This window comes from Zootoca vivipara, chromosome 5 (genome assembly GCF_965207765.1).
Source record: "Zootoca vivipara chromosome 5, rZooViv2.hap1.1, whole genome shotgun sequence".
In the NCBI taxonomy this organism is placed as follows: domain Eukaryota; kingdom Metazoa; phylum Chordata; class Lepidosauria; order Squamata; family Lacertidae; genus Zootoca; species Zootoca vivipara.
The window spans coordinates 44,350,685-44,422,773 of record NC_142588.1 but is presented as its reverse complement, the minus strand read 5'-3'; the positions used below and the strand labels follow the sequence as shown (position 1 = coordinate 44,422,773).

Below are 72,089 nucleotides of genomic sequence, written 5' to 3'. Positions count from 1 at the left end.
CAAACGAAGGTGCCTATGGTGTTGCGGTGCTCATCTCACTTTCAGGCCGAGGGAGCTGACGTTTGTCCACAGACAGCTTTTGGGGTCATGTGGCCAGCAGGACTAAACCGGTTCTGGCACAACGGGACACTGATGAGTGCCAGAGCGCACGGAAATACACCATGAAGATAGTAGCTCAGTTGTTTAGAGCGTGCTGCTCACAATGCCAAGGTTGCAAGTTCGATCCCTGTAATGGAGGGACAGATGCGGATCCCTTCAGTGCAGGGGATTGGGCTAGAATTCAGGGGTCAGCAAACTTTTTCAGCAGGGGGCCGGTCCACTGTCCCTCAGACCTTGTGGGGTGGTGGTGGACTATATATATATATATTGGGGGGGGAGAACAAATTCCTATGCCCCACAAATAACCCAGAGATGCATTTTAAAAGGACACATTCTACTCATGTAAAAACATGCTGCTTCCCGAACCATCCACGGGTCGGATTGAGAAGGCGATTGGGCCGGCTCCGGCTCCCGGGCCTTAGTTTGCCTACCCATGGGCTAGCGATCCTCAGGCTCCCTTCCAACTCTGTAATTATGTTTGTGAATGCCAGTTGTTGAAAAACACAGGAGGGGAGCGTATACTTGAAGGAGCGTCTCCACCTCCATTGTTCTGCCCGGACACTGAGGTCCAGTGCCGAGGGCCTTTTGGCGGTTCCTTTGCTGCGAGAAGCCAAGTTACAGGGAACCAGGCAGAGGGCCTTCTCGGTAGTGGCACCCACCCTGTGGAACGCCCTCCCACCAGATGTCAAATAGAAAAACAACTACCAGACTTTCAGAGGACATCTGAAGGCAGCCCTGTTTAGGGAAGCTTTTAATGTTTAATACATTATTGTATTTTAATACTTCTGTTGGAAGCTGCCCAGAGTGGCTGGGGAAACCCAGCCGGATGGGTGGGATATAAATAATAAATTATTATTATTATTATTATTATTATTATTATTATGCTCAAGTCCTGCTTGCAGGCTTTCCATACACATCTGGTTGGCTACTGTGAGAGTTGTACTAGATGGCCTGCCAGGCCCGCTGTTCTTATGGTAGCATCCTATTGGAAACAACAAGTGAAAGAATCTTTACTCCCTATACTGTTTCCTGGTAGGCCAGCCTTTGCCAGCCTGGTGACCTTCAGATGTTTTTTAGACTATAACTCCCATCGATCCAACAAGCACACTGGCTGGGGCTGATGGGAGTTGTAGTCCAAAACATCTGGAGGGCACCAGGTGGGAAAAGGCTGTGATAGGCCTTGGAAATGACTTGCAGCTAACCTGTGTAAAATGGAAGATCCATGGGATTTGATTGTAAACAACACCGAAAGGAAGAAAAATCAGAACACCCATTCTACCCAAGAACAAATCCTATTCTACAGTGGCCTGGCCTGAAAAAGTTGCCCCCATATGATTACAAAGCTAAGAGGAGTTATGAGTATTTCTGTAAGTCGTGCAATTCAGTTCATGAACTACCACACTGAGAACCTGGGAAGAGAGTTTGTATCAAACAACAGAGACAAAGCATCTCAGACTCAGCCACTGTGACTATGTAGTTAAAAATAAAACACCCACGTCATATTCTGTTGAGACTGAATGTGAAAAACGTAACAGAGAAGACTTGAATAAGAAACAGAGAGAATGATAAATTTTATAATGCAAGTGGGTGTTGAACTCATTTAATAAGCTGTCTGCACAAAGTGTATCAATCCTATGGCGTGAGCTGTAACTAAGAAGCTTTACACAATTGCTGATTCCTGCATTGAAAAAATCCAGTGAAAATGACAACCATGGAGACTTCCATGATGATGTGTTGGGATATCTTATAACGCCCTCATTCCCACCATGGACAATATATTCTTACGAGTTTGTGGATGGCAGACACCCTGTGTAATGCGTTTGTTGGTGCCAGACACTAAATCCCTGGACCCAAATGTTAAAAGCGAAATAAGCCAGGCTAGTTTCTTCATGAGCTAATCGCCTGGGAGATGAGCCATTTAGAGAACAAAGGAAATGTAATGGGCCATTAAGAAAGGCTCTGTGCCAAAAACCAAGTACCGGTAGGTGGTGCCCCTCCTCCAGCTCTGAGTAAGAAAAAGAAAAGCCAGAATTTAAAGCTGAGATTGAGCTATAGGAAAGGAGGTTTCAGGTTGAAAAGGGCAGCAAGCTGGGTCGATGAGACGTTGAGAGTTTTGTGCTTTGCGCCTGAGCCGAACGGAACGAGTTGCCATGTCTCTCACAATTTTGCTTGTTCAACCTACCAAAAGACCAGAAGGCAGGACTTATGCCGATTATGAATCTGTGAATGAATGCATGGAAGGAGTCTGTAAAATGTGTGAAGAACATCTGAAGAGAATGAATCCTAACAGCCCTTCAATTACATATATTAGCCAGTTATTTGATTTCATTGATGGCTTGGCTGACCTCAGCTGCCTTGTTTATCGTGCTGATACTCAGACATACCAGCCATACAATAAAGACTGGATAAAGGAGAAGATCTATGTCCTTCTCCGCAGACAAGCTCAACAAGCAAGCAAATAGACACCATGGTTAAATGGGGTTTTGAGGGAAGGGTTTTGACAACAGGTGTGTACAGCGTTCTGTAGTGAAAGTTTTGTATTGTAGTCCTTCTGTTCATTCTTGTTAGCCTGTATCTGAGACAAAATCTGTTAGAATTCCAAGGGACTTTCTCAGTTTTAAAAAAGAAGAAAGGATATGCCTTCCGCAAGTCTTTTAGTTTAATTGTCGTTGCTTAGACAGTTCTACTTTCGTTCCTCACTCCCAGGATTGTTCAATTCTGCTTTACCACAGTCGCTGTATGTACTCCCCTTTGGGGTTTTTTCCATTGTTATTTCTTGGAGGCAGTCACGGTGAAGAATAAAATAAATACTCTTTAGATAAAGAAAAAGGGGTCAGCAAGCTGGAGAGAGGGGCAGAGCGTGATGGTTGATTTCTGTTTGAATCCAAGGCTGTGGCTATGGGAGAAACAAGGCCCTCTTGGGGTGCCAATGCTGTGAACCCCTGCATCGTAGGCTCAGGTTGTATATATGCGAAATAAATTTAAAAATTTAAAAAATGTCCAGTAGCACCTTAGAGACCAACTAAGTTTGTTCTGGGTATAAGCTTTTGTGTGCATGCACACTTCTTCAGAAAAGTTTATACCCAAAACAAACTTAGTTGGTCTCTAAAGTGCTACTGGACAATTTTTAAATTCATTTCGACTGCATCAGACCAACATGGCTACCTACCTGAATCTAGGTTGTATATATGCGTCAACCATATATAATGAAGACAGCACTGTGTCTGCTGTGCCTCCTTGGGGAACGGCCTGAAAAGTGTGCATGGAGGTCCTGGGATGCCCAAATGGCAAGACCCCCCTCTCGACTTCAGTGACGTGGTCCAAAAGAAAGAAGAGCAATACATTTGGTACCAGCTTAGCTGCATACCAAACACCATCCAGCCATCTTAGGGCCTCCACTCTGGATTTGTGTAGGGTTTACTCCTTAGCAGCGCCTTATCTTCTTCTGAAGATGTCCTGCAAGGCAACAGGTAGGTCATCAACTTAAGTATTTGTGTCAGAGGGGGAAATGTCCTTTGCAGTAGGTCACCCAGAGAAGCATTGGAGATGGTGCTTTGTCTTTCTGGAATGAGAAAGCAGAACACTCCCTGATCAACAGTAATAAAACTTCCTTGAAGTACATGTTGTTGTTTAGTCATTTAGTCGTGTCCGACTCTTCGTGACCCCATGGACCAGAGCACGCCAAGCACTCCTGTCTGAGTTTGAACATGGTCAAACTCATGTTCGTAGCTTCGAGAACACTGTCCAACCATCTCGTCCTCTGTCGTCCCCTTCTCCTTGTGCCCTCCATCTTTCCCAACATCAAGGTCTTTTCCAGGGAGTCTTCTCTTCTCATGAGGTGGCCAAAGTATTGGAGCCTCAGCTTCAGGATCTGTCCTTCCAGTGAGCACTCAGGGCTGATTTCTTTAAGAATGGATAGGTTTGATCTTATTGCAGTCCAGGCCCGCCCACCTGCCGCGCAGCAGCGCCTGTTGTACCCGCGCGATGCGCGGCACCCACCCTCCCACCGCTCTGGGAAACAGGGTGGGAGGGTGCCGGAACGGGGCGGGAGGGCGCCGGAGGATCCGGCACACCACGGCGCCGGGACATCAGGGTCTTTTCCAAGGATTCTTCTCTTCTCATGAGGTGGCCAAAGTATTGGAGCTTCAGCTTCACGATCTGTCCTTCCAGGGAGCACTCAGGGCTGATTTCCTTAAGAATGGATAGGTTTGATCTTCTTGCAGTCCATGGGACTCTCAAGAGTCTCCTCCAGCACCATAATTCAAAAGCATCAATTCTTCGGCGATCAGCCTTCTTTATGGTCCAGCTCTCACTTCCATACATCACTACTGGGAAAACCATAGCTTTAACTATACGGAAGTACCTAGGATTCCTCATTACTTGGTTTACCAGCTTTTGTTTGGGCCATTAGATGCAAAATCCCCAAATAAAAAGTGTAGAATTCTTTTCACTCTCACACACATTGCAGAAGAGAACCATTTTCATTACAACTGAAACTGGGAACAAGAATATGATTACACCTTGATTGTTCTTTTAAATGCATACTACCCTTCAGTGGCAATTTTCAGGGCCTTTCACACCCAACAGTAAAACATAAAAAGGTAATAAAGCAACAGCAATAGAAAAGAATGGTGAAGTAGCAGTAAAACAAATAATAATAATAAAAAACCATTAGATGTTATAAACCTGGAAAACAAGGTTGTCTTGCCAGGGCCCACAATTCAGTCTCCTGACCAACAACTGGCTGTCCTTAGGGGAAATTTGGCTTTCTGTGTGTCTTACATGCCTGTGTAAAATTTCATGAAGGATGAGAAAGGCAGGGTTGAAGAATTGTGTTGATGAATAATCCTGTGATGCCAGAAGGCTAAGATGAGAGCTTCTTCCTTAAATCCCAAATAATGGCTATTTTCTGCTCTGCTCACTTGGACCTAATACCCCGACTGGCTCCTGCAAGCTGGGGCAGGCTGAAGAACCAGTCTGATCATCCGGTTGAGCATTTACAGTGTATGTTGTTTTTGCACATTTCTTCTTCTGAGGAATGAATCAGACTTCAGCATACAGCTCCAGATAAGTAGTGGGTGTACCTCCTTTGAACCTGATGTTAGACAATACGAGGACACATTGCACACTATTTATGACACATGATCAAACTAGGTTGGTCCCTTGCACGCTGTTTGCAGGAGTGTCTGCTGCACCACAGTTCCGGAACCCCAGAGTCGACTTCTATTGATGCAATTTGAAAGCATCACCTCTCTGCAAGTTCCACACAGCACTGACAGCAGTAATACACCCACCGCCTCCTGGGTTGATCTGCATTGCGTGGTTCATCTTCCCTGTGCTTGATCCAAGTGGTTTCAGCTGTGTTTATAAGTCCAGTAATACCAGAAAGCTATAATTTACAGGCTCCTCTTCTATACAGCAGAGAGAAGATTGCTAGATTCTAGACAAGTTCCCCGTTCCTTTGAATATTATCTAGGATGGGTCTTTTTTCTCTACATGATTGGGCACAGAGATAGTAAAATATAATGACCCATCTTGTTGGCACAGGTTGTTTCTAGAAGTTTTCAAACCCCTGGGCAGATGGCGCTTGACCAACTTCAATTCCAAAATGTAAAATCAAACCCCACCCTCTGAATATACATAAGGGTCTGGTTACTTCTGTTTCAGTAGTACCTCTACGTACAAATAACTCTACTTACGAATTTTTCTACTTACAAATGGAGCTCCGTCTGCCATCTTGGGTGCGGTTTAGATAGGATTTTTTCTACTTACGAATTTTTAGATAGGGTTGCTTCGACTTATGAATTTTTTCTCCCAATGCATTCCTATGGGATTCGACTTACAAATTTTTTCGACTTACAAATGTGTGTTCGGAACGCATTAAATTCGTAAGTAGAGGTACCACTGTATCTGAAGAAGTGTGCATGCACACGAAAGCTCATACCAAAATAAAAACTTAGTTGGTCTTTAAGGTGCTATTGAAGGAATTTTTAAATTTTGTTCAGACAGAACACTTCGTGTTGTTTCTAATTCAGGTCTCGTTTCATGTAATTTAATGTTTTTGTTTTGTTTTCCTTTTTTCTCTCCAAAAAAGCATTTAAAAATGCATAACGTTTGCATGAATGTCAATGGAGCACACGGTATCGGAATGCAGCTGAACTCTGGATTTTGGCTGGGAGAAGATCTGGGGATATTTTAAGTATATTGATCTCTGCTGTAACTTTAGTGTTGTGTGTGTGTGTGTGCTTGGCTGGGAATCTTAACCAGCCTCTCGTAAAATCCTGGCTTTCATCAATTCTCATGGGTATTTCTCACTTTGCCTCATGGGAGAGAAACAGGAAGTGTTGTGTCATTCTGATCTTCCTCTATCTCATTGTTTGTGTAGTTGGGGGGGATCTTGTATAGCTGGGGGGCTAGGATGTCAAGTTGTGGTAATCTTCCTTGTTTTTCCTGGCAATTAAACCACTCCTCATCCCACTCCCACTCTGGCTCTGTCAGTCCCATATCCCCCCCCCACACCTCTGTTGCAAGAGCTGCAGGTCCTCCTCTGCATTCCTAGCACATGTTGACGTTAAACAGATGCTACGGAACGGAATTTGGGGCTAACCCTTGGTCCACCTACCTTAGTATTGTCTACACTGAGATTTAAATGCACCAAAATAGAGACTCAGATGTAAATTACACGACAAGCATGGTTGTCTGCATGGTTAAAAGCCAAAACAACAGCAATAACATGGTATAAAAGAAGATAACACCTAGATATACAATCATACTCCTGTTGAAATGTGGAACAAACTCTGGCATATTCAAACAACAGGAAAGAGTTGAAAACTTTTAGAAATGGAGTAAGTTGGAAGATCTTTATGAAAACATCAAAGCAGGATTTGGCAGCAGCCAGATGTAAATGATGAATGTAACTATAATGAACAAAACGGCTAGTTAATGTTTTTAAATGTATATGCTTCTTTAGCCTTTGGTTCAAATGTATGTAAATGGGGATTTGATAATAGTTTCAGAGACACGTTTGTTGACAGAATGCAATACATATCTTTCTAGCATTTAAAGACTTAATAACAGCAATACAAACAAATACTATTGTCTGGATACTACAGCTATAGGTGTGTAGGAAATATTCAGGTGCACGCGCAGAGACCTAGTTATTTGAAGGGAGGATCTGGCATTTTGTGAGAACATAGGAATGACAGCAATAATTATATTGTTTTCCACATCAACACCCAGAAGCCCTAGACTTCCTTTAAGTTAACATCTGTTTCTTTCATTTGTTTTATTTATTAATTGCTGCCCATGAAACATCCCAAAGCAATTTATAAAAACACCCATGACACCTCCCTCAAAGCTTCTAAATTTTACATAATAATAAAAAAGTATTAAATGCTTGGTTGGCATCTGTCTGTCTCGGGAGATAATGAAGGAGTGTACCTTTGGGAGTGAAGTCAAACTGTTGGAAGGTTACAGCGCCTGCTGTGGTTGTAGAGACCGCTATGAGAAAGACATGTTTTGTTGCAGCTGGGGCAGATGAAGCATTGTTGCAGCCGTGGGTGCACTCCCTCATTTCTGAAGGAACAACATGCAGGGCATGCTATGCTAGGCAAATATAATATTCAATGGAAGGACCTGGACCAGATGCAACAAATAGTCAACTATTGCGCTGAAAGGGACGCTGGTGGCGCTGTGGGTTAAACCACAGAGCCTAGGGCTTGCTGATCAGAAGGCCGGCGGTTCAAATCCCCGCGATGGGGTGAGCTCCCGTTGCTTGGTCCCAGCTCCTGCCAACCTAGCAGTTCGAAAGCACGTCAAAGTGCAAGTAGATAAATAGGTACTGCTCCGGCGCGAAGGTAAACGGCGTTTCCGTGCGCTGCTCTGGTTCACCAGAAACAGCTTAGTCATGCTGGCCACATGACACGGAAGCTGTCTGCGGACAAATGCCGGCTCCTTCGGCCTATAGTGCGAGATAAGCGCTGCAACCCCAGAGTCATCCACAACTGGACCTAAAGGTCAGGGGTACCTTTACCTTTACCTATTGCACTGAAACCTGCTTGTCTGGAAAGATCTTCTGAGCGCAGTTCCTGTGGGACTCCATAAAGGTCAATCCATTTTGCCTCCATGATATTCATAAAAGGCATGTCCTGTCTCCCCCCCACCCTCCAAAGTACTGAATGTTAACAGCTCCTGCCATTCTTATCTCTTCAAGTACTGGACACAGTCACCCTCAAAAGGAAGCAATCAGTCCAACCATAATTAAAGGGCCAGAAATACTTGCTGAGGAGCCAAGTTTTTACACAGCCCACGGGAGAGGTGGATAGCTTTGGAAAAAAAGACAGAAAATTGTTCATTTCCTTCACAATTGAAACAATTGGGAAGCACTGTTTTAATAACCAGGGTACTTCTGCATCCAGTACTTAAGGAAAGATTAACAACTAACTTTGAATGCAGGCAGCCTCCTTGGAAAATGGTAACCTCACCCCTTCGTTCTCCTTTCAACTTCTCGTCAGTCATGTAAATGACACTGCTTACATCATGGAGATGATGTAAAGCTTAATTGAGGCTTGGAAAAATGCTTTAAGATGTATGAATGAAAGATGCTGTGGCAGATCAGACATTATTAACTCCCTCTAAGCTAACGCCTGCGCCTGAGGTAAAAAAACTACTTGTTCCAAAGCAATGCTTCTTTGAACTGTTTGGCATAATAAGTGTGATTTCTTTGGGGTACAATTACAATGTTATATCTTTCTATCAGATTTCTATGGAAAATACTGAATCCTGTCCAGTCAGTACGGTATGCACCTTTAATAAACTAACAAAACATGAAAGGTGAAACAGTGAGTGTGTGAGAGTGTAAGAGAGAGATTAATAAAACTGAATTGTAGAGTTGTGCAGGGCCCAAGGGTCATTGGTCCAAGCCCCAACAACGCAGAAATCGCAATGAAATAATCCCTGATAGATGGCTATCCAAATTCTGTTTTAAAACCTTCAGTGAAGGAGAGTCTATCACCATTCCACTGTCAAACAGCTGTAACTATCAGAAAGTTCATTCTAATACAGTATTTAGTTGCAATCTCCTTTCTTGAATTTCAATCCATTGGTTTGGGTGCTACTCTCTGGAGCAGCAATTTATGCACAATATCTCTTATTCCTGGGGACAAGATCAGAGCTGATACAGGCTGACAAATCTGAATAAACAGCTTTTAACAGAATCTTTATTTTTACCACCTGCTTGACCAAGAACTGTAGAAAACTTGTTACAGGTAGGTAGCCGTGTTGGTCTGAGTCGAAGCAAAATAAAAAAATCCCTTCAGTAGCACCTTAAAGACCAACTAAGTTTTTATATTGGTATGAGCTTTCGTGTGCATGCACATGTACCTGAAGAAGTGTGCATGCACACGAAAGCTCATACCAAAATAAAAACTTAGTTGGTCTTTAAGGTGCTACTGAAGGAATTTTTTTATTTTTTAGGAAACTTGTATGTTTTCATAGTATCACAAATAGCTATTAACCAACTGTCCAAGGGGATGGAGAACCTGCACTCCTCTAGATGTTGTTGGACTACAAAACCCATCATCCCATGGTGGCTGGGACTCATGGGAGTTAGGAGTGACTATCTGGATGGAGGGCAGCAGTTTCCCCATCCCAGAAAGGTGTCAGCTGATCCAATTTGCACTCTTGTTAAGTCTGACTATTAACACATTGAACTCTGCAGATAACTTTTAAAATAAAAACAACAACATTGTTAAGTTCAAACTGATAGCAAAATATGTGTATGGGTAATAGAATTTAACACCAAATATTATTCACCCTAGTCAAGACACAAGGTGAGAATATTTTTGAACAGGCATGTCCAACAGGTACTGTAGATCGTGATCTACCAGTAGATCACTGGATGTCTGCGGTAGGTCACTGGTAGATCATTGGCTTCCCTCAAAGAAGCTGAACAACTGTGGCTCTCCTTAAAAAAGCTCAACATTTACCTCCTCCCTGAAAAAACTCAACAACTTTGACCCGAACCCCCCCAATAGACCTTCCTCCTTCCTAAAAAGAAGCTCAACAACTTTGACCTGAACACAAAAAAAGGGGGTAGATCACTGCCAGTTTTTAACTCTGTGAGTAGATCGCAGTCTCTTGGGAGTTGGCCACCCCTGGTTTTGAAGAACCAACACCCAGTGGACAAAATCAGTCACAGCACACACTGCTATCATGTTATGTATGTGTTTTCTCATACTTATAACTTGTCCATCCTCCGAATGGGAACGCAGAATGGATAACAGTACAGAAAAACAATAAAACATAACATTAGCAACACAATGACAATATATACAATGGAGCAGTCTCAGAAAGAAGGCTGGTTACATTTCAGAGGCATGGGTGAAGGAGAAGGTTGTCACCTTGCATCTAAACGAGGACAACATGGAAGACCACCAAATGTTGATAAGGTTGAGGTGGCAAGCAGGGCATCCCCAGATCTTAATAGATGGGTAAAGCAATACTGGAGAAGGTACTCTCTTGATTACTCCATCCAGAACCTGCTGTCTGCATAATTTCTGGACCAGGAACCACTGGTGTCTGTATCATTTATACAAAAATATAAAATGTACACAAAATTGTATGTAAAATATAGAAAAAAGGATCAAAAATATACTGCCAGAGCCAGTATCAGCAGATTTACTGGTCTAGATGGTCCAATGGCTTGACCCAGCAAGACGTTTATGTTCTTACAGCTAACTTGCATGCTAAGCAAAAATTGCAGTAATTTGTAAGAAATAACTGTTTTGTGATTCTGCATCCTCCTTGGATAGACTTCTATCTTTTGAAAATAGGTTCTGTAGGATCACAATAAATCTTTAGAAACATGCCACTTGCCAGATGGTGGGTGGTGGAAACAGACAGAGTGGTACTAGCAAACAGTAAGCTTGCTCTGCAGGAAGATCAAATGAATGTGAGCAAACAAAATCTCAAATAAGGGTGTGGCTATCTTGGGATGGGCTGGACAAGGCGGATGTGAAAGCAGTTGCATCAGTGCCTTTTCTCACAGCTTTCCTTGGCAGGGTTCCTAGCAGAACCAAGCTAGAATGTGTAAAGCTTCTGCAGCAGATTACTGAATGAACTTAAAAGCCATATTGTTCTGTTAGAGGACTATGAGCTGGTGCATTTGTGCAGATCAGACTGTGCACTGGCCTTATATGAATACACAATTACCTGTGAGAAATCTGGCAGGCTGCAAGTCTGAGAAAGAGCCAGCCTCAATAACGCAAGCCTCAGCTCTGCTGGTGAGAATGTTTTGTGTTCTTGGTCTTCCATGTCTACAGTAGGGATGTCCCTGGGTTATCCTGTCCCAGCGCTGGCTCAATGCATTTTGCCCCCTGTCTGAGGCAAACCACAAAATGCGCCCCCCACCAAACCAGGAAAGAAAGGGTAAGTGAAGATCTACACCAGAAACAAGGTGAGGGAATAAAGATCTACATTGGGAACAAGGGGGGAATCAAATTAACCTTACCCAGTGGCTGAAGTGGTAATCAAAAGCCACCGTGAGGGAAAAGGGCCTCCATTCTGAATCATGCTGGGTGTAGAGCCCAGGACACCCCAGAGGGTAAGCCCCTGTTCTTTTCTTCGTAGAGATGGGAGTAGACCAGTAGCACCTCCTACCTGAAGCCAGGCTGCTGTGGAGGTGGCAGGGCAGGGCAGGGAGTTGCTGAGGAGGCGGCAGATCCGACCTCCAAGTACAGTAGTGTGCCACAACCATCACTGCTACCATGGCAGTGGCAGCGGGCAATGTATTCCTTGGAGGATAGATCTGCTGCCTCTGTGGATCCTGCTGCCTGAGGCAGTCACCTCACCTTGCCACATGGGTGAGTCAGCCCAGCAACTAGCCCTTGTTTTCAGAGGTCATGGGACAACAATTCTGGATATATCTGGGAGTCAGTCCTATTGAATTCAACAGGGCTTGTTTGGCTTGCACTGTAAGGCTACATCTACCTTTAATTTAAAGTGTACTGCGATACCACTTTAAACAGTCATGACTTTCCCAAAGCAATTCTGGGAGCTTGTTAAAGGTGCTATATCCCCTCACAGAGCTACAATTCTCAAAATTCCTTGTGCAGACAGATTTATTGTTAAACCACTCTGAGAAATGTAGCTCAGGGGTAGGGAATAGGGAATAGGGGTTGCCCAACAACTATCAGCACCATTAAGAAACTACAGCTCCCAGGATGCTTTGGGGGAAGATGTTAAAAGTGGTATTGCAGTTCTTTCAATGTATGGTGTGACCGTGGCCTAAGGCTCTCAGAACTCTTCCTTCCTTGCCATGTCCCATCAAGAGCCTCAAGAAGACAAGGTTCAGAAACAGAAAAGCATCCATCACAGATGCTGTGGGAAAGACAAGACTTCATACTTTATAACAGGCATCCCCAAACTGCGGCCCTCCAGATGTTTTGGCCTACAACTCCCATGATCCCTAGCTAAGAGGACAGGGGTCAGGGATGATGGGAATTGTAGTCCAAAACATCTGGAGGGCCGAAGTTTGGGGATGCCTGCTTTATAAGGTGGCAACTGCTAATACTAGCTCCCTCTGACCCAAGACCAGATACCAAACCAAACAAGGCATACACTGGAGTTAGGAAATCTAATACCATAAGATGGTTCTACAGTCCCTCTCACCTGGTGCTTCACCACATCAGGGAGTGAAGTCAACCTCCCTTGTTTATACTGGGATAGGGGAGATCTTGGTTCAAATCCCTGCTCTGCCATGGATCTCTATCACTGTAGACCAAATGTGCATTCCTTCCTTACTCTGATCAGTACTATTTATAATGATGAAAATGCATGCATGCATGCATAAATATAAGTACTTCAAGTACCGGTAATTATCAAGAGAGTCCTGAAGGTGGGGAGGTTTCTGGCCCTGTCAGGAGGAACAGCATGTGACACTAGTTGCTTAGGAAGGGATGCCTTTCTCATCAAAGAGCTTTACTAAGGCAGGTCAAGAACATATCTAAAGCAATCTGTTGTTTGGTCTTCTTTGCTAAAAGCATGAGGTGTGTCCTAAAGGATTTGATAGACTGAGTTTGCACATTGGCCAGAGATCTTGAAGGTGGAAGAATGGATATGTGTGTATGTGGTGTTTCTGAAGATAGTATGTGACACAAGCAGCATGTGGGTACATTCTCACATACAGATGCTTCATACACAATATTTTTCCCCATTAAAAAAACAAACAGGGAGGGAGAGACTTTAGTCACATGTCAAATACAGAGTGTATTCTGCCTGGCAGTGCTCTTCCACAACATGAATTGAATCTCTGGCCATAAGCATGCAAAGCTGCTTTATTGGAATCTTGTTTCATTTAGGCAAAGCTTCCTCAATCCATTACTGTAGTCTGAGGGACCAAGGGGAAGAAATATTCTATATTGGGAAATAGATATTTTATCATCTTTACCAGCAGAGGGCAGTTCACAACCATGTATACAGGGAATAAGGCTCTCTTCAAACAGCTGCTCTTTCTTCCTCTCTTCCCATCCAGAAATGATTGCTTGTTTTTAGGCTATGAATCAATATATTATCATCATTTCATTATTAAAATAACATATTAGGAAGAAGAAAATCCATCCACCTTGGAATATTCAAATATTTATATGGTCAGTTCTTCTCTCTCAAATACTGGTATGTATATCAGAAGTACAAGTACAAGTAAACTGAAAATATGGATTTGCAGTAGGGCTTGGAGTGAAGACAAGCACACCAAAAAGTTTGTGGGTGCCAGATTTGTAATCCCTATAACCCTAGCAAGTGTTAAAATATAAATCAGGCTAGCTTCCTCATGAGGTGATTGCCTGGGAGATGGGCCATTAAGGGAAACAAAGGAATGGCTGTGTGCCAGAGGGCAAGTGGGTGAGTCTCCTTCCCACAACTGTCTGTTAGATAGAAAGACAAAAAGTGAGCACAGAGGACCTAGAAGAAATAGCTGCAGGCTGGAAAAGCAAAGAGAAAAGCCCTAGCTGATTTCAGCTTGAATTCAAGGCTGCGGCTATGAGAGAAACGAGACCCTTTTGAAGTGTTAATGCTGCGAATCCCTCCATTGCAGGCTCAGGTTGTATGTATGTGTAAATAAACCATATATCACAAAGACGCCACAGTCTCTGCTGTGCCTCATTCCCAAAAGGAAACATGAAATCATGCACTGCTTGGAGATTGAGGTAGCGTGCAACAGTATGTACCACGAAACTGGGGAAGTACCAATGGAAGGTTTTTTTAAAAAGGGAGAAATCGAGGTGCTTGAGATGAAATTTATCCCCGGCTGAATGTGTTTCAGAACAAATCCTTCCTCGGGGGCAGTGCTTGTATTATTAATAACAAATATTAACTTTTATTCCACTTTTAACACCTCCTCTGGTCCTTTCCCCTTGAAGGAGGCAGCCCTTCTTTCTCTTCCTCATCTCAAGCCCCCTTGACTCAGCATGCAAGGAGTTCAGGCTGTGGTGCTGAGGCCCACCTGAAAGTGCCTCAGGAACAAGCCCCACTGGTGGTTCCTCCAGTCCACTGTTTGAGAAGCACTGTGCTATGGCATTGGGGTGGGCTATTTTCATCGTTTTCCTTGATGGCATGTAAGAATAAGAAATCACACTGGATGTCGCCAACCCGAGGCCATCCAAATATCAGCTGATTCACAGGGGTCGAGAGAAAGTTAACTCCTCAAGTGGAATACTTGAAGGACTTAATACCCAAGTAACGGTGCTCAATACTCCATTTCTGAGTATTATGCTGAAGGGAAGAATTAAAGCTTGAATATATTTCTTTTTAGGTAGCCCTCCCCACTCTCAATATGTTGGGAATCACTGATTACCAAAAACACAGGATTCTTTCTTTCTCTCTCAGCAATGTTTTCTTTGCTCCTTTGTTCTTTTTCAGACTGAACTCAGGGACTGAGGATGGTTGAGTAACAGGCTTGCAGAAGGAAGGAAGTGGCAAATTCTTAACAGCGCTGTCTTATAAATGTTTACTCAGCCAGAAGTAAACCCTATTGGGTTCAATTGAGCTTACTCAGTAACTCTGTATAGGAAGCCACCCCTCATAAATTTAAAACACCTCCAAGAATCCTGGGAACTGTAGTTTGTAAAGGATGCTAGGAATTATAGCTCTGTGAGGGGTAAATTACAGATCTCAGGATTTGGTGCATGTGGGTGTGCCTGCATGCAGCATGTGTTCTCAAGTTCAAAGATCTTTGGTCCTTCTATCCCCGGCTTCCTCAAACTCAGCCCTCCAGATGTTTTTGGCCTATAACTCCCATAATCCCTAGCTAGCAGGACCAGTGGTCAGGGATGATGGGAATTGTAGTCTCAAGACATCTGGAGGGCCAAGGTTAAGGAAGCCTGTTCTATCCCATCTTACCAGGATTAGCCTTTATTTATTACAGTTTTATACAGTGGAACCTCGGTTTACGAACGCAATCCATTCCACGGAGGTGTTTGTAAACGGAGGCATTCGCTCCCCGAAGGCACGCTTCTGCATGTGCGTGAAGCGCTGATAGAGCGCTTCTGCGCATGCGCAAGCTGCGCATCCGACTCCGCGGAACCCGGATGTAAACACTTCCGGGTCCACAGAGTTTGTAAACGGAGGTGTTCATAAACAGAGGTTTTGTCCAGAGAGTTGAAGACAATGTATATGTGTCTCCCCCACTCTTCCCCCACATCTTACAAAGTACTGAGTGAGGCTTGTGCTGAATCCTTTTAGCTTCCACTGAGCTTTGCAACCTCACCACGACTATGCCACACGGTCAGTTTCCTCTAGGTCAGTTTCTCTACACCAGAGCAGGGAGGATGCATATAATGGTTTGGAGAGAATACATGGATGCATTACACTTCTGGGGCAGCTGGCTCAGAACCCACCAAGGTCATACAACCAGTGGGAAAACTCGGGTTGTTGTTTTTATAATCTTCTTCTTCTTCTTCTTCTTCTTCTTCTTCTTCTTCTTCTTCTTCTTCTTCTTCTTCTTCTTCTTCTTCTTCTTCTTCTTCTTCTTCTTCTTCTTCTTCTTCTTCTTCCTCCAAAGCCATTTCTGATGAATATTAAGCTATCTCCCTGCCAAGGTTATGGGAACGTCCTGCACATAATCGTATGTGCAAAGGCAGCAGTAAACATTTTTAGCCTCCACACGATAGTGATCAGCGATTCCAATTTCGTGACTACGGTATAATACAGCAGTCTCGGAGGGTGCTGCTGTCCTTCTTAATCTTTCCGACTACCTCCTCTGAGAATTATGAACATTTCATTAAGAGTATGGTACTTCACTATGCAGAAAATATTCTAAAAGTAGCTATTGATAAATCAGCCCCGAGTGCTCACTGGTAGGACAGATCCTGAGGCTGAGGCTCCAATACTTTGTCCACCTCATGAGAAGAGAACTCTCCCTGAAAAAGACCCTGATGTTGGGAAAGATGGAGGGCACAAGGAGAAGGGGACGATAGAGGACGAGATGGTTGGACAGTGTTCTCGAAGCTACGAACATGAGTTTGACCAAACTGCAGGAGGCAGTGGAAAACAGGAGTGCCTGGCGTGCTCTGGTCCATGGGGTCACGAGGAGTCGGACACGACTAAATGACTAAACAACAGGTGCATTAAGGTACTGAAAAGAAGTTATTCCTTCATTCAGTGAATCACAGCATTTCTATACTGCCGATTAATAAACAGCTTTGTGAACAGTTCACAAAATGAAAGTTAAAGCAATGAAGTACAGATATTAATCAAGTTAAAACAGCATCACGGCAAAACCAGCAATGCAGAAAACAATAGTGTAAAAACCTTTTATATGCATAACTGCATGCATCACCAAGTTCACCCTCTATAATAGTACAGTACACATCTCCAAGGTTAGTTATGGGAGAGGCACAAAAAGTCCCAGAAGATATAAAGAAGCTTTGTAATGTGTTGCTTTGCTTGTCCATGCCTGCTTTAGCACCAGGATGCAACTGGGGCAAGTCCCCCAATGCAAACAATGTGTGTGTTTCCCCAACTTAGTTGCTTAACGCGTACACAGTGGCTTTCCCAAAGCCTGAGGATTTAAGCTGGGGAGTGAAACGTCATGTTTAACTATAAGACAGAAATTGATATTAGACATTTTTTACTTAGTCAAACTATAGTATATCTACTGCATTTGGTAAACAGAGCACATGGGCCACAACCTTCTCTTCCTGTGAGTTGCAGCCAACTAAGTCCTGCTCAAAGTAGATCAATTGAAATACTGTAAACCCAAGTTAGTCATCTCCATTAACTTAAGTGGGTCTACTCTGAGTAAGACTAGCACTGGATACAACCAACTGGCCCCTATCCAGAGATCTAGATTTGTCGGCACCTTCCTGCCAGCAGATGATCAATGGTGCACAGAGGGAGTGTCACTTACTGTATATTGGTAGGTCATAGGTGCATTATGGTGCTGGAGGAGACTCTTGAGAGTCCCATGGACTGCAAGAAGATCAAACCTATCCATTCTGAAGGAAATCAGCCCTGAGTGCTCACTGGAAGGACAGATTGTGAAGCTGAGGCTCCAATACTTTGGCCACCTCATGAGAAGAGAAGACTCCCTGGAAAAGACCCTGATGTTGGGAAAGATGGAGGGCACAAGGCGAAGGGGACGACAGAGGACGAGATGGTTGGACAGTGTTCTCGAAGCTACGAACATGAGTCTGACCAAACTGCGGGAGGCAGTGGAAGACAGGAGTGCCTGGCATGCTATGGTCCATGGGGTCACGAAGAATCAGACAGGACTAAATGACTAAACAACTAAACAACAACAAAGCTACTGATAAGAAGGTTTCAGGAGTGCCCTCCAGCCAGCCAGGAAGAGAGATCTATATGTAATGATAGTCTTTAGTTTAAATCAGTTATTGGAGATGTACTTCATGATACTTAGAACAGGTCTCCCCAAGTGAGGTGCATGACATGAAGCCGGATTAAGGTTCCTGAAAGATGCTGGTAATGATCTGTGGATGCTGTAGGCTCCTGGATCTCCCTAACCTTTTCAAAAGAGATATACATTAAAGGTATATGGGGCACCCTTCTTATACTTTTGCAGCAGCCATCAAGGTATATGCCGATTCATTTAAGCCTCTTCTAAAGCCGTTAATGCCTCCTTAAATCATCCACTTACACTTTCAGGGATTTTTATGCTCCAGAGTGAACTACTGTATTAGAATAATTGAACAGTATTGCTACCCTTCTTCTGCCCTTGCCACGCCAGCAGCAGGGTTGCCAGTGTGGCAGGGAATCTGCTGCTCTGTCCCATCCCCAGTTAGGATTGCTTCCTTGGTTTGATTTTAGGTATGCTGCTTTAAAATGGGAATTTCCCCAATCCCTAAGATGACATAGATTTAAATATTAACTAAACATCAAGATGCTCACACTATGTCTTTGCTTCAATACAATACAATACAATACAATACAATACAATACAATACAATACAATACAATACAATACAATACAATACAAACAATGGTTAACTAAGATGGTGGGGAGATGGAAATATTTTGCATACAGTATTCGTTCCTGGAACTATTACAGCTTAGAATTGACATTGCTCTTTCATACATAGCTTAGTTAAAATGACAAGGTTGCTTGGGAGCTGAGCAGGAGAACAGCGGGGATTGCCAGAGACTAGAATGATTTGGCATTTTTGTGACTTTAAATCGTATTTATTCTGGTGGTTTGCATGGATGAAGCCATCTATCTCACTGTCACCCAGCAGCCAACAGCAATGTAAACACCTAATAAAGGAAGTGTAATGATGCCCCAGTTTTTGGCAACTGTTCGTCCCCTTTGTGGAAGCTGTAGTGCCAATTTTCAGCAGATCTTACAGCACTTAAGCAAGATTATAGTGCCAAGAAAGAAAAACACACACACAATTTTCTGTTTATGAACTGTTGTCTGACCCTGTAAGCTCTTCTGTATGAAGAGCGATTTATAGCTTCAGGTACTGTAACAAGTATCATTCCAAGAAAGCGTGTCCTCCCTAAAAGAGGGCACATGTTGCGGTGAGACCTGGAGACTGACCTCCTGGTTGTGGGTGGGTCTATTGGATAGCCACAGCACCCGATTGGTAGGTCCCTTGTTGCTGGGTTTGATCTGGTCAATAGGGTGCAGCCTAAACAGATCAAGGGACTATATATATCTATGCAAGTGACCCAGAGCTTCCTCTTTCGGCTCGTGCATCAGAACACCTGCCCACCTCTCCCTACTTTTAGGGCATTTTGCGATTGACCTTGCTATGCCGTCGTGTGTTATCTGTCGTTGGGACAGGGGCACGGCAGGAATTTCCCCCCACTTGGCTTATTGGCTGTTGCCATTTGGGTTTCGCCTGACGCGTAGCAAATTTTCACAACTTGTAAGGTTGCGGATAGGCACTGGTTCAGGGATAGGGATGGGAGAACGGTCTCGCCATACCTATGTGAAGGGTATTCCGTTTGGTTAACACCCGAGAGGGGGTTGTGCCTGTGGCTGAGTCCAGGGGAGCATCTTGGGGGTGAACTGAGTCAGTTCCCAGGCTTTTCACCTGCCTCAGGTGTTCACCCTTGGCTGACCTATGATAGAGCTCTGGGTCAGCTAGTCAAACCAGAGCCTATGAAACCACTCACTTTTCTGTAATCAATAAAGTTGTAGCCTAAATTCTGCCAAAAACCAAAACTAAAATTTGAGTCAAATGTGTGTTTATTTAGGGGGGGGGAGGTCTTTGGGTCTGAACACTCAAAATGTCTAGAAGTGAGAGGACAGCACCATCTCAGACAAACATAGTCATACATTTGGTTGAATACAATGTATAACCTAAAAGGTTTTTCAAGGTGTCCTATTCTACCACCACCTGGCTTCCTGAAGGAGCATCTCCACCCCCATCGCTCAGCGTGGACACTGAGGTCCAGCTCCAAGGGCCTTCTGGCAGTTCCCTCACTGTGAGGTTACAGCGAACCAGGCAGAAGGTTTTCTCAGTAGTGGTGCCCACCATGTGGAATACCCTTCCATCAGATGTCATCTGAAGGCAGCCCAGAATAGGGAAGTTTTTAATGTTTGATGTTTTATTGTGTTTTTATATTTTGCTGGAAGCTGCCTGGAGTGGGTGGGGCAGCCCTGTCAGATGGGCATAATAATGATGGTGATAATAATAATAATAATAATCATCATCATCATCTTCATTTTTTGGCTACTGGTGTTGTGATGGAAGTGCTAATTTGTAATGATTTGTCAGTTGCATACTATTCCATTTTATTCGCCTTCAGGTTGACTTGCTTAGCTGCTCAATTTTTTTTAATGGGGTTTTAGATTATGTAGATCGATTTGCTGCTTTTGCAATCCCCATTTTATAAAGATATTTACAAACTGATCCTGTGGATCTGCTTTACTTGCAGCAGCAGAAAAGCAGTGACTTGTATTATAAAGTCATCCTGTTTCTATCAAGAAGAGTGGAGTCAGTCAACGCTGTGGAAATAGCCAGAGGGGACTCATCTATCTCTCTGCTCTGCTCCTGGCTGAGTGGTATAAGAAAACAGAGTTTGTTTGGTGTCCCATGTTGATGCCGAGTGTAAAAGGTAAAGGTAAAGGGACCCCTGACCATTAGGTCCAGTCGCGGATGACTCTGGGGTTGCGGCGCTCATCTCACTTTCCTGGCCGAGGGAGCCGGCATACAGCTTCCGGGTCATGTGGCCAGCATGACTAAGCTGCTTCTGGCAAACCAGAGCAGCGCATGGAAATGCTGTTTACCTTTCCGCTGGAGCGGTACTTGCACTTTGACGTGCTTTTGAACTGCTAGGTTGGCAGGAGCTGGGACCAAGCAATGTTGCGGGGATTTGAACCGCCGACCTTCTGATTGGCAAGCCCTAGGCTCAGTGGTTTAACCCACAGCGCCACGCACGTCCCTGATGCCAGGTGTAGTGACTTATTTTGCAATGCTCTTAGGATCCTAATGCCCTAATCCTATAAACTGTCTTCCTCACTTTATTGCATGTTGTTTATTAGTTGCTCAGCTGTAGTATCTGTTACAACATTTTCAGTATGCCCTGTGGGAAAATAACTTCTTGGGCAACTGGAACACCATACTTTAGAAATAGTCACTTAATAACAAATAAAACAGGATAACAACTAACACCGACCCACTCCTGCCAATAAAAGATGTGATAATGTTATTATGTTTGAGTACCAGGGTAGCTGGTAGACTCTCCTGGAGCGAATGAAGTGATAATGAGCCTTTCAAGTTTGTTTGTGACAAATTAGCCTAGAAGTTAAAGAATGAGAAAAATAAGCAGAGACTGTAAACTTTCTTACTAGTTTTCTACTTCATGCTGGCAGATTAAATGGCAACATTTCTTTGCAAAATTGTTTGCATTACTAATTAAAAAGCTGAAGGTTGCATTTCAGCTAGCTGAAGACCACTAGTTGAAAGATGGCTTCAGATGAATTTTGATTGTGTGAAGTGATGCCCTACAGTCATGCAGTGTGACTGTGTTCACTAGCCCCTTCCCCATACTGCTGCCATATTGAATCACTTCCTCTATCTCGTCTCTGAACTGGTGGAACTTCAGTTGCTCCTCTACTCCCAAGATCTGCATGAAGTGTGAGAAGAACAAAGACCTGTTCCACCAATGTTATTAAATAGCAGCATCTGTGGTGCAAAAGATAAACCAGAGGCAGTGATGTAGCCAGCCACTTGGGCCGGGCGCATGGGGGGCAGAGCGAGGTGCCTGCAGGGGCGAGGCAGGGTGTGCCAGAATCCCAGTGCCTGAGCCCCATTCCGCACCTGCCCTCTACAGGCCCGCATTGCTTTTTTGGGCAGCGTGGAGCCTACAGGCGCTCGAGCCACCATGTCACTTTCAGGAGAGGCACGTGGCGTGGGAGCGGTAAGTGCTACCCCCCGCAGTGTGGGGCCCAGTGCCGCCTCCCCCCCCTAGCTACGCCTCTGACCAGAGGGCAACATACAAGAGTACAGAAGTGGCTATTAGGCAATTTTAAGTGTGGACAGGATTAAGATTGTCTTGCAGACTTGTCAAAACAGTATTGCTCCAGGGCAATCTGAGACACCTGGCAATATTGTTTCACTAATCAATTTATGCTTATCACAGAGTCCTGGCGCTGGAAGATACTGGGGGAAAAACTTTGTCCTGCCCTTCATTATAAACTGGAATAGAATTGCCAACTTTTGTTACACTCTCCTTGGCTCAACAACAACTTGCTGGGCACACATGAGCAGGTGATAACGCTTATCTCCATGCTGTAAAAAAGTTTTACCTGCTGATTACTGCATTCCAAGCTGATGTTAAAGGGAAAGGAGAAACTTTGGCTGGGTTTTTTCCAGGCCAGATAGAAGCAATTCTAAACTAGTAAGTATAAGACTCCAAATGACAACAGCAAGCATATGCCGCAGCACACTTTTATAAGGATGCTACACTTGTCCCAGAAGAGAAAACATGCCGTTTGTTCACTTGCACATTGACTAAAACTGAAATTGAGATAAACTACCCTCAGCCTGGCAAAGAAAACTCAAGCAGGGTTATTTATCCCAGCGGCTATTTTATTTACCCACGATTCATCAAACATGGCATCGTTCCATTGTGAATAAAATGGCACTTGCCGGTGAGAATGCCATTTTTAAAGGCATCTATATACTGCTTAATTACCAAAGTCTCTATGGAGCATACATAAAAATTACATTTTAAGAAATGATATAAAAACTGGAGAGTTAAAGAGCGTTGCAGCACTGTTTACAAAAGAGCTTCCAAGCAGCCACATTTACAGTCTTTGAATGGATGAAGTGGTTCTTGATTTCAGGTGACTTGGGGGGTGGGTTAACTTTTTCTACTTTGTTGTGAGTGTGCACACACAGTCCCTTCATGCAGGTGTTCAGTATAGAATAATGAGCCAGGCTATCGAATAAGCTCCTGGTGAAGGGCATCACTGGGCAAAGTGACCTAGCCTCTCAGCTTACAAGGTGGTTTTATATTTCTTGTGAAAAATACTGCTGACTATTGAGATCGCTCTGAATGCACTTTGCAGCACAGGCCTTGGGAGGACAATGGACACCTAGAAGCATTATAATTGCTATGGGCCAGCTCCCCCAAGCTGTAAAATAGTAAGGGAGGCAGGGAGATGCTTAATCGGACCCATTACTGGACTGTGAATACATGATGCACAAGGTCTCTTAGGAGCCTCCACAGAGGTAAATCAAACACGTTCAGAGGCAATAAAGCAGGTCAGGAGCGGATTTTTTTTACATTTCTCTGTCAAAAATATAGAGTGACTTTAACCATCTGTCCATCACTTGACAGATCACCTGCGACATGTTTGATAAATTCATACAATGGAATTGATTCTGTAGGCTCTTCTGGTATCATAAAGGACCTGGTATTGTGACACTGGGAAGTATGTTACTAAGGGCTCGATTAAACATCTCTTTGTCCTGTGGCTTGTCCCGCTATTTCTAGCCGCAGGTTCAAAATAGCACAGGTTTGTTTTCCCAGGGAAAGCGGTGGGACAGAATTAAAAAAACCTCTTGAACCTGTGCCTAGAAATTGCAGGAAAAACAGAAGTGTCGGAGAGCCCTACAATAAAGTCAGCAAAGCTATACTTTACAGTGGGGGCATACACCTATGTGAAAGGGCAAGCTTTCAGGTTTCATAGAATCCTTGGGCATAATTACCAAATTTCCTTTACTGCTCTGCTTCCTGGGACTTTAAAAACAGGGAGACAGATGGAAATGTAGCAAGTGAAAAATTTCCTGGCATGCTGTTCCTTAAACCATTTTTACCCCCACCTTTCAACCACCTTTCTCAAATTGGGTCACACTAAAGGTTAAACATCACTGGTGGTATAGTTTAAGTGGGTGGCGCTGTGGTCTAAACCATTGAGCCACTTGGGCTTGCTGATCAGAAGGTCGGTGGTTTGAATCTTTACGATGGGGTGAGCTCCCGTTGCTCTATCCCAGCTCCCCTAGTTAAAAAAAAGATGGTAACAAGCACTCCTAGCTACTGGGGCCACCTCGGCTTCAGGTGACAAATATATATCCCCCAAACCTACCTACCTTTCTTTCACCCCACCGAAAGGAGGCAATTTGCCAAATATCTAGATTTGGAAACAACCCTCTTGCAGTGCCTCTTGCTAGGATTCAGAGTCAGTTTGTTGGCCTTTCTCCAGTCTACCACCAAGTCCAGGCACTGGTCCAAGGCTTGCATGGCCTCCCTTGTGTCAGATTTCACAGAGAAATAGAGCTGGGTATCATCAGCATACTGATGACACCTCGCCCTAAATTTCCTGTTAGCTGCTCCCAACCATGTCATGTAGATGTTAAACAGCACTGCGGACAGGATGGTATCCTGTGGCACCTCACAGCACAACGGCCAGGGAGCCAAATGACCACCATCCAATGCTGTTTTCTGAAACCGACCCCGGAGATAGGATCAGAACCACAGTAAAACAGTGCCTCCATTTCCCATCCTGCTAAGACGGGGCAGATGGATACCAGGGCCAATGGTATAATGGAGAGATCAGTTAAGAATAGGAGGGTTGCACTCCTCTGCTTTCTCCTGAGAGAGGTCAGGGCGACCAAGGGCAATTCATTCCCATCACTTGGACTGAACTCAGAAGGAACCCAACCAGCCAAAGTCCCCAACCTCAGAGAGTAGCATTCCCAAACCTCTGATAGCTGCAGGCATATTCTCTCCCCACCCTGAATTAGAATTAGAGGTGCATTTCATTCACTTCTAGATTGTCATGCAAGGAGAACTTGCATTCAGGGCAAAAGCCCAGCAGCAACAACAACCCCTTGAATGTGGACGTTGAGTCACTGTTCCGGGTGTGCCTCTTTATTGGAGTGAGACTAGCTGAAAAGAGTGACTCATGCGGCAGGACACAGCAGGCAGCCTATTTTGTGGGTGTGCAGTTGTAAGCTGGAAGGGGGAGGGACAGGGAAGGGATAATGGGCAAACCTGCTGGACAGGTTAACCTAGCAAATGTATTTTGTTAGGGAAACCAAGGTTGCCATGGGAGCTAAATAGTTAGCAGTTTGCTTCTTCATACAGCAGCGTTCGCCAAACTGGCGCACTCCACATGTTTGGAACTATAACTCCCATCAGCCCCAATGGTGAGGGAGGATGGGAATTGGGTCCAACAGTATCCAGAGAACATTAGGCTGTGATATGACATCTTTTTCGATCATAGAATCATAGAGTTGGAAGAGACCACAAGGGCCATCCAGTCCAACCCCCTGCCAAGCAGGAAACACCATCAAAGCATTTTTGTCTGTCAAGCCTCTGCTTATAGACCTCCAAAGAAGGAGACTCCACCACACTCCTTGGCAGCAAATTCCACTGTTGAACAGCTCTTACTGTCAGGAAGTTCTTCCTAATGTTTAGGTGGAATCTTCTTTCTTGAAGTTTGAATCCATTGCTCTGTGTCCGCTTCTCTGGAGCAGCAGAAAACTATCTTCATCCCTCCTCCATATGACATCCTTTTATATATTTGAACATGGCTATCATATCACCCCTTAACCTTCTCTTCTCCAGGCTAAACATACCCAGCTCCCTAAGCCGTTCCTCATAAGGCATCATTTCCAGGCCTTTGACCATTTTGGTTGCCCTCCTCTGGACACATTCCAGCTTGTCAGTATCCTTCTTGAACTGTGGTGCCCAGAACTGGACACAGTACTCCAGGTGAGGTCTGACCAGAGCAGAATACAGTGGTACTATTACTTCCCTTCAGGCTCCACTCTAGGTGCAGTCCCGGTGGCGCGGGGCGCCAGGCCGGCAGGGGTGCTGCTGCACGGCGAAGCTGCGCGGAAGCCGTGCTGCGCGCTGTGAGGGTGCCAGAGCGATCTCTGCGCTTCAGCGCCAGGGCACCCGACCTGCTCGAGACGGCCCTGCTTCCCTTGGTCTAGATGCTATACTCCTATTGAGATTGTTCTGAGACAGCCATTTTGACAAAAGAACACCACCACTAACCAAGGGGAGGGGGCCATTTGCCTGTGCAAAAGGATAACTGCAGCCATGCTAAGGCTCCATCAGTTCAGATACTTGCTCATTGCACGAAGACTAAAGAGAGAGGTTACTTCATGCATTCCTGAAGAGGACATCTTAATAGGGCTAGAAACAGTGAAGAATGCCGAGTTTGGGGGTTCTGGAAACATTTCAGGGTGCTAGCTGTCCCACTAGAGATCTGTTGCGGACTTTGCCTTTCTGTTGGGAGTGCTTAAGCTGCATCCCCACCTGCAGATTTGTAAATAAGCACCAATATTACAAAACATCAATAAACCTCTGGTGGCCTCCTTCTAAACGGTACACCAAACATCGGTTAAGCACTGTACCCCCTGGAGCTTCACTGCTTGGAGAAGTAGTGTGTGTTAACAGTACTTTTAAGTTCCTCAGAGCCAAAAATGATTTTACTTATTTATTTCTCACAACAGCACACTAGGTTTATCTGCCTTACACACATTTAGGAAAAGCCCTACCTGTTGGATTTCTGCCACAGCAGGATTACAGATGTAGTTTTGCAGCTACAACATTACAAGGGAGCTATCCCTAGATTAGGATTACCTTTAAAAGGGAGATAGCTGCTATCCTTCTCAAGTGATTAAAATCAAAAAGGCAATAAGGCGGTTAAGTGCTCAATTAAAGAGATTGGGCTATGTGATCCTAGACAGGTAGCGGAAGTTCATCAACATAGTATCATTGTTTCACAGTAAGATCATTTTAATGAAGACCTAACAAGAAGGTTTTATTATTGGTTGGTGTGTTCACATCCTCCTGACCTTAGAAATTCATGTTCACATCCTCAAACCAAGAGGGGAAATGTCAAGAGGTGCATGGAAGTCGAACCAGCAATACTTGTTCTTTTGTCATGGGACAATCAAATGCTGCAACTGAATATTCTACAGCTACCTACATTTGAGCACATCGGAAATCTTATCAGAAAGTTAGCATGCATTTATTCTCAAATGTCACCATAAGTTTATTTGCAGATGTTCTTAAGATCTATCCAGTGCCTGAGAAGCATAGCTGCCAAGTTTTCCCTTTTCTCGCGAGGAAGCCTATTCAGCATAAGGGAAAATCCCTTTAAAAAAGGGATAACTTGGCAGCTATGCTGAGAAGACTACGTGGGCTGCCTGCACATGCTCAGTGTGCCAACTGATAAACACTGCCAGCAGCTTGATGATCCTTCACAAACCCCCTGTAGCTCATGGATGGATCCTGGAACCTCCCCATTCATATTGAGCAGCAGTATTTTTAAAACGAGCTCTTTCTTTAGAGCAGGCTTCCTCAAACTAGGCCCTCCAGATGTTTTGAGACTACAATTCCCACCATCCCTGACCACTGGTCCTGCTAGCTAGGGATCATGGGAGATGTAGGCCAAAAACATCTGGAGGGTTGAGTTTGAGGAAGCCTGCTTTAGAGAAATTAATTTGGAAGTGTTTATTATTCCTGATCCCCGAGCAAAACTACCTTGCAGCTGCAGATTTATTGTTCCTTAAACGTCTTACAAGCACCACCCTTCTCACAAAGCACATGATGAAATATTCAGGCTTTTACTGTACAATATTATCTTAGCATTTGAATACATAAACACAAGGCAACCACTTGGGGCAGGAAGGTCCAACTACATCCACATAAGCCAGAAGTGGTTTTTGCATTTGTACTCTATCCCACTGTTAACATTTGTAAGCTACTTGGGGGATGGGGGACAAAGACCTACGGTGCCTTTTTACTTGTTACTCTGTAAAAGGTAAACTCTACGGTGCCATGTAGGTAACTATAACATATTAAAATATATCTCCAAAGTTCTCCAGTTAGCTGAAACTTCTTATGACTACATGCATCCCAAGTGGTGAGATTTTAGCACATAGCTCTGGTTTGGTTTCCTTTGAATGAAAGTCACTGGAAAGATGGTGGCATCTTTCTGATACACATGTTTTATTTACACACATATACAGATGGACCATAAAATGGAAAGGCTCACAGCATTAACAGACTTGTACCCACCTCCCCACTTTGGACTCAGCAGAGAGAGCAAGCCTCTGTGTCTTCCACGCTAAGACTGCCCCCCCCCCCACTATTGTTCTCTTGCACTCACAATAACATTGCCTCCAGCCAGGTAAGGGGGCTGAAAGCATCGCTAGCTAGTTGTTTCTAGGCAACACACCTGTCCTTCACCAGCTAATTAGTCACGCTAATTAGGGACGCGAGTGGCGCTGTGGTCTAAACCACTGAGTCTCTTGGGCTTGCTGATCAGAAGGTCGGCGGTTCGAATCCCTGCGATGGGGTGAGCTGCCATTGCTCTGTCCCAGCTCCTGCCAACCTAGCAGTTCAAAAGCACACCAGTGCAAGTAAATAGGTACCGCTGTGGTGGGAAGGTAAACGGCGTTTCCATGTGCTCTGGTTTCCGTCACGGTGTCCTGTTGTGCACAAAGCGGTTTAGTCATGCTGGCCACATGACACGGAAAGCTGTCTGTAGACAAATGCCGGCTCCCTGGGCCTGAAAGCGAGACAGAATCATAGAATCATAGAGTTGGAAGAGACCACAAGGGCCATCCAGTCCAACCCCCTGCCAAGCAGGAAACACCATCAAATATGGCGCTGCAACCCGATAGTCGCCATAGCTGTCAAGTTCTCCCTTTTTTAAAAGGGAAATTCCCTTATGCTGAATGGGCTTCCTCCCGAGAAAAGGGAAAACTTGACAGCTATGATAGTCGCCTTTGACTGGGAATTGTAGTCTCAAAACATCTGGAGGGACGAGGTTGAGGAAGCCTGGACTAGATGATCCTCATGGTCCCCTCTATGATTTTAGGACTTGGCTTAAGGCCCCAGATTTGACCACTTAAGCAGTGTCTTCCACTAAATAATCCTATTTTACAGATATAAAACCACAGGCTTGAAAGGGACCCAGTGTGGGCATTCAGAACAATACTTAATCTGTTGTAGCTACGGCTAAACAATGTAGAATTTGAAACTGAAGGTACAAGTAATAAGACAGCATACAAGTTGACAGAGGGAGCAGGAAGTGCATGCCTTGCCTTCAGCAATGCTGGTATTTCATCAGCCCACACATTTCCTGTTGGCCAGCAGCTGCCAATGAATCTGGGGAAAAAATGTAAAACTCAATTTTACTGCTGTCAGGACCATGAAATCCGTCTAGTTGTCAATTCAAGCAGAACACAGTGCAAGAGACCAAATACTGTGATGTTTAGTCTCTGTGTGCAGGAATCAGCACAATGAATTAGATGAGAGATCAAAATAAGCTTTGTTCTTGGATTTGTGCACATTACATGTATAAGCATGCAGAGGACTGTGCTAAACATTTGGTTGATAGAATTTAGATTCAGATGACAGCTTTGCCCATGAGATGTAACTCTATGAGAATCCTCTGATAATCATCACCACTTTTTTTTCCAGGTATCAGAAATAAATGTTTAATCCTCAGATCTATCTTCTACACCAGCTGCAGTAGGAAAATATCCTTCACCTGTCCTTGCTCAGCAAGAGAGAGAGAGAGAGAAAAATAGATTGAAGATTGTTTCCTGTCAAGAGATAAGAAGGGTTACATGAGTTAGAATGAAAATAAAACAAAGATGGGAGAGGAGTAAAAGAGACCTTTGCAAAATGAAAAAAATGAAAGGGGGGTAATTAGAAGTAAACAACAAAAATAATTACATTACATTTCCTACACAAATTAATTTGTTAGGATTTATCCACCCTACCAGCCAATGTACCAACACAACCACCATGTTTTTCAGCACTGCAGGGGCATGATGTGACATTGAAGGCAGACATGTTGGCTCAAACATTTAATATGAGGGTTTAAAGGAAGATGTTATGTAATGGAATGAGAGAGAACCATCAGAGGAAGAATGAGCAACAAGCCCATAATAATCTCTAACCAAGCGTGTTCATTCAACTCTCATATTACAAATGTAGATTTTTAAATATATGCTGTTTGTATGAAAAATAAATAGACACGAGAAAAAGAAGCCATTTGGCAAAAGAAAGCTTCTTTTTGAAGTAGCAATAATAAATGTTGACTTTCTTGACGTTATCGTAAGAGATAACAGATAGGGCTGCATGGCTCTTGGCATTTTCCTTCCAAACAAAACAATTCTCTTAAAAATGAAACAAAACATACCTCTCTCTTTTTAGTGTGCTTCAGAATTATAAATCTTGCAACTAGTATAAACTTGGACATTTTATGCAAATTCTTCATACAGGGTATGTTTTAAAGTTCAAGTATGAACATTTTTAACACTGAAATCTAAATAATTAAATCTAGATTATTAAAATAAAGCAACAGTAATGGGTTGCATCCAATGGTGACTTTGCCTAAGTAGAAAGTGCTTTTTCCCCCATGCAAATCCTTCGCCCTCCAAAAACTGTTTCTTAGGCTCTGGAACATATCAGGGTCTTATAAATGGTGGCAGTAGGTAGGTACTTCAATGAAATTTGGGTACCCTGACTTGTTTGACAAGAAGTGCTTCCCACTGAGGCAAAACCACCATTGGAGATAGTCAACTGTGTGTTATACAGGGGTTCAGCCTCACTGCCATTTAAAGTATGTCTTCTAACAACTTATAGAATCATATAATTGTTGAGTTGGAAGGGATTACACATTTAAATTTTTTGCCACTCTATTAATGTGATTGATTGATGGTAAGAAGAGCTTCAGATTTTTTTTAATCTGTATATGTAGGGTTTGGAATGGTTCTTTCAACGAGAAGCTTTTCATTACCAACCACAAGGCAATCTCAATTATTTCAATTCATTGAACGCCCATCTGATATGCCACAGAAAATATAATTTGGTAAATAGAATACGGTATATTCTTGAACGATAAATAAGTGCATGATCTGAATAGATGACCTACATTTTAAATTACTGGGATTTACAAACATGCCACCCAGTTCATGGATATGGCTCAAAGACCCTGTTCTGCTAATAAATATAGGTTCAATCCCTGGTATCTCCAGGTAGATCTGGGAAAGACCCGCTGTGCTGTCAGTCAGTGTGGAGACAGACCATACTGAGATAGATTGAACAATGGTCTGACTTTGTGTAAGGCAGAATTCTGTCATATTTTCCTAGGTACAACACAAGTACTGTATGTATCTTTTATTTCTGATAGTAGCAAACCAAAGCAGAAGCCAAATTTATATTGACCTAAATGTGCAATGCAATCCTATGTATTTTAATTTGGAAGTAAGTCCCACTGACTATTCAAATATGTATAGAATGTTGCCCTAGTGATTAGATGGATCACTGCCTGTCATGTATGATCTAGTTGTGATTCCTGCACTGAAGGAATCTCTTCCATTTCTATAATTTTATGAAATGAACTTCAATAAAGACAAAGGTTCTGCACTTAGGCAGAAATAACCAGCTGCACAAATATAAGATGGGAGACACCTGGCTTGCCAGTAGTACACTACGTGCAAAAAGGATCTAAGGGTCTTCGTAGACAACAAGCTGAATATGAGTCAAGAGTGTGATGAAGCAGCAAAAAAGGCTAATTCTAGCGAAGTATAGTGTCCGGGTAAACAAACGTAATAGTACCGCTCTATTCTGCCTTGGTCAGACCACAAGGCACTACGGTAGAACTGGAGTCCTGTGTCCAGTTCTAGGCACCACAATTCAAGAAGGATACGGAAAGTTGGAACACAACACGTGCAGAGGAGGGTAACCAAGTTGACCACAGAAGTGTAGAGTTGTAAGAGACCCTAAGGGTCACCTACTTCAGCCCCATGTGCCGTATATTCCGGCATATAAGACGACTGGGTGTATAAGACGACCTCCAACTTTTCCAGTTAAAATATAGTTTGGGATACACTCGCCGTATAAGAAATACGACCCAGTGTATAAGGCGACCCCCGAATTTTCCTGGGTTTAAAAGTAGTCTTATACGCAGGAATATACAGCAATTCAGGAATCTCAACACAGGGTCTGCCATCCAATTTGAAAGCATACTAGCTCCTGTTTAGCTTTGCAAATGTGCTAGTAGTTTTATTGCTGCGCCACTAGGAGGACCAAGGGTCTAGATAGAAACCAAGTCTTAGGAGGTAAGGTTGAGTGGGGTATGTTTAGCCTGGGGGGAAAAAAGAGACTGAGAGGAGATATGAAAGCAATCTTCAAATATCTAAAGGGCTGTCACATGGAAGATGGAGCAAGCTCGTTTCCTCCTGCTCTACAGGGTAGGACTTGAACCAATGGCTTCAAGAAAGGAGATGGACCTTGTGGCCCCTTCCAACTCTACAATCCTATGATTTGATGCCCCCCACCCCGTGACTCCACGTCCTAAAAGTGCTAGTGAAAGAAGAGAGAAGCAAGCAAAAAAACAACGATGTTTTCTTTCTGGATGAGTGACAGACAGCACCGGCCTTTCGTATACAGTACTACCGTATGTATACACGCCTGGCGAACGGGAGTGTCAGCAGCACAGCCTCCTCGCTCGTCCACCCCTCTCTCTTTGCACAGATCTGTGTCTTTTCCCAGGCCAGCCCGGGCGCCTGTCTCTGCCGAAGCAGCCTCGCTGCTTATCTCCAGGATAAAAACAACCACAAAGAAGGGCCTGGCGGTGGGAGTCACGTGTCCAGCGGGGCTCTCTCTCTCTCTCTCTCTCCCCCCCCCTCGCGTGCCCGCGCGCGCCGGAACCCTCCCGGCCTAAGCGCGGAGCGCCGACAGGGGCGGCAACAGCCGAAGGAGGCGGGCCCAGCCTCCAGGCGGCGGATGTGGGGCGCCGGGCGTGAGCGCGCTCCCGTCACTCTTCTTGGAATTTGGAGGGCTCGCTCGGCTTCTGTGGCCGCGGAGCGCAAAGCGGGGCAGGTCCCTTCGCCGCGCATCGGAAACCCGGCGACGGCGGGCTGAGGGGAGGCGAGGCCGCTGCCCCTCGCCGCCCTCCCTCCACTCTCGGTGCTCTTCTCGCCCCCAGCATGGAGCTTTTCCAAGCCAAGGACCACTACATCCTGCAGCAAGGGGAACGGGCGCTGTGGTGTAGCCGCTCCGACGGCAGCCTCCAGCTGCGTCCCGGTGAGTCGCGGGGACGGGCAGGCTGGGCAAGGAAAGGGGCGCGCCACCACCGCCGCCGCCCGAGGGGCTTCAGTTTCCGGAGTAGCAATTCTCCTCAGGGGAGGAGAAGACTTGAGGTTGGCCCGGCGGAGGGAGCTTTGAGTCCGGGTCGCCCAAGGACGGCGGGAGGGCGGCGCACCTGCTGCGAGGCGGGGGGGGGATGCTGGGCGCGCGCTCAGGTGAGCGGGAGGCGCCAGGTGGAGGAAGAGAGGGAGGCAGGCGGCCGAAGGTGAGGAGTCCTGCCGGAGGCGTGTGTGTGTGTGTGTGTGTGACAGGCCGGGAGGAAAGAGGGAATTGTGGACAGCGGGGCAGGGAAAGGGGGCGACTCTTGACGTCGGATCCACTTGCACCACCTCCTGCCTGTTTCTCTAGAAAGACTCGAAACGGCTAGCAAACAGGAACACGCACGATCCCTATCCCCCCCCCCCGCAATATGCACTCAAACATAATAGTTCTTCCTTTCCTCACCTATAAAGTAGGTGACTCAGAGCAAACAGTGAACTCTTCGTGGCCTGATTTGTGTAGGTTTGAGTTTCTTTCCCCGGAAGACCAAAAGCACTCTTAAGTATACAGTGCAGAGTGTTTTACAATGTAAGTTACTGTAGTAGGGAATCTGTGCCCAGCCTTAGGTCTGACCCATGGAAAGCAACACACCTCCTCTCAAGATGGTAGAGTTACACTAGTTTTGCACTGCATGCCCTTGCACTGCATGGAGTTCTTCTGTTGCCCTCAGGATATATCCTGTGGCTTGCTGTGCCCTGCTGTCTGTGGATTAAAGCCATATGGAGATTTCTCTGTAGCTTCTGTATCCCAGACCAGTGTATTACATGCCTTTTTGAATGTCTGGGTGGGTCAGAGAGTGACTGATGCCTCATTGTAAGAGGGGTTGATGCTCACCACATTAAAAGTGGTGGTGGTGGTGGTGGTGCAAATGCTCCTTAAGGCCCTCTCTGGATCCAGAGGTACTGGACAACTGATGCAAATATTTCATTTTTTTCAGGCAAGATGATCAAGGTGGGTAGTGTTCAATTGCACTTGTTCTTGGATGAAACCGATTTTCTAGACCCAGTCCAATCTGGCTTCTGACCTGAGTATGACATTGAGTTTGCCTTGCGGAGTATGCATTATTGGAAGAGAGAAGATGGGGGGTGCCACATGTTTTTGTTTTGTCCTTGGTGCTGTTTAACTACTGGGAGGTGCCATCTGGATATTGGGAGTGCAGGGACTTCCGTATACTGATACCCAGTATTGTCTCCATTCCTCTTAAATGACAGGGGCTGTGCATGTGCTCAACCAATGTCTCAAGGCTATGATGGGCAGGATGAGATCCAGGAAACTGAATCTGAATCTGAGCAAAATGAAGGTGCTGTGGGTTCATGATTCTTAGGCTCAAGAATACGGTCTGTTTTGGATAGGGCAGCACTCCCCTTGAAAGTGCAGGTTCATAGTCTGGGCATGCTTCTGGATTCCAAGCTGTCACTAGATGTGAAAGTAGCCTTGATGGTGCCTATTCCCACTTCTGGCTGATTTGCCAGCTATCACTGTTCCTGAACCAGGAAGGCTTGTCTTTCATTTTCATCACTCTAAAACGGCAATGCCCTTTATGTGAGACTTCCCTTGCAGATGTTGCAGCTCAGTTGTTGTTGGGTGCGGCCAGACAGGATCATATGGCTCCAATCCTGAAGGCACTGTGCTGGCTGCCAGTATGTTACCAAGCCCAATTCAAGGTCTAAACACCCTGGGGCCTACATTCTTGTCAGAATATGTTTCCTGATGCCTGCCACCCTGAGCTTTCAGATCTGCTGGAGAGTCCTGGCTTATAGTCCTGCCAGCCAGTGGGGCAAGCAAGACAGTGACATTAGACAGGGAATTCTCAGTGGCATCACTCCATTTATGGAACTCTCCCCAAATTAAGATACAACAGGCACACACATATAGGTGAAAGGCAAAAAATGCATTTGTTTGTGAAGGCCTTTGGAACCTTTCTGTTTGGTTCTGTATTTTATATTTTGTTATATTTTGTTGTAAACTGCCTGGCCTATGCTCCAATCTGGGGGAATGGCGGAGTATGAAAACTTTGAGATAAGTAAACAAGAGGTACATTGTGAACTTTTGAAAGGGGAGGCTGTTTAGATGGTTCAGTGAAGAGCCACGCTGACTGAGCTAAAATTTTGCTTAGCCAAATTGGGAAGGAGTGTGTGGGCTGAGGGTTTGCTGGAGTTAGCTAGGATAGAGATTTTTTAAAAGCAAGTTGATGGGAGGGCAGCACCTTCTGGAGTGGATAATATACCTGGGATTTGTGAAAGGACTGTATACTGGTCCAGTTTTTGACAATTGGTGGTGGATAAGCTTGCTGAAGAAGTAAGTGTGTAGGAAGGTGGTGATCTCATCTGGTGATGGACACAAGGTAGAGGATGGCTGGGGAAGCAGAACAAATGAATCATTGAATTATAGAGTTGGAAGGGACTGTGAAGGTCATCTAGTCCAACCCACTGCAATTCACCCTGTCAAAAGTAAGTAGGAACATGTCAGATTTAGTATGAAAGTGCCCCTCCCCTCTTATTTAGAGCTCTTGGAACGTGCAAGCCTTAAAAGGTTAGATGTCTGATTTTTTTTTTTTTGCTCCATCTATGTTACACTTCAGATAGTTGAAACTCAAGTTGTCTCATGTTTTAAAGTGGTATCAATTACAGTTCAGTGACACCACCTTCCAAATGCATTATGGTGCTGGGTATGTTGTACGTTCTCGTTTGTTTAGCACATTGTAGGAAATTAACATTTGCTTTTGAATGCTTTAGGAAGATTCAAAGCAGCTGTGTTGTGTGTGTTTGTAATACAACCTTCCCCAACCTGGTGCCCACCAGAAGTTTTGGGCTAAAACTCCACAATATGTCTGTGCTACCTGGGGCTAATGGAAGTTGTAAGCCAAAATATTGTGGTGGCACAACTTTGGGCAAGGCTGCTACAGGGAGACCTTACTGCTGATTTGCCAGGAATTTTGACATTAGAGGGTGTAACTATAGCTTATATGGAAATGACTGTGCACTTGTTTTTGTATGGCCCACGTATAAAGAGATTTCGTGCTTCACTTGCAGTCTTTTCACATGCTTTGTTAACACTCATTTGATTTGCTCTGTTTGTGCCCTAATGAACCTATTAAATGATACCAAAGTATTGTCATAGCGCTTTTGTTTGCTCGGCGCATTTTTTAGAGCAAAGGTGGCAGAACCTTTATTTAGCCCAAGAGCAGCATACATTTGTGGAAACCGGGGGTGGGGGTGAGGGTGAGGGGCTGCATTCCATTGGTGGTTGAGGCAAAAATAAAAAGTGGGTTCTATCTTTATTATAAAACACACGCACATACACCCCAGCATCTTAAGTCCAACCAGACAAAAAAAATTGTTAATTTATTTTCCCCCTCTCCTTCCCCCGCCCCATAAAGTTCTTTCTTACTTCTTTTTTCCAAAAGATGTGGAATGATCAGGGTGAGTGCTTGCCAAGATTTCTCCAGATATTGCTACACTGACTGGCAATATCTGTCCAGAGTTTCAGATACCCGTATGTTTTTTCCGGCCTTATCTGGAGACATTAGGGATTGAACCTGGGACCTTCACACAAACCTTTGCTCTACTACTGAGCTATTATCTTTTCACTTACATGCATAAGGGGCTTTTCCTGACATTGCACTGACCTTTATGGGAACCTCTAGAGTGGCAATACTTTTTCAAGACCCCACACTTTTTGGCTAAGATAGAATTTGCTGTCAATGGGACACCCCCTCCACTTGTTCCTGACTTTGCACTGTAAAAGTTGGGGAGATAAAGCCTCTTAGTTTAGGTTTTTGAGTTACTCCAAGCATTTTGTCAATGAGCAACCAAGCAAATAGCCAGCCTTCCACCAAGCCCTGGGTGTGGTTTGCTTGAGGATGATCCCTGCCTACCCATCCCTCCTGCAGCTCCAAGATTGAGAGGAAGTATAGGGCTTTTCATGCTCAAACGAGGGTAGCCTCACACTTGCAAACATGTAGAACCCTGTTCTACTTAACAGTTTTCTGAAGCTCAACATAAATGTTAAGTTGCCATTCCATTCTGCAACTGAGATCTGGGAAAGAGAGTCACCTTGAGTCTTGAGCTCTGCATAGCGTCAGATGAGACCTTGTCCTCACCATTGGGATGGTACCTGGAAGGGTTCTTTTCAGAAGCAATATTTGCTGGCTAGCCAGATTTGTGGAACTCTTGAATGAGAACAAAGGAATAATTTTTCCTGTATGCTTTTATGTTGCTTATCAAAGTACATGATGTTTTGAAAAAGGAATAGTGGAGCTGCTGAAGGATACATTCATTATCTTTCTTTGTCTCCCTTTTGCAAAGAACTAGTCTTGTGAGATGGCAATTAGAGTATTTTTCCAGTTTATTATATAGAAAGTAACATGCTGGCCATGGGAAATTAGCAACCAACAGTTCTCATTGATTTGCAGTTTCATGAAGTTATGAATCCTGGTACTACAAAGACTACTAATCAAATACAGGTGAAATTACGTAGTCCTATATGAGCTACTCCCATACAATCATGTACTTACTGAGTATTAAGCCATATACCGGTATATAGTTAGCATTTGATTACAACTTAGCATTGATCACACTGAGATTGACCCTGGAATGAAAACTAAACCACCGAGTATTCTGTACTAATCACATAACACAAGGAGAATACTTTACCTAGTATGAAGAATACAGTTAGACTATTCAGGTAATGGATATGTTAGTGTCCCAGTTGTTTGCTGTATCTTTGATGCCAGATGTGTTTGCTGCATCCATAAACAAAATGGCATCTGTAAGAGTTTGTGTGAATCTTATAATCATAAATATAGTCTTTTTTTAATATCTACAAGATGATGCATGTGCAAGTATAGACGTATAATAATGCATGTACGATATAGGCTTTTATGTTCCTGTGAGTTCCACCTCTTTTACATTGTTTTCACTGCCATTGTTACCCTTAGCATTGCTAAGTTGAGGTGCCCCAAGCATTTTGTCAACGACTAAGTTGCTCTGCCATAATTTGAAAGAAAAATATTGTCTGCACCTGTTTCAGTCTGTGTTCAAGTTTTGTTTTGGGACAGAATCTGTCTTGGCCACTTTTATGGATGACCTTGAGGGAGTGCAGCTCTGCTACTTTTATTGGATCTCTCAACAGATTCTGATACCATTGACCATAGCATCCTTTTGGTCTAAGTATGTGGGATGTGAGTGAGAGGCACTCTATAGGAGCCAGTGTCCAGTATGGGGGTATTCCTGGGTCATCTTTGTTTCTGGAAGCCCAAGAGGCAACAGTGACTGGAGTTCTTTTTGTCAGCTTTGACTAGTATGCTGGCTGTGACTGTTCCTGCACAGGCATAGCCTTTCCACAGTAACTCGTGCATTGGTAACTTTTTGATCCAATTACTGTAATGCCTTCTATGTGAAATCGCCCTTGAGGCTGGTTTGGAGGCTGTGGCTGGTGCAACATGCACTGGCTGAGGTACCAACTGTGCACACATCATACTAGTTCTTAAAAAATTGCTCCAGCTGCCAATAAGCTACTGAGCAAGGTTCATGGAGCTGAAGCTCAGTGTTAGAGCATCTGCCTTACATGCAGAAGTCCCTGGTATCTTCTGGCAAGGCCAGGAATGATTCACATCTGAAACCCTGAAAAGCCACTGCCAGTCAGTGTAGACAGTACTGAGCTAAATGGACCAATGAATCTTAGGCAGTATAAAGCAGCTTTCTGGTGCCACAACTAGTAGAGGTTCAACTGATGGGGAAGCATTTTCTGTAACAGCAGCCTTTCATGGAATTGCCTGCATTTTGACCTTAGGCAGGAGCTATTTTTAATGTTATTTCAGTGCCTTCTTAAAACATATTTATTTAACCAGGCTTTTGCTTCTGTTTAATTCCCGTTTAGTTCTTTTCATTCTGTCTGACTTGCAGCTGGATTTGGTTATCATACTGTTGTATTGTGTTTTTTAATATGTACACCACTCACCACCTCAATACCTTGGTTAGAGGAGGTATACAAATGTAATAAATAGCAGATCATGTGGCAGAATTCCTCCTAAACTGTATCAATTCATATTGCAGGCTGTGTTCACTTTCTTAAATCACTGCCATGTAAAAATCCTCCCTGCCTTGCCAAAAACTGCACATTGGAGAGAGAATAGGATTAGGATAAAATTTCCTTTCTTGTGTGTAGTCTAAAATGATACTTTGTTATGATATTGCTGACTATGTTGAATGTGCAGTCTCACTGTGCAGTCCCATGTATGCTTACTCCAAAGTAGCCCCCACTAAATTCATTGTGGCTTACTCTCAGGGAAGCATATAGGATTGCAGCTTAATTTCTATAGGGTGCAAAGCGATTTCTTCTAGAATTGCCCACTAATATATTTCCCTGAGGGTATCGCTGGGCACAGTTTCATTGAGTCACATGGCTTCTTGTATGTGTCCCTGACATCATTTAGGCCTAGTATTGGATTCCCCCCCCCTCATTTTGTTGATTGTGTTTTACTATATTCACAGTCATTATCCTTTGACCCTCTAACAGCATGCCTGGTAGACTGACTTTTCAGTGGATGTGATGAGAAGGACAATAGTTAGTGCTGTACATGTATAAGGCACTGATTTACAAAGGTGATTGATTTAACTTAATATACCTGTTCAGATGGGGATAGCTATCTATGGACTAATATTGTCTTCTGCATGCCTCCAAAAGCCTGAATTTGTAAAAGTATTGCCAGCCCTCTTTTTGTGTTGTGTTAAATGATGATATAGTGTTTGGCAAAACTGTAAGGAAAGAATATATGATGACGGTTCTTAGTAACATGCAAGGCTACTGTTATAATTGTCAGAAACCCTCCGTATGCTTAAGTAAGAGTCCAAATGGCTTATTGCATATAGGTGCCTGATATTATTTTGTTTATTGGGAGGTTCTTTTTTTAGCAATCTGACAGGTGTACAGCTTTTGCTGTTATGAAGCTTACATCTTTGATGACTGAATCTGTTTTGAGGCAAGTACAAATCTATTTGTGTCACGCTTACTCATCATCAAAGCTGTATGTCAAAAGAACAACTTACAAAAGTTGGTAGGAAGGAATCCTGAAAAGACATTCTGAATTTGAGGATGACAAACCCATTTTATAATCTGAAAATTACCATGTACTGGAACATATGACTGGCTAGTTTTCCCTCTCAACTTTAAATTATTACTGTTGGCACATAATTATAATCTAGACTTTCTGGTTTATTGGGAATGAGAAGTGATACGGTAGCTCCCACTGAACTCCTCCCCAGCACAAGCAGGATAAACAAACCAGGAAGCATTGATTTCCCATTATGTCTGTACCAGGTATTGTGATTTGTTGCTCCCTAACAAGTCAGAATTGCTATCCAACCTGAAGCCATGGTTTTGTTATTGGATTGCTGATTGTGACTTGCAAGGGATGAACAAGCCACAATCCTTGGTTTGCATATAATGGGAAACCAATGACCCTTGTCATATTTATCATGTTTGAGCCAAGTGAGAGGAGTGCAGTGTGAGAAATCTGGCAGTGTACACATCACAGACAGAGAATCTGGCATATTGTTGCATCCGAAAGTGGTCTATGATTGTCTCACAGTTCCTGGGGCATGCAGTTGCACAATAGCCCTCTTAAGAGAAAATGACTTTGCACCCACTTTGAATATTGAAGATGGAATATTGAAGATGCTTAAATATTAACAGTAAAGGCAGCATCACTTGGTGCTTATATGCATCTAGGAATGACATTCATTTATAGCATGATATCCTAAAACTTTGTCAACGCTATCTTCTGTTCACAGTATTTTTTAAAAAGCTTGAAATGATTGTTTTCAAATATATGTTCGTTGCTCTGATTTATATATTTTAAACTGCCAAGAACAGTGTTTTTTAATTATTTCAGAGACTTACTTTTAGAGGATGATAAACTGTAGTAGAAAGTTAATCGCTGTGTATTCAAATATGGGAATGCCTCAAAATGCGGAGCACAAGGCTGATTTCAAAAAGCCTGTGGAGAGAATGTAGAGAATGGATAGATTCCCTCCCCCTAGATTATTATAAGGGGTCAGCCATCAAAATCATTTGATAATCTGTTCAGGATAGGCAACAGGACCTTATTCATACAATGAATTAGCTTAGGAATTTGCTGCCACAAGAGAAGGAACTTGCAGCTGGATTAAATGACTATACAAATTCATGGATAGGTCCAAGCCATACTACAATAAAGTAGCCACCATCTTCCTGGATAGAAGATATGTTGCTCCCAGATACGTTGTGGTGTTCCACACATGTGTCAGCAGCATGCCAAGTTGGCGCTAGAGCACATCTCATCACCTGCTCCAGAGACATCTTGTCAAGAGGTTCTGCTAGTCAAACCACTCTTAACATGCACCCTGATCCTAAGGACAGTACTGAAAGCTAGTCCAGCGACCTCCCCAGAAGCACCCTTGTCTTCTCCTGGAAAAGTTTTCTTTCTTAGACTGGGGAGGGTCTTCCCCACTCATCACCATGGGTGCCTAAAGTTCTTATGATGATCTGTGCCTTGAAATTACGCTCTAGGCCTCCATGATTCATGTCTAGGAATGAGGGAAGGAAGGGAAGGCATTTGAACTGTGTTTAGTTGAGGCTGAGAGTAGCCAAAGATCTCAGAAGAGGAGATCATTCATGTTTCCTTCCTCATTTCTGCAGTTGACCAATGGTAAGAGGGCTATTCCAGTCATTGGCAGCGGATAAGGCATTCAAGTTAACACCTGGGCATTCACAGGAGAGTCAAAGGATGGAGGAGGAAGCAAATGCATGTTAGGTCCAACAAACCACAGTATCTTTGTTCTTATGCCAACTTGGTACTGGCTAGTTGAATTGTGGCTCAGTGTTGAGTCTGAGTGCAACTATAACGTTGAAGTGACTTGCAGCTTTGTTGTCCAGATCATTCTAATAGGTGGCAAAGTGCCAAGCCCTCCTTTGTTCCATTTCTTTGTTTCTGAGCAAAACTACCAATATCAACAGATCTATTCAAATTGTTTATAAATACAATAGGAATTCAGGGTAGCAAAGTGGCTGGCACCAGAAAATTTCCCAAATGGTGCTTAAACTGACAGTGTCTCTAGACAAAAGAGCATCAGCTTGGTCTGCACTCTTCACTCTTTAAACAATAGCTTTTAATCTTATTGTGAAATTGTTTTTCTTGGAATAGAACATATAGAATATTTCTTTGAAATAAAGTTTAAAAATACATTTATTCTGAGTAGCAGTTTTACAAAAACCTTTGTCTGAACATCAACTTTAGTTTGTGTGCTTTCATTTTAAACCTAAACAGCACTGTTGGATGTTCCTAAAACCTTGATGGAGTAATTCATTAAGAATAGTTATTTTTGCATTCTTTTCTTTCCTTGAAATCGGAATTATTTGTGCCAGAATAACTAATTTCCAACCAGGGACTTGCAGAAGTTTTATCAGTTGTTCTGATCCATCAAACTAGATATGAGCAGAAAGAAAAAAGAAAGTACAGCAGCAAGATCATATACTCTTTCAGAACTGGCATTACTGCCTATGTACGGTTGTATTTGTTATTCCTAGCTGGTTAACTTACTGTTAAAAGGGTATACTGTTTGTAGCATGTGTGGTGGACAGCATTCTTTTGTTGGGGGAGCTGCATACAGGATGTGGGCAGAGATAGAGCCAATGGTGGGCAGAACAGAGACAAACGTGTTCTGGATTTATTAATATGGACAAGGACTACTCTTGCTTCAGTTTTCACCATGACTAGATTGGAACACTGGATTAGAATTCCCAATCCTATGCTTTTTGGAAAAATGTCAAAGTGCATGTGGCCTCATATTCCATATATAGTTTATGCACTCACACATATCTGCTGAACACCTGAATAGGGCTTGTGGTCTTGGAAAAAATGACACTAACTGTACAAGTGCTCCTGGTGAGTAAGAAAGTTAAGCACTCCAGAGATTGAACTGTAAATTCCATAGGCTGAGGTTGGGAGTTGGCCTAGTGTGCTATTTTGAAGTGTGGTTGTTCTGGTCTCAGGCATAGAAGGCATTAGGGGAGTGTGGTTTTGGCCCTTACAGTGGCTACTTCTAAATTCCTTAAACTTCTTTGTTACAGTGAGAGCACTCTTGCCAAGTTTTCTTCAACTTGTTGAAATCATGAGTAGTATGTGAATAGAGTGGCATTCATACTTTAAGGGTGTGTCATCTATGCTCTGATTATGAACTCTAAATGAGTCATGTTTGTACAATTAAGTTACGGCAGAGAGCTATTTTCCAGTTATATAAACTGGAGTGAACTTTGTAAATTTGTTTTTAACTCCTTGCTTAAAATAACACTTGAAGAAAACTTTTGGGCCTCTACAAGTAGGAATTCGGGTCTTGGAAGGTCACCCACCCTGATATTTCTTGCTGACTACAGCAGATAGGGCAGCTGGTGGTAGGAGGATTTTTCTAGTATCTAACCTAGTCCTCACTTGGGGTATGAAATGGGAGTAGTAGAACAGAAAACTGAGATGTTGCCTACAACCACTGGCTTGGGTTGCTGTGTAATTGGCACAGTAAACCTGACATTTAAAGATGAATTCTTTCTTTATGTCCCAGGGGGCCAGCTTTAAAAATGGATATGGTATCAGAATAATGGAGCCTTCACATATTCCAGTGGGAACCTGATGAATCCATAGAGAGTGACCAATTTACAAAGTTATTAGCTAGAAAAATATGTGTTGCGATAACGTATTATAGGAATGAGCAACTAGAGGTCTTGCTGCCAAATCCATCCCTTGGAGAGGTAGGATCAAAACAAACAAACAAAGAAACAAACAACCAGACTTGATTTTAAATTGCTTATCACAGATTCTGATTTTTGTGTGTGTAAAATTTCTCCCACAGCTACTGACCTGCTTTTGGCTTGGAATCCGATTTGTCTGGGCTTGATTGAGGGACTTATTGGAAAAGTTCAGCTTCACACAGGTATGAATAGTAAAATTCTTTATCTTACCAGAGTGATGGTTAATGTTAAAATTGCTATGCCCTTTTGTGCTTGTAAGTCCCCTGACAAGGCTTCGCTACCTATAATTGATAAAACTAAAGTGGGCTTTGTCAGCGCCTCTCAGACTGATTTGTCTGACACTTTCATTTGTTTCATGTCAGTATCTGAATTGCAACACATAAATAACTGGCTCTATTTACATATACAGTGGTTCATGTATATTTTGTTGTGTTTTCTTGACCTGAGGAAAAAGGTAATTGGGAGAGGGGGGTAGTAAAGTATCAGCATCTTCCTGTAAATAGAATTTCATGAAGATACAGAGGTAAGTAAAATGTGATGCTTTAGTTCAGCTGGAGCATTATTCTCAAATATAAATGCAAAGTTTTTGTAGATATCAGTTTAATTTTGGATTGTAAATAAAGGTGACTAATTTGTTTCCTACCAATGACAGGGGTATAAAAATGTTCAGCGGAAGATGCAGTTTTCTGGAGCATTGATTACTAACATTTTTTTAGGCTGGCTTTCTCATCTAGTTTCCTCAAACACCATCTGCTTCATGTTGATATAAGAAAAGCTAGGCAAGCTTGATTCTATTAATGGAATAGTATTGGAAATCCTGCCAAATAAACAGCTCTCATACATTGAATATTTCAAAAGTGAGGTTGGCATGCTTCAGAGTCTTACTTGCTTCTGCTCTAGGGTTGTTTAGCTGACCTTTGAATAATAAATACTGTTAACAATTGGTATTTGTGAATTGATCTTTGGTAATTGTTAGAAATGGATTGAAAACCAATAGTTGCCACAAAACACTAAATTTGTGGTTGACAACAAGAAAAAACCCACACATTTGATTTTCATATATGCTTGAAAAGCTTCCTTTAATAATAGATTTTATTTTAAAATAGAACCAGTGGTCTTACCAACATGGAACACAGATAGCTATGAGTGACCCCTATGCTCTTGCTGTGTACTGTTCAGATGTGACTTTAATATGGGCTCAACAAGACCCTAGAGATTCCATTCTGTGGACAGCCTGTGATTTATTACACACAGGAAAGAAGAGATTTCACAGAGGTTCACTCTTTCTTTAGTGATTCCCTCAAAGTTCTTTTAAGGCTCTATAGATTAAAGAGAACAGTTATGTAACACAATGGTACAACTGGTTAGAAGGAATCTCTCTTCTGAAATGATCAGATTATTTGTGGAGTTGGAGTCATTCTACACACTCTACAGAATCCATGTGACCTGTACTACTAGAGGTTGGGGAAATCATATTTCTTAATACTTGCACTAAAAAAGAGAGATTTAGTGTAGCTGAGTACTTGATGCAAGGAGTGCTTATGTGAAGGAAATTCATTTAAGACTGTCAGCATTCTTAAGCAGACAAGGCCAGAATTGTGTGCAGTATCTAGAATGACACTAATTTTCTATGATGCCACTGCACCAGCTATTGTCCTTCAACTTTGGATCCCTACCTAGAGGTTGTTGGACTGCATCTCCCATAATCTCTGGCCGTTGGCTAACCTTTTGGGGATGATGGGAGTTGTAGTCCGAACAACATCTGATGAGCTTACATTGAGGAACCCTGTGGCTTTATATATATATATATATATATATATATATATATATATATATATATATATATAAATTTAGTCTTGAGCTTTCATTCCTGTAGTTTGTGTTTGTTATTTCTCAGTTCTTAAAATACGAGCAATGCCATACTATTTTGTTTCCATTCCAATGATCTCTAGGAGCCTAGGCACTAGTAATGACATTAGTTGTTTAGATTTGTTTGTGATGTATATGTATGTTCATTTCTGATCTCCTCAGTGTAGCTACAGAGAGACTGTATAAAGAGATTTTCTGCTATTCACAATGCAGCTTGGATAAAGCCTCTGTTTTCTGTGTATGCTAAGCATGTATGTTAAGCACAGAATTTAGAGGATTAGGCTGTTGGCACTGAAGAAACCAGGACTATTGGTAGATTGCTAGCTTTCTCTGGGTTAAATGTAGTATCTGATTAAAATTTTATAAGAAGGCTCTGTGTGATGTGTCCCAAGTTAACAAGAACACTGCATCACCATTCCCTTGAAAGCCAACTAGCAGTTATTGATTCTTTGAGGAGCTGAGCTGGAAACGTTGCTTTATTTCCTTGCATTGTGGAGCTCTCTGGTAATGTTGTCATGGACAAGTTGTTGAGCTTTGATACCATGGTTGATTCATTGATTAAGAGCACAGGCCTTGAATAAATAAAAAGGCATCTTGGCAGCCTGGAAATGTGTTCTGTTTCCAGAACACTGAATACATTTTAATGATTTTCATATTCATAGGTGCTTTTTAGTAACTACATTAGTTCTGCAAGTTTGCATGTTCTTTTATAACACTTGCGGGTCCTTCCTAAAAGTAGCTGTGAATATAATTTTTTTAAAATAGTTGACCATAGTTCTGCAGGCAGGTATGCATGTTCTTTTATAACAATTGCTAGTCCTTTCTAAAAATAGTTGTGAATATCATTTTAAAAATAGTTGACCATGACCCAATTAAATAATGTGTACCTTGAGGCAAAGGGGTAAGTGAATACACTTAGCATTTTCCGTTGGGAGAATATCTTTATAGTCTATGATCACAAAATGGAAAATCTATTAATTTTATTGCAGATATACTGCCATTTTGCTTTTTCAAAGCAAATATGAGCTATCTCATATTCTTGTATATGCCGAGGGTATGATTTCAGAAGAGGGGAGGAAGAGAGCATATTAGGATTGCAGGGATGACAAACTGTGTATTTTTAGGACCATACAGGAAAGCATGATTTGTCTTGGTCTCTGTAAATCTGTTGGGGGTTTCTCTCAAACCACTGGAACACTTTTAAGGGGGTACCTGGGGAGAGGAGAGGAATTGGAAGTTCAGTTGCTCATCCCAAAGTGTCCTGTGTATAAATTAGTTGGATTCAACCATGATCCATGTTTGTCATTCTTTGGGAAGATTCTCCTAAAAAGGACATTTGTTTTCTTTCTCAATAAATAAATCAGTAAATAATGTGCTTCCTCCTTTCTGGCAAGGCAGGCAAAGGCTGAGGTGCACCCTTTGTGTCAATTTTTTTTGGAGTAGCACCACCACCACCACCTCCTCCTTTAAAATCACCTAGTTCTGGGTAAGGAAGAAACTCCAGGCAGGGACATACATGGTGTCCCAGCTTCCCTCTGCAGGTGTACAGGGAACATCTTGAGGCTAACAACTGTGCATGTTTCCTGTTAGCTAATATAGGGAATGTTTAGTGGGGGCAGCAGGGAGAGTCGGGTCTTTCATCTTGTGCTTTGATAGCGTCCGTGTTTTCCTAGAATGACAAATAAAATACATAATGCAATATTTAACACTGCCTTTGAGCAGGGTATGTAAACAATTGCTGTATTAATAATAGCTTGCCTCATCTTGCCCGGCATGAGAACTGACTTGAAAGCTTTAATCGTTGACTCCTGAAGATGTGGCTACACTTTGGCTGTTGCTGAAAGGAAAAGGAACACTCAGTTTGTTGGAATTGTTATAGACCTGTCTACAAGAGATTATAACTCTACAAGCTGTATATTACTATATAATAATGGGTATATTGGGAGGGGGGAGGTCCAGTTCTTTTATCATAATTTTCACTTTGAAGAACGTGAAACTGTAAATAACTGGAGTTTGGGGGGTTGAGTAATAAAGGGCCCAATTTGAAAATTTATTACAGTAGCCCTGAAAAAGACCCTTCCTTTTTAAATAGAAAAAGGTGACATTTTTAAGATGGTAAGGGTCAGAAGGGTGGTTAACAAAGAATATGTTCAGTGAAGCTTTGGTATGTTGAGTGGCTTATAATTTTTTTAAGTTATCAAGAATATCTGGATAGTTAGGCCTTCTCTTCACACAGCATTGTGATTATTATTTTTTTACATTCCAGAAAGTTGTTGGCTTGTAAATGAATGCAAGAAATGTTGCCTTTGCTGCTCATACACAGTCTGGCTTAAAGAATCTAATTTCACCTTGCATTAATCTTAGTGTAGCACATGAAATGGGGGTAGTGGCACACTTTCAATGAAATTTCCCCTTTTGTGTATGCTGTGGAATAAGCTGTCATACCATCTTAAAGCTAGAAACGGGTGATTGACAACCAGAGTCACACTCCCTTACAGACATACGGATCTATGAACTCATTAAGACTAGAAGAAATGGGAACTGCACATATGGAGACATTGTAGTTTTTGGTTTGCTCATTGTTTGCTCTGTGCTTAGAGGCAACTGACCTGAAATATTTGACTAAGATTTGAATAAGACTAAAAGATACCTTTACAGATTACATTTGGTATTAAGTCTTTGTTTATGTTCTGTTACATCACTTAAGAAGTGCTGTTAGCCCCTGGTACACTCAGGTCAAAATTAATTGTTCCTGCAGATGCAAGAAATATAATCGCCATAGAAGCATAGCATTTGTAATACATGTTTTGTTTTTGTTTTCCCCAGAGCCTTTTTGGCTTTACCATGTATGGTGAGGGCAACAAGCACAAATGAACACAATTCTAGTTCTTATTTATGGAGCAGCTTTTTATTATATCAGGGCAGAGGTTATCTATTATTAAATCGTTCAGGCTTTAAATACAACTCTTCTTAAATATAAAATAAGGAAAACTCTTAGTTTAGCATGGAGGAGACTCTTGAGAGTCCCATGGACTGCAAGAAGATCAAACCTCTCCATTCTTAAGGAAATCAGCCCTGAGTGCTCAGTGGAAGGACAGATCTGAAGCTGAGGCTCCAATATTTTGGCCACCTCATGAGAAGAGAAGACTCCCTGGAAAAGACCCTGATGTTGGGAAAGATTGAGGGCACTAGGAGAAGGGGACGACAGAGGACGAGATGGTTGGACAGTGTTCTCGAAGCTATGAACATGAGTTTGACCAAACTGCGGGAGGCAGTGCAAGACAGGAGTGCCTGGCGTGCTATGGTTCATGGGGTCACGAAGAGTCGGACACGACTAAATGACTAAACAACAACAACAAAGTTAAGATTGCACTGGAATATTTTCTTGCACTTTCCAAGCTATTTATGAACCTTTTGAATGCTGTTTAGAGATTTTTCAAATACTTAAGTGGTTTAGAACTGCTTTTAAATAAGCAAAACAAAACCTTGAGCTCTCATATAAATATATTTAAAACTTAACAAGTGGGAGATTTCAGTTCAGTAGGATCACTGTATGCTTCGTGCATACTTCCTTTGTCATTTACACTTGAAAATGCGAATCAGTGAATTTGTTAGATGGCTGAAATTTTTATAGTTACAGGTAGGTAGCCTTGTTGGTCTGCCGTAGTTGAAACAAAATACAAAAATTCCTTCCAGTAGCACCTTAGAGGTACCTAAAGAAGTGTGCATGCACATGAAAGCTCATACCAATTACAAACTTAGTTGGTCTCTAAGGTGCTACTGGAAGGAATTTTTGTATTTTGAAATTTTTATAGAATTGTAGAGTTGGAAGTGACCATGATGATAATCTAGTCCAGCCCCCCTGCAGTGCAATATAGGAATGTTTTGCCCGACCCAGAGATTAAGAGTCTCATACTCTACTGACTGAGCTGTTATAGTTGTAGGAATTCAAAGTTAAAAAGTGATCAAGACTGTAATGTCAGATACAGTCATACCTTGGGTTACGGCCGCTTCAGGTTGCACACTTTTGGGTTGCGCACCGTGCCGAACCCAGAAGTCCCTGAATGGGTTACTTCCGGGTTTCGGCGCTCATGCGTGCACAGAAACACTAAATCACGCTTTGCGCATGTGCAGAAGCGCCGAATCGTGACCCACATGTGCACAGGTGCAGCGCTGCAGGTTGCAAATGCTGCGGGTTGCGAACGTGCCTCCCACATGGATCACGTTCGCAACCCGAGTGTCTACTGTATTTTAATAGTCTTGCCTGTCTTAGCCATCAAGTCCATATTTCACTGGAATATTTATGACAAGCAGAAGCACTTGAACCTACGTGGAATCTTGTTTAAGAGAACTCTCCTCTTGCTGTCCAGACATTCATTTTAATCTATCAAGGTTTCAGGTTCAATCCCTGTATGGCATGGCTGCCTATTCATGCATTGCAAGGGGTTGGACGATGCTTCCCAGGTTCCCTTCAAACTCTACAATTCTATGTTGCATGATTACTATCACAATGAAGGATGGCTTAGAAGTACTTGTATGTGCTCTTTAGAACACTTTTGACAGATTATTGAGTTCAGTCATTGAGACAGAGTTCTGAATGCATTTATGCCCCTGAACTTCAGTTCCTGTTTGCCTTGGTGCTTCTCAGGACAGACTGCTGCTTGCTTCTTGCGGCTGTGATCTGTATATATTTGATTGCATTAAAAGGAGGGCTGACAACAGACCAGGAAAACAGTTGCTAGGCTAGTTTTGTTTTCTTCCTGGGCATTGTTAGTGATGAGAGAGCGAGCGAGAGAACTCTTGTCTCCCATCCTTCTAATTAATTTAAAAACGATTCTCCCCTGATCCAACCGTGTGTTAAAAGCATGCTGTGAGGATGCTAGGCCCAGCAACAAAAATAGGTTTGAGCACCAGCTGTGAAATTTTAAAATGACTGTTTCCAGGGACTAGAGACAGCGGTGTCTGTTGCTGTGCTGGCTTGTACACACTGCAAACAGGAGGTGGTGGTTGAGTGCTGCATAGTCAGCAAAAGCCACAGCAGGCTAAAGTCTGAACAATGACCTGGGTATTATCTGGGCTTGTGATGGAGGTGTCGGTCTTTGAGTTTTTATTTTTAGCTGCTGGTTTGTGGGTAGGAGAAGTCTTTGTTTCATTTTGTTAGCATGTTTCCAATGTTTTCTATCATAGTTTTGGGAGGCTGTTCCTCCACAACGTATTGTATGATATCATATGATCCCATAATGTACTGTATTTATGTATACATATTTTTAAAATGTCGGTATTTGGAGAAGCTTTGGTTCTTAAAATTTAAAACCAATTCTAAGCTTTCATTCTCTTGAGGTTTGCACTGCTGCTTCTTTAATCTTGGTTTTGTAGAAATGGCAGGCAGGGTGTTCATGATGGGTAAAATAGCACACCAAAGCTTGTATGCTATCTGTAAAGTGTCTTGTGGAGGCTATGGTTATATAATGTCCCTAGAGAATAGCTTGCACTGAAGGTTTTCATGACAGATTTTGCTGTTAAAGCATTGCTTTCTTTGTGACACCTTTTTAGTGTTCAAGCAGTTCTGTTTCAAATTAATGCAAACTTTTCCACGCTACTGAAAATCTGAATGTGTAACCTTATAACCCCCCCCCCCTTAAGAAGGAACCAATAAACCTTCTGTTTCAGATTTGATTTTGCATACAAAATTGCATTTTTTTATTAGCAAAGGAAGCCTTTGCATCATGACACACAATTCTAGAAAATTGCATGACTATTCTTTAGTTAGCAAAAACATTATTGCACAAGCAGTTTCTATTTTGTTACCAATCTTAGTACAGTATTCTGTAGTTTTGTCAGCAAGAAAGCTTTCCATTGAAATGGATTGTTTTCCTATATCTAACCTTGGGAGGAGGAGAAATTGTGAAGTCAAATGTTTGTAAATGGAAAAAAATTAAGTATTAATTTTCAACAAAAGCCTTCTACAGGAGCCTTTGGTTTCTTGAAGCCACCATACATGGTGGTGGCAGATTCACTTGTTTAAATAAGGGTCTGCACACAGTCCCTCTCCCTTTTCATGTAACTGAACAATGCTTTGAGTAAAGGAAGTATATGCGTGAGTGTTTTGTGGCTGAAGAAAGCCACCAAATTTGTTGTGAAACCTTGCTACTGTCTGATATGGAAATGGTTTTGTGCCTGGGTTAGTGAAAGGGGACTCCTGGATGGCACTGCACTTCATGATAAGTGCCAGCTATTCTACCTCTTGTTGTTGCATGGAGAAGAGCCACAGTTATGAATACTATATTCTGACACCATTCTGCAGTTTGCAAGCATTGTTTTCAGACCCCCAGTACCAGACTGATTGTATTGTGTTTTAACTGAGATGGCTCAATGGTGAGGAAAGTTAGTTTGAAGGGTTGCTGCCTAACTCTGTGAAATGGATACGTGGAAATGGAAAATGGAAAATGCCATACTAATAGATTTGGATTTGTTTCAGATTTGCCTTGGTGGTTGATTCTAATTCGCCAAAAAGTAGTGGTTGGCAAGCTTCCAGGAGATCATGAAATATGCAAAGTAACAAAGATTGCAGCAGTACCACTCTCTGATGCAGAACCTCAGGATCTGGAACTGGAGGTAACTTTAACACTCGGAATACTTTGAAACCTAGTAGTTGATAAGATGAGTGCTTATACCAGGCATCCCCAAACTGCGGCCCTCCAGATGTTTTGGCCTACAACTCCCATGATCCCTAGCTAACAGGACCAGTGGTCGGGGAAGATGGGAATTATAGTCCAAAACATCTGGAGGGCCGAAGTTTGGGGATGCCTGGCTTATACAGTCATACCTCGGGTTGTGTATGCTGTGGGTTGCGTACTTTCAGGTTAAGAACCGTGCGGTTCCACCGCCGTGCATGTGCAGAAGCGTTCTGTGTGCTTCATGCATGCACAGAAGTGCTCTATTGGTGCTTTGCGCATGTGCGGAAGCACCGCTCTAGATACATACTTTTCAGAGTGTGAACGGCACCCCGGAACGGATCAGGTACGTATCTAGAGGTACCACTGTATGCAAAACTAGGGCTTCGATGCTATCTGAGGCTTTTAATTGGATGGTGTTTTTAAAAGTTTGTACTTTGGGATTTCTGCTGGTATCTGCTGCCTTCCTGAATTTGTATTTTTTATTTTATTGTTAATAACCTTCATTAGCTGCTTTGAAGCATACATAAGAAGCTGCATATAAATGCCCTGAAAATAGATGGATACATAAGATATGCACATATTTGCACCTAAACCACATGCTTAAATAAAAGCTAATTTATTTAACATTCATTTGATAGGACTTATGTAATAGAATGTTGTTTCTTTAAGCTTCATATTAACTTAATATTTTCTTTTCAGCTCTGCAAAAAACATCATTTTGGAATATACAAACCAGAGAAGATTACCCAGTCTCCAGATGACTCTAAATTTCTGCTCAAGACCTTCACTCAGATTAAATCAAATGTTTCTGCTTCTAATAAAAAGAAGGTAGGGATTTCTGTGGGCTTTCAAAATGTTTTTTCCTTGTACTGTAGATTGCTATAAAATCTATTTGCATATGTATGTATGTATTCTGTACTTTTAAAAAAAATAGCTTTACTTGTTGATGGGGCACAACACATTTGACATCTTTGATTTCTCTCTCCTTTGAGCATATCCAGTCCTTTACTGAGTCATATGTCATTGCAAAGATTTGTCAGCATTGCAAAAACATGTCTCTTCCATTTGGCCCCATCAGCAAAACTTTGGGTCATGTTCTGTTTGTGTCCAGCTGCCACTGCTTCAGTCTTCTTCTCTGTCTAGAACAGGAGTGGGGAACCCATAGCCTTCCAGATATTGTTGGACTCCAACTCCCAGCATCCCCAGACAGCATGGCTAGTACTCAGAGATGATGGGTGTTTTAGTCCAGCAACATCTGGAAGACTGCAAGTTCTCTACCTCTAGCCTAGAATTCTGCACCCACTATTCATCTTTCTTCATTCATACTATGACATAGTTCCTTACATCCTCATGCCAGCTTCCTGTCTGCTTTCATATTCAGCACAATTTCGTTGCAGGTCTTTGGCACCTCATACCTCTTCATCCTCATATTCCAGTACTGTATACCTTTGCCAATTACCTTTTACTGATCCCAACTACAACAGGCTTTGGTTTCCTTCTTGCTGGAATTGCGGTCTTGTCTTCGTTGGCAGCATTTATGCCTGTAACTTGTCCCAGCAGAACAAATATGTAATGTTCCCACTTTGTCAAAAGGACAACCATAATGGCTAAAGCAGAGCTTTCCAAACTTTTCATGTTGGTGACACACTTTTTAGACATGCGTCATTTTGTGACACTGATTCACTTTTTGCATCATTTTGCAACACGCTGATGCAGTTTTACTAGCAAACCGGAGATTAAACCCTTTTCCAGCCCCAGGAGGAGCATGGGGAGTGTTTGTGTGACACACGTACAGACTGCAGCCGACACACTAACTGTCTTGACACAGTTTGGAAAGCTCTGGGTTAAAGGAGCTAAAGCACATTCTGTTCATAAAGAGGCTAAAACATTTGGGACTGTTTAGTTTTGGGAGGGCAGAGGGACTAAGGAAGAACATAATAAAGATATATTAAAAGTTATTTGTGGTTTGGGGAAAGTGGATAGACATTTTTTCCTCTGCTGCCTCTTAGGCCTTTCCATCTGTGAAAGGTACACACTGTACTGAACCCTTTGCATTTTAGAAGATAAAATGTATCTGTAGAACATGAAGTGTTTTGTCACATATGATGTGATCTGATCTTTTTATCTCCCTCTATGCATTAAAATAAAGGAATACAGTATATTGTGTATGGTGCCTGAGCAACTTCTGCTACATTGGAAAACGGGCAGTCATGTTGATAGGGCAGGCCTATCAAATACAGTAGCACCTCGGGTTACATTAGCCTTGGGTAACGTAAACATCAGGTTGCGAAAGCGGCAAACCCGGAAGAATTTGACCAGTTTCGCCGTGCGCGCATGCACAGAAGTGGTCTACCGCCACGCACATGCATACAACAGTGATCCTCGGGTTGCAAAAACCTCAGGATCCAGCCGGAGCTCCGGAATGGATCTCGTTCGCAACCGGAGGTACCACTGTATTCTAAATATCTTGAAATCTAAAATGACATAATATCCTTTATGTATCTTCCATTCAACGTGACCTGAAGAAGCAAGGCCTTAAATTTGTAGTTAACTTCTATGGCTGACCCATTTGCTTGATGAGGACAAAGGCTGAAGGGTGGGAGATCTTGCTGAGCTGGAGTTTGTAAAAGTTGTTTAATAGTATATATTTGGATATAAAAATAGTCAAAGGAACATTTTCCCAATCAGCCTAAAATTTTGCTGTTTCACAGGTTAAAGAAAGTAAAGAGAAAGAGAGACTGGAGAGGCGGCTGCTGGAAGAACTATTCAAAATGTTTATGGACTCGGATTCTTTTTATTACAGTTTGACTTATAACCTAACAAACTCCGTGCAGAGGCAAAGTGCATGTGAGAAGGCTAACTTGCCACTCTGGAGGAAGGTAAGGTTGTTGAAACATTATCAGTGTTTTGAACGAACACTTGGATTTTTATGTGAATGTATCTGATCTTCTGTAAAACCAAGAAACATGAATTGTTTCCTGTTGGTTTGTGTTCTGATAAAGGTGAGTTTGCATTGTTCTCTAGTTTTCCGATGGAAAATATTTACATTTTAATTTCATTTTCAGGTTGACGATAGATTTTTTTGGAACAAACACATGCTAGAAGACTTGATCAATATTGGTGTGAGTAATGTTTGCTATGAATATGCATTTTGTTTAGAACCTCTGCATAGAAGGTAGAAAGCTGTTCTACTTGTTTTCACTTCTTAATCAAATTGATTAGTAAGGAGATTTGTCAGGCTTCGTGGGTCTCATTCTAACTTTCTGCAATATATATAATTCTGTAATATAAATGTAGAAACCTAGTGTGGAAGGGGGAAATGCATAAAACGACATATTCATCAGACCATAGGAAGAGCCTACTTGTTCAGGCCAGTGGTCAGAGGTGCCATCTTCGGAAGAACATTGAGGGGGGGGCACACAATGTCCTGACGTCGCTCTGTTCTCGGCTCTGCATTTGGCCTGAACAATGCAGGGCCCCCTGGAGCTGGAGCCTTTGCCAGTGGCCCATCTACTCCATCATTCTGTTGTCACAGGGACCGATCTGATGCCTATAGGAAGCTTACATGTAGGACCTGAGCATAAGAGCATGGTCCCCTCTTGCAATTTCTAGCACCTGGCTTCCAGAAGTGTGCTGCCTCTGATTACGGAGGCAGAGCATAGCCATCAAGGCTTGTAGCCATTGCTAGCTTTTACCTCCATTAATTTGCCTAAACATATTTTAAAGCCATTCAATTTGGTGGCCATTATTAAATATTGTAGGAGGGAGTGTGAAAAACTTCCTTTTATTCGCCCTAAATCCTCCCAACAATAAGCTTCACTGGAATTTCATGAGTTCTAGGGTTATGAGAGAGGGAGGAAATATATATTCACTTTCTCCATGCCGTATAAATTTCTATCATCTCACATTTTCTCCAAACCAAAAATGTCCTAAATGCTGCAACCTTTCCTCCTAGGGGAGTTGCTCCATCCATTTGTACTTCCTTCCTTTCTTTTTAACTTTGTAGAAATCTGAAGTGGATTTTTGGATTATCCCAGTCATCCAGGGATTTGTTCAGATTGAAGAGCTTGTAGTTAATTATAATGAAGCATCCGATGAAGAGAAAAGCAGTCCTGAGACACCACCTCAAGAGCCAGTCTGCGTGGATGATATTCACCCATGTTTTCTTGTGGCCCTTATCTCACGCCGAAGTCGCCACAGAGCTGGTAAGTTGCTATGATACCTTTCAGGGACTGTTTAATAATAGAAAAAACATCGATTGTATCAAGAACTTGAAAGAGTGGCACAATATTTTCCCCAAAAAACTTTGTTGAGCTGATACTCTGGGTACAGCCTTCCCCCAACCCCCAGATGGCTGTACCCAGAAAACAGTCTTGCTCTCTCTCATTCCTTTCACATTGGAGAGAGAAGTGGTGCTAGTAATCTTTATTTTGATGGGATTATAAGTTACGCATTTTTCACAGATTTGCTTTCCAATTACATTGATCCTGAATTCCGTTGACCATGGATTCCTGTCTGATTTGGGATAATGATTTAGAAATTATGCTTCTCAAGCTACAGTACTTGCATTCTTCTGTGCTAGTTTTTGTGTGAAGGGGAAAGAAAGACTTGGATCATAAGGCAACTGCAAGGACATTCATGGGAGGAAAACTTTCCTTTCTCCTCCACACTATCCTGTGCTACCCACAAAGCCTTTTTTGGGGGGAGCACAGGGGCTGCTGGGGAGAGGAGGGTATTGGAAACTTTCCTTATGTGAACATCCTTAATAACTTAACAAAGCTATTGGCTTGGATCCTAAAGTTATCAACAATTATTTAATATGCAGAAGCATACACATTTCTAATTGAATTCTCTTACTGATGACCTGTGTGGCTGGCAAGAATAACTTTTCTAACCGCTTTGCAGGGCTTGCCATCGCCATATAAATCAGAAATGGTAATAAACACTGAGGGTGGAATTCAATGTTATACACTTCCAGTTGTTCCATCTGTGCAAACATAGCAGCTTGCCAGATAGAACAACCCCCCTTCTCCCCCACTGCATGCTATTCTGGGGGGTTCCCTCCCATGAGCCAATTTCAAGGTATGAGGGGGGGGGAGGAGATGGGGGGGGGAAGCTCCATTGTTCAGGTAGAAGTCCTTGCACATGACTTCTGCTGATGGGGTTTGCTAGGCGAATTCCACCCTTAATATTTGCCACATCCCTACCTCCCCCCCAACCCCCCCCCAGGAATTAGTTTTCTTAGCCCGTGTATTCCTTGTGAGGAAAATAAGCTGTTTTTAAAATAAAAACTGGTTGATTATAAATGAACTACATAAGATTCACTGTAGTCTTCTGAATTTACAAATTGATTTCTTTCATTTCAGCCATCTAATTCCCCCCCACCCCCAAATATCTGCTCGTAGGACTAATCTACTGATACCAGTTTGACTTTTGATTTGACATTTTTTTGATCCCTTTATACTTTTGCTACTATGAAGTAGCAAATAGGATTGCTATGTCCTTCCTGAGAATTATTTGTTTTTTTTTAAAGGAATGCGTTACAAACGGAGAGGCGTTGATAAAAATGGGAATGTGGCAAATTATGTGGAGACAGAACAATTGATTCACGTCCATAACCACACCCTCTCTTTCGTTCAGACAAGAGGCTCAGTGCCTGTGTTCTGGAGTCAGGTTGGTTACAGATACAATCCCCGGCCGCGACTGGACAAATGTAAGTGTTGGTACCTTATGAGTGATTTATGCTCTTACTACAGCATTTGATAGACTTAAATATTTATAGCTATGTTTCAGGTCATGGTAAAGGTCCCTGTAGATTTACCTGGAGTATTGGCATTGCTGTTATCTCCATACCCCAGGATATAGCCAGCTGCTACTCCGCATTATTTGACACTCAGCTGGCAGAGGGACAGTTCCCAAAGGGACAAGTGCCACTTGGGTGTGTTGTGTGAACACTGCAAACCAAACTACACAGATGAAACTTTTTAAAGTTCTTAAGGGTGGCAGGGGAACAGTGATGTTCCAGGTACACATAAAGAAGGGTATTAATTGAATAACTTAAACCTACAACCCTTGGTTTGACATCCTTCTATGGAAGCAACCACCCTGCAAACTAAATTTCTGGTGGCATCTTGAAGCTTGCACAGATCACTTTATATGGAATCAGATCAAAAGCCTGAAAGTCTTGAATGTGGCTGTTAAGTTAGATCGTCTGAGAGCATGCTACTTGTAAATCCATAATCAAGTCAAGAATGCCAGAGATTGAACCTGAGTTGTACTCTGCTGCAGAATGTTGCTTTACCACCCCTTCCCCATAAAGCACAGCTTTTCAAGCAAAGTAGAGATGAAATCACATTCTTGCATTCACTTGACATTTGAGGATGATAATACTTAAAATAGTGCCAAGTTTCAGGTTAAGTATTTCCAAATGTATTAGAAAGGTACATCTCCCCAGGGTTTTCTTTTTAGTGAATTAGATGCACCTGTTCATTTAATCTGGAAGTGAAGATGGTTGGGATAATAGCTAGCTGTAGCATTAGATGAGATATCAGGCTGAAGTTCTGTTCTGGAGTGGTACTGAACTGGAAGAAAGAGTTTCTATAGAAAATTGTTCTGAAATTCCTTTAATCTCCAGAATTGCCCATATCCGTCTTTTAGTGGTAATTTTCTCTTTCCTATGAATTGCTTTCCACAGACTCACGCAATTCCAACGTTGCCCTGTTTGAATACTTTAAATGTGCCAATTTCATCCCCCAAGCTTCCTTAACAATGCATTTTTATTGCAGGTGAAAAAGAAACTGTTCCATATTTCCGTGCACATTTTGAAGAACAGTTGAAAATTTATACGAAACAGGTGGGTTTCCAAATTATTACAAGATCATATATTTTAAGTTTGGAACTATTGTAATGGTGACATATACCTTTTAACTTCTAAAGAATAGAACTAAATGGTTGCATTTCATATTGAAAGCTGTTCCTGTTGACCAAAATACTAATACTAATAATACTACTATTACTACTACTACTACTAATAAAATTATTTATACCCCACCCATCTGGCTGGGTTTCCCCAGTCACTCTGGGCGGCTTCCAACAAAATATTAAAATACAGTAGTCCGTCAAACATTAAAAGCTTCCCTAAACAGGGTTGCCTTCAGATGTCTTCTAAAAGTCTGGTAGCTGTTGTTCTCTTTGACATCTGGGGGGAGGGTGTTCCACAGGGTGGGTGCCACTACCGAGAAGGCCCTCTGCCTGGTTCCCTGTAACTTGGCTTCTCGCAGTTCCAACCATATAAGGTGACATGCTTAGGACCAAACAGCAGTTGTATGCCAGAGAGCATCCCAACTATCGTTGCTGCCTTGGCATTTGTGTATGCAAACTCTTTTTATCCTAATCCTGAATGTTGGAGAGCTAGGAGAAAAGCAACTTTTCAACCATAATTAGCCCATAATGTTGGATTATATGTAATTAATTGATGGCACTCTAAAAGGACACAGTTTCTGAGGGAGCTTCTAGCACTTTTGGAGAAAGCACACAGCAGTCACCTATAACTTCTCCTAGACTAGACATGTTTGCCCCTTGTACATACTTGTTAGATTTCATTTGTCTTATTATGTACTTGTTTGTATTTTTATTTTGATCACTTTTAACAGATTATCATTAACTTGGTGGACCAAGCTGGACGAGAAAAAATTATTGGTGATGCCTATCTTAAACAAGTTTTAATGTACAACAATCCAAGTCTTACATACGTTTCATTTGACTTTCATGAACACTGGTAAGTCTGTCAAAACGTCTTATAGCAATTTAATACAAAAATGCTAAATCATAACATTCCATTCCATGTTTCTTGTAAGCTGGTATAGTATGGCAGGTGTTTTCCAGAGCTTAAGTTGTGCCTCTGTGAATGATTTCAACATCTTTGTAAACTCATTTTGAAATATTGTCTTTATAAAAATGTTTGGGTGAGTATATTCTTGTATGTGTTCATACAAATTGATGTCAGAGAGTGAGTCAGAATTTTGGGCATGTTCATAGCTATTCAAGTTGATTTGTCTGTGACAGATATTATAAAATGCTTTTTAAAAATCTGCATAAGGATTATTTTTTCCCAGATTTTGTTTGATATAAAATATACAGTACTGCATTTCTCTAAGAGTAAAAATTCAGTGAAACTTTTAATCTTACGCTTCAAACAATGACCTGCACAAGTCCTTATCTGCGTCCCCCGTGGTGGTATTAAATTATGTGCTATTTTAATACACCTATGTAGAATTGTACTGACCATTATTATATAAGCATCTCTCCAATGCTCTCTTCTTGTGTTGAAAAAAAGAAAAAGAAATCAGTAAATTGTATTTTCTTTGTACCTTTTAGCCGTGGAATGAAGTTTGAAAATGTTCAAACACTGACAGATGCCATTTCGGACATAATCACTGATGTGAAGTGGTGCTGGTTAGTATTAGCATGTTAATTTCACTCTGAAACAGAAAATAAATTTACATAAATGATTGCATGCCACTTCCACCCTTGTAATGGTACATACGCTGCTTGATAGGGTAGCTTCTTCTGACCTGTGGTTTATAACTGGTCCAAGATGAGCTTGTATATCCCCGAAGTACTCAGTGTACACTTTGGGAGTTCTTCTGGGCTGGCTGCTAACTGGGAATGCTCATTTAGTAGAAGTGGCCAGGGTGCTTTTTACCATCTTAAGTTCACAACTGGTGTACAAGTCTATTTGGGAGGACAAGCCTTTTCTCGGTTATCATTGCACCTAGTGATGCCCAGGCTGGACTATGGTAATGTATTCCATTTGGGCTTCATTTAAATACAGTTTGGAAATCTGGCTGCCCAAGTAATGATGGGGTCAGGTGATCAGATCAAATGGAACCTATATTTTAGCAGTTGCTGGTGCATTTCTGTCCCAGTTGAAAGTGCAGGTCCTAATAACCCTTGAATGGTGTGGAACTAAGTTGCCCACACTTTTCAGCAGCTGAAGCCGTATTTGTGTCTCTGCCAGGAGAAAAATTAAGCTTGAAGGCATATAGAACAGATATTTTCTCAGTGGTGACCTACATTTGTGGAACATACTGCCAATTAGAGAATGTCAAGACTCCATTGCTGCAGGCCTTTAGAAGAGTACTGACTTCTTTTTTGTTCTTTGTCACATTTTCTTAAATGGGTTTTATTGGGCTGCTGAATTAAATAGTTCTTAACCATAATTACTGAGGCATAATTACTGAGCTTGGTTTCATCAGTGGTTATTTTAGTTACTGTTTGGATGTTTTTGTTACTTACCAAAATAAAAACTTAGTTGGTCTTTAAGGTGCTACTGAAGGAATTTTTTAATTTTGTTTCGACTCAGACCAACACGGCTACCTACCTGTAATTTGTCACTCATGTTATATATTTTATGGGAAGTTTCCTTAGAAGGCTTTTGACTCTTAAAGGCAGCATATAATAGTGTTAATAAAATTAATTAGGAGAGGTTTGGACAGCTCAGGTTAATAAAACGATGGCATCTCATCAGTGATAATACAGTTACCTCACATAGAATGGGTAATGTTTAGGTGCCCTTTTTAAAGGACAAGAGATTAGTTTCTTGGGACTAATGTTCTTTGTTTCCCCTGTGACAGGGGTGGGGAAGCTTTTTTGGCTCTATGGTCCATATCCTTAACGGGATTTCTGTTTTAAGACCGCAAACACCGCTTTTTGCAAGCATCGTGGCAATCAAGAGAAACCCTGCTTCTTGCAGATCCACTAAAAGGGAGTTTCTCCAGTGAGCAGTGATATGTCCTGCAGTGCGCCTGTAAAAAGTGCAGCGATAGGTACCTGTAAAATTCTGGGTGTAGTTTCTCCTCTCCCCTATTCTTCTTCTCATCTCAAGCCACCCTGTCCAGACCATGAGACAACCTTCCTCAGGAAATAGGGGAGAAGGGGAAAGAAAGCATGCTGTTTGCAAAGGCCTCTGTAACTATGAGAAGAGGAGGAGGAGAGGGGCTAAGGCTGAACTAGTCCCCGCAAGCTGGACAAGGGAGAATTCACAAGAGAACTGAAGGAGCCAGGTGCAAGACCAGCAGAATGGAAGTGGGGAGGGAGTTTCAGACAGCCCTTGCCTCACTTGTTTGAACTGAGGAGGATTTCACCCCTGCTCATCAGTTGATGAGCAGGGATTAAATCCCACTACTTTGGCTGTGCAGGCACTCAGACAATGCAGAATTTAATCCTGCCATCCCACCCATCATCTGGATGGGTGGGGGTGGTTTAGGGAAAATGAAATTGTGGGCCAGATTGGACCCCCTGTAGATGAGCATTATGGATTAATCACTTCCAGTAAGACTATATATATTTTCTATACCAAGGGATGTAGTATCTTTTCACTTTAAGCTTTCTAATATTTTTCCCCCTTCACTTTTTGGAAGGGTGGACCAAGCTGGAATGATTTGTAAGCAGGAAGGGATTTTCCGAGTTAACTGTATGGATTGCCTGGATCGAACCAACGTTGTCCAAGCTGCCGTGGCCCGTATAGTTATGGAACAGCAGGTATTGCAACTTCAGTTTTCGAAAACCTTTATTAATGAGAACTATGTGAAATATAGTCAATTAGACCAGTATGGAATGTGTGCATAGTCTATTCAGATTTAAATTGCTTCGGAATAGTTCTCCTAATGTGAAGCATGATCTTAGTGGAGAACAGTAGTTATTACCCTTGCACAAGTAATATATGCAAATTCAAATTTTTGTCCGGTGTTTGGAGAACAAGGTTTCAGTGGTTAACAGACGAATGGAATAAACTTGCTTTCTGTAGCCTCAGAAGAAAGATAACAGCCCTACACTCCTAGAGTAAAAAAAGACGAAAGAATGGCACTTAGTAATAATAATAAAATTAAATTCCAGTTGAAGAAGTTGGGTGTGATGCCACCAGAACAACCACTGCCAATGAAATGCAATCGGATCTACCAGATTATATGGGCTAACAATGGTGATGCCATAAGCAGACAATATGCTGGAACAGCAGCTTTAAAGGTAAAAACATTTCACTTCAAGTAAAAATAACTCGGTAATCCTTTTCAGTTTTGTTAATTGAACTTATAACAGGAATAGTTTACAAGGTTTATACAGGAGCTTATTGTTTTGGTTTAACACACCACATCTCTCTTAATGTACAGGACTTCTGCTGACTGGGCTGGTTAGGTGAATCCCACCCATAGATTTCACTGTTCTACAGTTAATACTGTCAATCAGGCGTTCTCAGACTTTCTACTGATGTGGCCAGCTAGAGACGGCTATAAATTACTGAGGCCCAGTGGTAAAAAAAAACTGCAGCCTGTCACAAATAGTAGCAGATTGAGGCAGAGTTTGGAATTAATCAGATGGAAGTTATAGGCATTTTCTAGTGATCTAATTGATCTTTGAAATTGCGAAATTCTTTATTACAGCATTTTCTTTGTAGGAAAAAATTCCATAGCTCAGCTTTCCTCCAGTTAATTACAGACATTTGCTCTCGAGGTATCATGAGTCAGCCTTCCAGTGTAAGCCAGAATTTGTTGATCCAGAGGGGTCTAAGTAGAAAAGGTATTTCCCCCTTCCCACCCACACAGGCCTCTAAACATATTTTTACTGGTCTCCGGTGATTTCTTCTGCTATCCTCCCTTCACATTTAGTTTGCTTGCTATTCCCCACCCACCCAGCTGCCTGTCTCATTCAACCCTGCTCCCTGGTCTTTTTAGGTTCTCTCTTCTCCTATAAGAGCTTTCCTCCATTATTCTCTTTTCAGTTTCTTTAACAATAATGATGATTGTGATAATAAATCATTAACCTTTTATCTTAAAAGTTTTCTGCAACACCTCTTCTGGCTTTCCCCCTCCCTCAGAAACCTTCCATTCCTCTTCCCCCATCTCCCTTGACCTTCTGTGTCTCCCAATCACTGTTACTCAGCATGCAAAGAGTTGCTGATGTTGGCATTGATTCAACCAAAAGGCTGTGGGACAGCTAGTGGGGTGGGGTAGGCAAGTAAGGAGGGACTGTGCAGACTGAGGCACTGAGGCCCACCTGAAAGCAATTCCTGGCCCACTTTTTGAGAAACCCCAATACAGATCTTGTGTTTAGAATCTGCAGGTGTGTTTTATAGAAAAGGGACATATTTCAAATGGTGACTGTTAAATATGTGTGATTTAAACGTACAGGAGTACATTTTTAAAAAATGAGATGTAACTCTCTGCTTCTGAAAGATGTGTTTCTTAAAGCAGTTGAAAGTTAGTTACTTAAGATGTCTCTCATGTTAATAACCAATGCACTGAGTATTCAAAGATGTGTTTTGTGCAATAGGGTGACTTCACAAGAACTGGCGAAAGGAAGCTGGCAGGAGTTATGAAAGATGGTGTTAACTCTGCCAATAGATACTACTTAAACCGCTTCAGGGATGCTTATAGGCAGGCAGTCATTGGTAAGATAGTTTCAGTCAATTTCTGTACTGAATAATTGTCTACTATGTATCTGTTGAATTTTCTTTTCATGTTGGCTTCTCGGAAATGTTAAAGGTGTTTGGGTCTGTGTTTTTCACTACCGGTACTAAGTAGGTCAAAATCTTGTTTTGTGTGCTTTTAAAAAGTATGAACGAGACTGACTCATTTTAGCTGAGTTTTCTAGAAGTTTTGGCAATAAAACTCTCTCCACTTGTAATCAGTGAATTGTTTTTTAATACTTCAGTCTTGAATCATGGTGGAAAAGGCAGGGAAGACTCATAGTGAAATCCACTTGTCTCCTTTGTCGATAATGAAGGCATGCCCCTTGTAACATGAGCATTCCTTAGGTATTGGTTAAGAATTAGGTCTTGGTTAAGAATTTCAAATTACCCAAATCCCAAGATTCAGAGGTACAGTATAACTTAACCAAAGCAGTCCAATTAGTAACATACCGACAGGTTTATTCCTGTTATGCATTGATACTGTTATACATTCCTTATGCATTCAGTGATTTTTGTTTGTTTTGTGTGTGTGTCTAGATTTAATGCAGGGCATTCCTGTGACAGAGGATCTTTATTCCATATTCACAAAAGAGAAAGAACATGAAGCGCTGCATAAGGAGAACTTGAGAAGTCATCAGGAACTGATTAGCCAGTTATTGCAAAGTTACATGAAGTTACTATTACCAGATGATGAAAAATTCCATGGTGGTTGGGCACTTATTGACTGTGACCCAAGGTATGCAGAATGTTCTATGGTTATATAGGTCTTAAAGTACCATGCCATCTTTCACAGTGACCAAATGTGTAATGAGGTGGTAGAGGAATACAGTGGGAATTGGGGAAGAGGTGAGTCTTAATTGTTTTTTTAAGTAATTAGAGGCCATGTTTTCTGATTATGCTCAACCTCTGGCACATGCCCTCCTAACAACAACAACAACAATAATTTATTATTAATATGCCACCCATCTGACTGGTTTACCCCAGCCACCCTGGGTCACATCCAACAAATTAAAACACAGTAAAACATCAAAAAAAAAACTTCCTTATACAGGCCTGCCTTCAAATGTCTTCTAAAAGTCAGAATGTTGTTTATTTCCTCCGCAAGGTAGGTGTAGAAGGCCCTCTACCTGTTTCCCTGTAATCTCACTTCTTACATTGAGAGAGATTCTGCTTCTGTCATTATTCTGTATGTTTTGTTTTAAATTGGTTTGCTGCATTTGTTGTTGTATTTTCTGACTTGGAGCTGCCCTGGGAACTTGTTTTGAAGGTGAGGAAAAAATCACTATAATAAATGCTACCAGGGTAATATCTAAAACTGGCCATGTGGGTGGTTGGAGCATTCAGGATGTTACCACACCAGTGCTACAACTCCCTGAGGGCGTTAGTATGGTATTTCAGAACAGTAATTTACTTTGAAATATACAGCAAAACAAAAAATTTGAAGAAGAGAAGGATTCCTAGGTTTTGTTGACAGAGTATACGAAGCAAGGCATTAGTGAACATGGTTTGTTGTTGTCATAACTAATGATTGACTCCATACCAGTTGCAGGGTGTAAAAGGCTTCAGAAAAGTGCCTGTGAAATTTTCATGTCATCCTGTGTAAAATACTCTGTTCATTTTTGTTTAGCCTTGCGGATGCTACTCATAAAGATGTGGATGTCCTCCTCCTGCTTTCTAACTCAGCATACTATGTAGCCTAGTAAGTAAGATTCTTTCTACTGTACACATCGAAAACAAAGATATCAGAACATCTTTGCTCCTTTTTTATTGCATTGTAATAGGATTCAGGTGTGAGTCAATCCAGATCTAACTCTGGGCATTGATGTCTTTTTGTCTAGTTATGATGATGAAGTAGATAAAGTAAATCAATACCAAAGGCTGAGCCTTGAAGATTTGGAAAGAATAGAAATAGGTAAGACCTCAAAGTCATTGCATTTTAGCTGTTTCTCTCCTCATTTCCTGCCTAGACTTAAGGTATTTGTCACAATAATTGCAAACACATGAATGAATAACAGTCTTTTCTATATATTGAATATCCAGGATTTGCTACATTTATATGCCCCCACATGTTGTCAACAATAGCAATGCAAGAGGCACGATACAAAAGGCAAAACAAGCAAATCCATTGTGCCAACTATGTCCTTATATGTAATGCATTTACATAATAGAACAGCAGAAGAACATCCTAGGAGGGCAGTGGATCTCAGCTAAGTCAGCAGAGGGTGGTCTCACTGTTACACTTCTCCCAGTGATGTAATAAAGTAGAATGGCTGCTTGGGGAAAGAGCTGAAAGGTTCGGAGGTGTTATTTAGAAAGTTATGTTCTTTTATTTCTAAAAATATCCATGCTTTTTTATAAAGGTCCTGAACCAACTCTCTTTGGGAAGCCCAAGTTCTCGTGCATGAGGCTCCATTATAAATACAAAGACACAAGTGGATATTTCCATACCCTTAGAGCGGTGATGCGCAACCCTGAAGAGGATGGAAAAGGTAACACGCTTCTACAAAGTTTTTAGAAGAGCGCTAAACCACTTTTCCCAAGTCTGAGCACTGTATATAGAAAGTAGAACTTGATTATAAGAATTGAACTAAACAATTGAGGTGAATTAAACAATAGAGGTTCACTGAGAACAAGAAGGAAATGAAATTGCTATGTTTCAAGAACTTGAGCAGAAAAACTCAACACTCCACATTTCAGAGCCTGGTTTTTTAGTCAATCAACTGAATTAATCAACATGAATTATAGATGCCAACTCCTTTAAGGCCCAAACCATGGCTTTCTCCTAGCTTGGCTGCCTTCAATATCTGGAAAAAGAGGATAGACTGCAGGGTGGAAGAGAAGCTCTTCCCTTGCCTATATGTCACTCTCCTTTGGCTCTTTCAGTGACACCCACTCCACCTGCTTTGTATGTGAATGATGCAGACCTCCATTTAAAGATGCATTTAAGAGGGGGTAATACTTTATCCAATCAACAACTAGGAATAGTCCTCATTCTTTGATGCTTGTGTTCAGCTGTATGGCTGCATTCATGTGCCAGTTGCAGAATGATGGGTGTCTCTCATTTCATATTGCTTTATGCTAAATGGCTCCCTTGTCAGGTTAAAAGGGAGACCAATAGAAAAGCTTCACACTCAATTTTCACAAAACAAAAGTAGTAAGAGAGAATATGCTCTATTCATGGATATAATGGGCAAATAACGTGCATTTCAGATACTCTTCAGTGCATTGCGGAGATGCTACGAATCACAAAACAAGCCACGGGGTTAGATGTAGCCATTATTGAGAAGAAACTGGAGAGGTGAGTTAATACTCTTCCCTTCTAGGAGTTATTGGAGTCCCAAATCACTTGAATCATAATACTTGTACTGGTTTCTTGAAGCAGCTGTCTACTGACAATTAGTAACTTAAGAGCTTATCTGCACATGCATACAAGTATTACAGTACCCATCTACAGGTTTTTGATACTCTGCGCCTTGGGAGAGGGGTGTGTCAGAGTTTTTATATATATATAAAAAAACATGTGCTGCATGAGGTTGGGGGAGCAAGTCCACAAGGAGTGTTCTCTCTTCAAGGGGCTTTGGGTGCAGGGAAGATGACTGTCAATGCCTAGCTATCTAGGAGAAAAGTATGCAGAAGCTAGTGCTGTATTTATGTCTCACTACCGTAAACAAAACAAAATATTTATTAGAACGTGTCTGAATATTAAGTAATATGTTGTAAGTATATCCGAATGTATGTATATCGGAGGAAGTTACTGATCTTCTTAATTCTGCAGGAAAAGCAGTAAACCCCATGAGGACATCATTGGTATTAGATCCCAAAACAGAGGCTCCCTAGCCCAAGGAAAAAACTACTTAATGAGCAAGTTCTCATCTCTTAATCAGAAAGTGAAGCAAACCAAATCCAATGTAAACATGAGCAACCTGAAAAAGTTGGGGAACTTTACGAAGCCTGAAATGAAAGTCAACTTCTTAAAGCCGAACTTGAAAGTGAATCTTTGGAAATCTGACAGTAGTCTTGAAACCATGGAAAATCCCATGGCAGATGCTAAAGCCAACGCAGAATCTGACATTGAGATCTCCTCAGATAATGATTCATTCCATTCTGATGAGTACCTTACAAATTCCAAATCTGATGATGACCAGCAGTTCATGGACTCCTTGGAGAACGTGGGACAGATAGATTATGTTCTGCCCAGTTGTGGTATCATCGCCTCTGCTCCTCGGCTAGGCGGTCGGTCCCAGTCTATAAGCAACACTGACATCAACATTAGCATTCCTGTTCCTTCAGAAATCCACGTGACACACTATGAAGACCAAACTAACAAGTCTGAATTGGAAGGCAAAGGACCCCAGGAATCTCCTGCCACAGACAATGCTGTAAAAGAGTTCACTAAGCCGATTGATGCCTACTGCCACAGATTTGTGCAGGACGCTCAAACTAAGATGACAAGTGTTTCAGAAACGGAGATGAATTCTCAAGAAGCTCAGCAAGAGATGGATCGCAGTAGCAATAATGCTTCTAAGAAAACTGAATCTTGCTTGGGAACAGCTGTTGAGGCTCCTTCCAGACCATCTAAATTCGATGTACCATTTTCAGAGTCAGGATCACAATTCTTAGCAGTACAAAACACCAATGCTAAGTCTCATAACAGCCCAGGCTCCTCATCCAGTATACTGGAAGCTGGGTCAGGGTTTCATATGATGCCTTCACCAGCAGAGAGTAATGGCAGTAGGGCAGTCTCTCCTTTTGCAAAGATTCGCAGCTCTATGGTTCAGGTGGCTAATATTACACAAGCTGGTTTGACCCAAGGAATCAGCTTTGCGGTGGCTAAAGTCCAGAAGAGCCCAGCCGAACCAGAATCTGTAAATGAAACTCAGCAAAATGAACTGAGAGAAATGTTCACGCAGTGTCAGACACGGATAATTCAGATCTAGAGAGCACACGCTTCAGATTTAAGTTGTACATATTGCTAAACAAATGGTTTGTAACGGCCCCTTGAGGGGAGGGGGCGAACCAACTGCCACTAAGTATTGGTATCAAAAAAAATGCCAGTAACTATGTTTACAGAAAGGTTTCGGAGATGTTAATTGGGTTCTGAACAGGTTTCAGAATTATCCTCAGGCAGCTGAGCTGGTGAAGGTAAAACTACTAAACAGGTAGCTCATACACCAGTGGTTGATGCGCATGTTAAGTTTACGTGATCAATTGCACAGTTATCTTTTGAGACCAGTTTCTATAGGCCTTCTGATTTATGTAGAAGGGGGGTGGTACTGAACACCTGTCAACCTTATTAATCTTGCACTGTACCAGTGAACTATTTTACTCACAGATGACATTCTATTTATTTTTCAGACTAACTTTTTTATTTATATTTTTAAAATTGTGTTCTTGTCATTCTAGTTGCATTCCTAAGAGAAGTGGTCTCTGCAGAGGAAGAACTTAAATACCTATGCCTATGGGGGGTGGTTTACTCTCCTTCCTCTCCCATCGATTCCTTGCTTCTTCCTACCTCTGTTAATTTATAACTATGGTATCTAGGAGCAATCAATAATATAGTAATGAGTAAAAGCTTGCAGGGCAGCTGCTGGAAAGGTTTTTCTTACAACAATAAATAATCTTTTAAAAAAGCTTACAGTGTGTCTGCAAGCTATTATGTGTCTTCTATACCGAAACTTGACACCCTACTCTTAGGCTGCAGCCTTTTTTCTTTTCTTTTTGAGATAAAACAAAGGTCTAACTTTTAAAAAATGCTGAATGTCAGGTATGTGCTAGTGTGTTCATATGAAGAGACCATTGCCTAAATAAGCACGAAAGCACCAAAAAGGACATAATCTAAAACATACTCATCCATAAAACCATACTGCTGATATTTAAAATCCAATTAATGCAAAGTGTTTCGAAACAGTTGTAGTTGTAATCAGTTGTGAGACCAATTCTGGCTTTGTCACAGTACTGGTGGGGAATGAGGCTGCATCTAAATGTTTCCCCGGGAATCTGATTCCAAAAACCTGGTGTGTAAGAAGTAATTTCCTATATAGCTCATTCTGTTATTTCCCGGAGGAGTCTTGTGACTGATGTTCTATAGTAGAATGTAGCAGCAGAAACATCATTGGGACTCTGCTAAGCTTCATAGCCTCACTAGTCCTCATTCTAGAGCCAGGGTCTCTGTATGTTAGTACATGTGTACTATAGCTAGACTGCATGTACTGTTCTAAGCAGTTAACGAGTGTCATAATGGTGGTATGATGTCTTTGAATATCTCTGCTATAACAGAAGTGATCATCACCTTAACCTGATTGTCCTTGTCTAATACTTTTGATACTGTTTCCATTTTGTTATTTATTTCTTATTACCGTAATGTGTATTCCTTTTTTGGAGTGTCTGTATAAATTTGTGGGTACTGTATATTTAAAATAAAATTGTATTGTTTTAACGTGGGAGACCTATATAAAATATTTTAATAAAAAATACTAATAGTATGCATTTTGGTGTATGTGTTTGAAATGCTGAGATCCTTTTTAGTTCTTGAGTTGCTGAATATATAGCCTCTCCCCATTGTTTGTCTAAAACTGACTCTGTATTCAGTATCTGCCTTTGGTTTGGTGTACACATGCTAAATCAAGGTTTATGTCGACTATAGTTAAAGTTGAAGCATTTGGCAGATGATCACATAAACTATGCCAGAGAAGACACACAGCCCCCCCCCTTCTGAACACAATGTGTTCCTAGGAAATTGCTAGATGAGCATTTGCATAATAAGCCAATGATTTCCATTGTTTCCAATGGGAACATTCCTAATCTGTGATTTGTCTGTTCCCTCCCTCCCTCCCTCCCATGGTGTCTGCCTGAAATTGCTGCAGCGAATCAGCAAGTCATCAAAAGAAAAACTGATTTGTCTGATCTCTGCTGCTCCATGATTTGTCTTATCTCCCTCTCTTCCTCCATGGTTTCTGCTGGAAATGGCTGCCAACAACCAGCAAAGTACAAAGAAGTAAGGAAATGGGCAAACTTTGGCTGTTTGGGTATCTGAATCAGCTGTTTGTGTAGCGAGGTTT

General features: G+C 42.1%; 1 protein-coding gene and 1 pseudogene across 2 annotated transcripts; both read left to right on the top strand.

Moving 5' to 3' along the window:
* Positions 1-989: 989 nt before the first annotated feature.
* Positions 990-2,928, top strand: LOC118078675 (enhancer of rudimentary homolog pseudogene; annotated as a pseudogene). Its single transcript, XR_015950220.1, has one exon. The product of XR_015950220.1 is annotated as an enhancer of rudimentary homolog pseudogene (transcript).
* Positions 2,929-32,170: 29,242 nt separating this feature from the next.
* Positions 32,171-71,517, top strand: INPP5F (inositol polyphosphate-5-phosphatase F). Its single transcript, XM_035137288.3, has 20 exons — positions 32,171-33,135; positions 44,121-44,201; positions 52,367-52,503; positions 53,265-53,393; positions 55,277-55,444; positions 55,631-55,687; positions 56,572-56,770; positions 58,099-58,278; positions 59,351-59,418; positions 60,218-60,342; positions 60,942-61,019; positions 62,987-63,107; positions 63,462-63,590; positions 64,893-65,010; positions 65,569-65,767; positions 66,659-66,730; positions 66,870-66,943; positions 67,392-67,520; positions 68,242-68,329; positions 68,807-71,517. Exons 1-20 carry the CDS (start codon positions 33,039-33,041, stop codon positions 69,966-69,968), a joined length of 3,411 nt encoding a protein of 1,136 aa, XP_034993179.2. The 5' UTR covers positions 32,171-33,038; the 3' UTR covers positions 69,969-71,517.
* Positions 71,518-72,089: the final 572 nt, after the last annotated feature.

Coding starts and splice junctions, on each gene's coding strand:
- INPP5F (XM_035137288.3), top strand. CDS start 33,039: ATGGAGCTTTTCCAAGCCAAGGACCACTACATCCTGCAGCAAGGGGAA. Junction 65,768..66,658: donor CTTATTGACTGTGACCCAAG/GTATGCAGAATG, acceptor ATTTTTGTTTAG/CCTTGCGGATGCTACTCATA. Junction 66,731..66,869: donor TCAGCATACTATGTAGCCTA/GTAAGTAAGATT, acceptor CTTTTTGTCTAG/TTATGATGATGAAGTAGATA.